Genomic DNA, 72,089 nt, shown 5'->3' with positions numbered 1-72,089 from the left:
ACACTAATACCATAATAGCAGGGGACCTGAACACTCCACTGTCAATATTAGACAGATCATCTAGACAAAGAATCAGTAGAGAAACACAAGATCTAAACAAGACTCTAGACCAATTGGAATTGGCAGATATCTACAGAACATTCCAACCAACAACCTCAGAATATTCATTCTTCTCAGCAGCACATGGATCATTCTCCAGGATAGATCACATATTAGGTCACAAATCAAGTCTCAATAAATTCAAAAAAATTGGAATTATCCCATGTATCTTCTCAGACCACAATGGATTAAAACTAGAAATTAATAACAAACGAAACTCTGGAAACTATACAAACACATGGAAATTAAACAGCATTCTACTTAATGACATATGGGTCCAAGAAGAAATCAAGCAGGAAATCAAAAAATTTCTTGAAACTAATGAAAACAATGATACATCATACCAAAACCTGTGGGACACTGCAAAAGCAGTATTGAGGGGAAAATTTATTGCATTAAACGCTCACTTCAGAAGAATAGAAAGATGGCAAGTGAACAACCTAACACTTCGCCTTAAAGAACTAGAAAAACAGGAACAATCCAAACCTAAAGTTAGCAGACGGAAAGAAATCATTAAGATCAGAGCAGAACTGAATGAAATTGAAAACCAAAAAACAATTCAAAAGATCAACGAATCAAAAAGTTGGTTTTTTGAAAAGATAAATAAAATTGACAAACCATTAGCATGGCTAACAAAAAAAAGAAGAGAGAAGACTCAAATAACAAAAATTAGAAATGAAAAAGGCGATATTACAACTGATTCATCTGAAATACAAGGAATCATTCGAGACTACTATAAACAACTATACGCCAACAAATTTGAAAATCTGGAGGAAATGGATAAATTTCTGGACACACACAAGCTCCCAAAACTGAACCGTGAAGACGTAGAAAATTTGAACAGACCAATAACAATAAAGGAGATTGAAGCTGTTATCAGAAGGCTCCCAACAAAGAAAAGCCCAGGACCAGATGGATTCACAGCAGAATTTTACCAAACATTCAAACAGGAATTGACACCGATTCTTTACAAACTATTCCAAAAGATTGAAACGGAGGCAAATCTCCCAAACTCATTCTATGAAGCAAACATCATCCTGATACCAAAACCAGGTAAAGATATAACCAAAAAAGAAAACTACAGGCCGATATCCTTGATGAATATAGATGCAAAAATCCTCACTAAATTACTAGCAAACAGAATACAGCAACACATACGTAAAATTATTCATCACGATCAAGTGGGATTCATCCCAGGGATGCAAGGTTGGTTCAACATACGCAAATCAATAAATGTGATACACCATATTAATAAACTCAAACACAAGGACCATATGATCATCTCTATAGATGCTGAAAAAGCATTTGATAAAGTTCAGCACTCATTCATGACAAAGACCCTCTATAAGTTAGGTATAGAGGGAAAGTATCTCAACATAATTAAAGCCATATATGCCAAACCCACAGCCAATATAATCCTGAATGGGGAAAAGCTGAAAGCTTTTCCTTTAAGAACAGGAACTAGACAAGGATGCCCACTCTCACCACTCCTATTCAACATAGTGTTGGAAGTACTAGCCAGAGCAATCAGAGAAGAGAAGGAAATAAAGGGCATTCAGATTGGAAAAGATGAAGTCAAACTGTCCCTGTTTGCAGATGACATGATCCTATATATCGAACAGCCTAAAACCTCTACAAAAAAACTGCTGGAATTGATAAATGATTTCAGCACAGTAGCAGGATACAAAATCAACACACAAAAATCAGTAGCATTTCTTTTCTCCAATAGTGAACATGCAGAAAGAGAAGTCAAGAAAGCCTGCCCATTTACAATAGCCACCAAAAAAATAAAATACTTAGGAATTGAGTTAACCAAGGAGGTGAAAAATCTCTATCATGAGAACTACAAACCACTGCTGAGAGAAATTAGAGAGGATACAAGAAGATGGAAAGATATCCCATGCTCTTGGATTGGAAGAATCAACATAGTCAAAATGTCCATACTACCCAAAGTGATATACAAATTCAATGCAATCCCCATCAAAATTCCAAAGACATTTTTCTCAGAAATGGAAAAAACTATCCAGACATTTATATGGAACAATAAAAGACCACGCATAGCCAAAGCAATGCTGAGCAAAAAAAATAAAGCTGGAGGCATAACACTACCTGACTTTAAGCTATACTACAAAGCTATAATAACCAAAACAGTATGGTACTGGCATAAAAACAGACACACTGACCAATGGAATAGAATAGAGAATCCAGAAATCAACCCACACACTTACTGTCAGCTGATCTTTGACAAAGGCACCAAGCCTATTCAGTGGCGAAGGGACTGCCTCTTCAGCAAATGGTGCTGGGATAACTGGATATCCATATGCAGGAGAATGAAACTAGATGTATACCTCTCACCGTATACTAAAATCAACTCAAAATGGATTAAGGATTTAAATATACACCCTGCGACAATAAAACTTCTTAAAGAAAACATAGGAGAAACACTTCAGGAAATAGGACTGGGCACAGACTTCATGAATACGACCCCAAAAGCACGGGCAACCAAAGGAAAAATAAACAAATGGGATTATATCAAACTAAAAAGCTTCTTCACAGCAAAAGAAACAATTAAAAGAGTTAAAAGACAACCAACAGAGTGGGAGAAAATATTTGCAAAATATACATCTGACAAAGGATTAATATCCAGAATATATAAGGAACTCAAACAACTTTACAAGAAGAAAACAAGCAACCCAATTAAAAAATGGGCAAAAGAGCTAAGTAGGCATTTCTCTAAGGAAGATATACAAATGGCTAACAGACATATGAAAAAATGCTCAACATCACTCAGCATCCAGGAAATGCAAATCAAAACCACATTGAGATACCATCTAACCCCAGTTAGGATGGCTAAAATCCAAAAGACTATGAACGATAAATGCTGGCGAGGCTGCGGAGAAAAAGGAACTCTCATACATTGTTGGTGGGACTGCAAAATGGTGCAGCCTCTATGGAAAATGGTATGGAGGTTCCTCAAACAATTGCAGATAGATCTACCATACGACCCAGCTATCCCACTGTTGGGAATATACCCAGAGGAATGGAAATCATCAAGTCGAAGGTATACCTGTTTTCCAATGTTTATCGCAGCACTCTTTACAATAGCCAAGAGTTGGAACCAGCCCAAATGCCCATCATCAGATGAGTGGATACGGAAAATGTGGTACATCTACACAATGGAATACTACTCAGCTATAAAAACGAATGAAATACTGCCATTTGCAACAACATGGATGGACCTTGAGAGAATTATATTAAGTGAAACAAGTCAGGCACAGAAAGAGAAATACCACATGTTCTCACTTATTGGTGGGAGCTAAAAATTAATATATAAATTCACACACACACACACACACACACACACACACACACACAAACGGGGGGGGGGGGAAGAAGATATAACAACTACAATTATTTGAAGTTGATACGACAAGCAAACAGAAAGGACATTGTTGGGGGGGAGGGGGGGAGGGCGAAGGGAGGGAGGTTTTGGTGATGGGGAGCAATAATCAGCCACAATGTATATCGACAAAATAAAATATAAAAAAAATAAAAATAAAAAATAAAAAATAAAAAGACCCTGGCACCTTCTCTTTCTCTCTCTTGTTTCCTCTCACCATGTGATCAATCTGTACCTGCCAGCTTCCTGCCACTTTCCATCATGAGTAGAAGCAGCCTGAGGACCATGCCAGATGCAGTGTCCCAGAATCGTAAGTCAAATAAAACTCTTTTCCTTACAAATTACCCAGTCTCAGGTATTTCTATTATAGCAATACAAAACAGACTAATGCAGGCCACAAAATATGTTTACATTGCATAATGATAAAATAAAATAAAAAATTTTTAAAAGATCTTTATAAGACAATGTAGGAGAAAACCTTTATTAACTCAGCATAAGGAATTATTTCTTAAATATAATGTACAACAAAGTTTCAGTTAGAGGGAATAAGCTTTAGTAATCTGTTGCACTGAATGGTGACTATAATAAATAATAATGCACTGTATATTTCAAAATTGCTAAAAGAGTAGATTTTAAATGTTTTCATCATAAAAAAGTAAGTGAGGCAAAATATTTGTTAATTAGTCTGACTTAATCATTCCACATTATGAACATAACAAAGCATCACATTGTAGCCCATAAATATATACAATTACTATTTGGCAGTTAAAAATAAAATTTAAAAAACATGATGAACAAAGTACAAACCATAAAGGAAAAGAATGATAAAAACAATATATTTAAATTAACAATATTTGTTCTTTAAAAGACACTATAAAGACAATGAAAAGACAAACCACAAATTGTGACATTTCCAAAAATTAAAACCACTAAAGACTTAGAATACATATCTCTTAGGTAACGTTTTTTATTTTATCATGACACAATGTATCACAATATATTTAGAATATATACAAAATTTCTACAAATTAATAATAAGAAGATTGTCAATTCAATAGAATAATGAGAAAAAATCATGAAGAATTTCACAAAAAAGGAAATATAAAGGCTGATGAACAATGGGAAAATTCTCAAACTTTTCTGTAATCAGGGACATTAAAATTAAAACTACAATGAGATACCAGTTCACAACTTCAATTGGGTAAAAATTTTAAAACCAGAGAATGTTAAATGTTATTGTTGTGCAAAAAGAACTCTCGTACTATTAGTGGGAATGGGAGTTGTCACCACTTTGGAAAACAAGTAGCATTACCTTACAGAGTTGAACATGTGCATACTCTATGATTTAGCAATTTCTCTAGATACCATATCTCTTAGATAACATATTTTGGATAAATCTCAAAACAATGACTTTGAATGAAGAAAGCCAGATAGAAAAGAGTATGTATTATAATTCCAATTATATAAAATTCTACAAAATTCAAACTAATGTATAAAAATCTTTGAAGGTATACTCACATACATGTACAAATATACACAGTTCAACTGTCCATCAACAGTAGAACAGGTACATAAGGTTTGGTTTATTTGTACAATGCAATACTCTATAGCTGTTAAATACAATGGGCACCATCTGCTCACATTCACATGGCTGTATCTCAAAAATATAATACTGAAAGAAGGAAGCAAGTCATGCGGATTACAATTTAATTTCAATAAAGCAAAAACCAGAAAAAATCCAATAATTTAATGTTTAAAGAATATATAAAATAGATAATAAAATAATAGAGAAAAACAAAGGAATGATTAACACAAAATTCAAGACACTGTTTACCTCTGTTGGGAAGAGAGGGCTGCAAAAGGGAGGGGGAGACAAGGAGCCTCCAAGTTCCTGGTAATGTTCTCTTTCCTACATGTGAGTGGTGGGAATACCCCACTTTAATTATTTTTTATTAAACTGTACATACTTATTTTATTCTTTTAATGTGGGGGAACTGGACCTTTTATACACTGTTGGTGGGAATATAAGGTCTTATGTCCACTGGGGAAAAATTTTTGGCAGCTTCTTAAAATGTTAAACATAGTTTTAAAACTATCATATGACCCAGACATTCTACTCTTAGGTATATACCCAAGAGAAATGAAAGCATGTATTCATGCAAATATATAAACAAATGTTCAAAGCAGCCAACTCAAATGTCCCCTAACAGGTGAATGTATAAACAAATTGTGGCGCATCCATACACTGGAATACTACTCAGCAATAAATGCAACGAACTATTGATTTAGATAACGTATTTTGGATAAAACTCAAAACCATGATGCTGAGTGAAGAAAGCCAGATAAAAAAGAGTTCCTATTGTATAATTCCATCTATATAAAATTCTAGAAAATGCAAACTAATCTGTAGGGATCAAGAGGCATGAAGGAAATTTTGTTTTGTTTTGTTTTTAAATTAATTTACTATTATAATAAATAATAATAATAATATAAAACAGATAATAAATATAATATAAATAATAAGAATAATATAAATAATAATTTATTATTATTATTTTACATTCTCAGATGTTGTGGAGCAGTTTGGGGGATGAGGAAGAGGGGAAAGGTAAGTGGGATAGGGTGGGAGGAGGAGGAAGGGGGGCATGGTCGAGGCCCATGGCACCCCCCTCATTCTGGCAGGGGAGCCCAGGGAGCTTCCAGCAGTGGCTCGGTCATGGCTGGGCTGGAGGTAGACTTTGGCAGGGACATGGCTGAGGCCCTCGGTCCCCCACGCCCCTGCTTGGGAGCCTGGGGAGCTTTCAACAGCAGCTCAGTGGTCATTGCTGGGCTGGATGCAGATGTCAGGGGGACAGTGGCTGAGGCCATTGATCCTCCCCCCACCCTGGCTTGGGAACCTGGTGGGCTTCCAGCTCTTCTAAGTTTTATAGGTGTTTTGGTGGTTTTAGACCTTTATTGGTTAATATCAGAACTTTGTCTCTGATATGTGGGTTTTTTGTTTTTTCTTTCACTTCTGTGTTGGATTATTCACTGTTCCCACCACTTAAATTCTGCACTGGAACTAATCTGTCGTCATTTGCTTACTTCTAAAATGGGGGAACTTCCTGTGGGAACCAGCACTTGAACCCAGTGGTTGAGCTAAATTGCTGCTTTGCTGCTGATTCCCTGGAGAAGGCTTTTCGTGCAGCTCAGGTTTTAATTGTTGACCTTGTAAGACTTCTGTGTCTTGTGAGATCCACCACACCTGTGTTGTGTGGAAACTCTGTTCTGGGCCTGAGTCTTTTCAGCAAACTGCACCCCCTGCAGATCTGTATTCTTAACCGGTCTTCACTGAGTGGTCCTTTGCTGATTGAAGGGCAGAAGAGCTGTCCCCAGTGTTCCCCCTGTGGGCATGTCACCCTCACCCCCACACTCCAAACACTTCCCACTGGGCAGGCCATGCACCAGTCCCTTGTGGTGACTCATCAGCCTCTGAGTGGCTCCTTTTTTCAGTTGTCTGTGGCTCCTCTCTCCTATGTGGGTCCATGGAACCCTGTTAATGGTCTTCCTGGCCTGGGGCCACCAGGCCCTCTTCTCCCCTGTAGTCTCCAGGAAACTTCATACAAAGGACACAGCTGTGGGTTTTGCCAGCTCTTGCTCTGTGTGCTCACCAGGGCCAGCCTTGAAGTGGCAGGGGCTCAAAACAGTCAGAGTGGTCCTGCTTTCTTTCACTGTGGCTTCTCCTGCCTTCATGAACTCCATAGGTCTCTCCTCCCCTTCCCCTGAGCTCTAGCCTCCCCAGCTTGGCTGTTGTTGCTTTTTAATAGTTGTAAATTGGTTGATTGTGGGAAAGGGTGATGCTGGGGACCATCTATTCTGTCACCTTGATTGGAAGTCCCACAAAGGAACTTTTGAGGGTAAAGGACTTGTTTATTATCTGGATTGTGGTGATGGTTTTATCATTGTATGCATACATTCAATTGTACACTTCAAATACGTGCACATTATTGTGTGATAATTATATCAATAAAGTGGTATTTCTAATATATGACATATATGTGTAATTTAAGATAATGGGAAATGCTACAAAGAAAACAGAGTTGAATCCAAAGTAGAGATTCAGTGTGGGGGGAAGGGGAGAGAGAGAGGGGGGAAGAGGAAAGGGTAAAACATCATGAAAATCATCTACAATGTATATTGAGAAGTTAAAATTTAAAAAAAAATAAATATTTTTTAAAAAGAGATTCAGGATGTCTATCTGAGGTAGGATGGCCAGGGAAAGCCTCTCTGAGCAGGTGTCTTTTTCAATTTAATAGCTGTGGCCAGATTGCCTTCCAAAATAGCTGTAACAATTCACATGTCCACCAATTATGAATGAAGGTACCCTTTACTTCCATCTCTCTGCTAGCAGCAATTATATCTCTCTCCTGTGTTGCTGGCCTGGCGAGAGATGTCCTTTTTCAACACATTCTTTTAACTTGTCCTTTACATCTGTCCAAGGTGGGAAGCTCTTTGTGATTGACCCAGAGAGGCACACTTCCAAATCTAGATGCTCACATTTTCTCGGGGGCTGCCTGGCCAAGCTGTGGCATGAACACCCTGCTGTGTTCAGATGGTGCCCATTTCTCCACAGACCTCTCAGTGCCAGCCCATCAGTGCTCTAGGTGTCTTCTTGTGGGAACCAACATCGCCTGCCTCTTTCCATTCAGCAGACCTTTGAGCAAGGCAGTCAGAGCTTGGAGGAAGTTCTGATCAGGTGAGAGAAAGATGGCTGATTCCTTCTCTGCAGTGCTGTGCAGGAGATTCACTCCATCTTCCCACAGAAAGAACAAGTTCAAGAGGCTGAGAAATGCATTGGTTTAATTTAGAAAGCACCTTCATAGAGACAAGTAATTAAGCTTTCAAATGCTGCTTCCATGGTGTAATACCTTCCAGTCGAGCAGCACATTTTCTGTGCTTCCAAACTAATGAAAATCAACAACAATGTGTTTGGGAGAAGGGCGGATGATGATGAGTGATGAGGGAAGAGGGGACGTGAACTGCGCAGGAGAGAAGGATGCCAATCGTTTTAGCCTACAAAAGGGATGCATAGTGAGTGAACAAATTGCCAGGGTGGAAAAAGGAGATGTGTGTGTCATTGTGCACAATGCTGATGCTAGGAGACAATTGAGGACGTCCTCTAGCCAGCGGCGGGGAGGATTTGACTGTCTTGGCTCACATGGGCCAGTCCCAGAGGAGGGCTCTGGTTACGCATCCTTCCTGCTTCCTTGTGCTGAGGAAAGCAGGATTGTTGTGGCAATGGAACCAACATGTTAGAAGGAAGAAGGGATCGGCTCTGAAAAATAGAACAACTGGTTATTCTACTGCTGCCTTCTACCAAACCACTGTTTCCCCTGAGGGTCCAGAATAACAAAATAAATCTTCGTGTTGCTCAGACACTTCCAAACTCCTTTGGATCATTGAGATCAAACCCTCTCGGTAAACTTAAACATTGCATCTGTTGTCTGGTAGACATTCAGAACCAGTGTTAAGTGCTGTGGCCATTTTACAGTGCTATCAAAAATTTGCCATCTGTTCTCATTTTATAGACAAGCACATTTTTACCATGGCTCCATCTCATCATAATGAAATCTTTAGAAGATTAGCAAAGCATTTCAGGCATTTAAACTTGCATGAGCATGGTGAGGCAAGGTGTGGGACAATGACTCCAGCTGCTGAAGGGAATGTGTGATGATTATACTCACTCCATAGACTTTATTTTTCACACTGTCTAAGCTGCCCCTGGTGATAAGCTAGCTACTTAAGAAGGCACTCTGCTATTCCCACTGTTTCCTAGGCCTTTGTGCCTTTGTCTATACTATGTCCTGATCGTAAATGTGCTTCTCTCTGTCTGCTCAAGCAGTCATCCATTAGCTGACTATATATTTTTCAGCTGACATTTATAGAATCCCCTCCACTTGTCAGGCACTTTAAGCATTTAGGTTACAAGATATAATACAAATAGTCTTTGCCACAGATAAACTGAGAGTTTAGTGGAGAAGCATGAAAGACACCAAGAGACACACATTGGGGATTTGGCATCAGATGACTTGGGTTCAAATCCCATCTCTGGTACTTCCTACTGTGCGCCCTTGAATAAGTCATTTAATATTTCTAAGCTTCAAATTCTCATCTATAAAATGGAAAATAATTTCTGTAACAAATACTTATTGAGGGCCCACTTTATGCCCAGCACAGACTAGGTGATAGGGATCTAGGTGTTCTGGATTGGACAGATGAAATACATCTCAAGTGCAGCATTCAGATATTAACAGAGACTAAAAATTTAACATCAGATACATAATATGTCAGGTAGTGATAAATGCTATAAAGAAAAACTGAGCAGGGTGAGAGGATAGTGAATAGAGGAAGATGCTATTTTTGATAGGTCCAGGAATACCTCTCCAGAGGCAGCACTGGGCAGAGAACTGAGCAAGATGAGAGAGGGTTTATGTGACAATGTGGGAGAGAAGCATTCTAGGCAGAGAGAAGAGTCAGGCCCTGGGGTGAAAGCAAGCCTGGCATGGTTAACCAGTAGCAGGGAGCCCAGGGTGACTGGACAGCTATGAGCAAGGGGGATGGGGGAGAGGTAGGAGCTGAGGCTAGGATCAGACCACGTGGAGCCATGTAGACCCTGGGAAGGACAATGTTAAATGGAACCAATATTAGCAGTTCCTGTTTAGGGTCATTTGGGTAAAATGAGGTCATGCATGCGTAGGATGTGGCACTCAGTAAGCACTCACTATTCATCAGCCACTGCACCCATGGGATAAGGACGAAAGTAGAGCTACGAGCCAAGCATTAGGGAAGCACAGAAAAGAGCTCTGGGGAAAGGCCCCCAGATGGAACAATGAATGCCTTCAGGAAGTTTACAATCTAGTAGTGGAAATAAGATGAGAATGCAAATACACACCTATGATAGAAAAACTACAGCATGGGCCACTGGGAAGCTCAGTCTTCTGCATTCCTGAAAAAAGTACCATGATTTTTTTTGCCTTGAAGATCGTTATAAGATCCAGGAGAGCAGGTGTGGACCCTTGATCCTCACTGTAATGTCCCTGAGGCCTAGTACAGTGTCTGCACATAGTAGGTACTCAGTCAATATTTGTTGAATGGTTTAACAAACTGATTAGATGAAAGTAACCACGCCTATTAAATGTGGAAATGTTTCCAGCTTCTTCATACTGATATTATCGGTTTCTTAAACTTTCAGACATTAAAAAAAAAAAGATTTTTTACATATTCATGGGACCAATTCATTAAATATTTCACTTAGCCACTGGGATTCTTGGAAGCTGATGACAAGGAATGAATTTAATGCAAAAGAGTAGTTATGAGAAAATCTCGGTGATCTCTGAAAAAAAGCATGTGGAATACACCCCCAATTATACCCCCATGTTCCCTAAGATTGATGTCCCCATCTAGTTTGCTTTGTTTCAGGCCAAGATTCATAGAAGAAAAGGAGAGCAGAGGCCGTCAGAGTTCATTCTGGCCGACTGTCACAGCAATATGCTTGTACTGTGAGAGTAATCAATGTGAAGATTTTTTAAAAGAAAAACAAAAACCTTGTCCTATGCAATTTCCCAGCCCCATCCTGGCTAAAGACCATTATTCTCAGTCCGGATGCAGAGTGGGGGATTAGTCTACATTCTGCCTCAGGGCACATGATGTCACCAAATTATCCAAGAGAGATACTGTTCAATTCATCTTTCTATTGGTCAGGAACAGCCACTGGGAGCTTCTGTGTATCCAGCAATGAGGGTCAGAGTACAGAGAGGTTGTGGAACTGAGGGTGAAGCTTTTCACATAGCAGGTAGAAGAATTCCCCCCAAGCTGGGGGAGAAATTCAGAAGGTAGTGAAGGAGGAGGAGACTAACCCAGAAACATTAGCATCAAACCAAGTTGCTAGGAAACAAGGAAATCTTGATACAGTGAGATCCTGAGAATCAAGTCTAGCTGAAATAAGAGAAAGGCAGGAGAGGAAACAAAACAAAAATGATTTTAGGGAAATGTAAATCTTAGGGGAAGTGCTTAAATTGCCAAGGTTCTAAGATCATTTTTAAAAGTAATACCAAAAATTTTAAATGAAGTGGGGCATTTGGAAAGGGATGAGAAACTTGAGCAACAGAAATGGATAAAAAGTCAAGTTAACCAGGAAGAAGAGCCTGCCATTGTGCAAACATGCCTTTGATTGCCCTCACTCACCCCTGAGAACCCTGGTCTCTCTCTCACCCCCACAACTAGAGGTCCTAACAGTGCTGCCATGGGAACTTTTGTGATAAACATTTGAGCCTTACAAATCTCTTAGATCGGTGTTCAGAAGGAAAAAAGATGCTATAATGAAGAGAAGCAGAACTCCAGAGCAAAAGACTAGGCTGAACCTGAAATCTTTTCCACAATAATCTCCGAACTTTTCTACTCTGTGAAATAGCTGCTTACACTTGCTTAAATTCTACTAGTTAAAGATGCATATGTATCACTATATGTCTTCTTTTAAAAAGAAAAGAACTCTCAGAATGATACTAGAAGTGCTAGCTAGTCATTCACACATTAGTATAAATTAGCACATTCACATTTCTTTTTAACATCTAGCTGAGATCATTTGCTCTAAGGGAGAGTTTCAATTAAGGATAAAAGTGAGTAATTGACTCTTTATATTTCTTCATGTATTTTGTTCTACTTTATATTCCTGCTACTTCTGAAAAAGAATTGAGGCAACATATATTTTTGAATTTTGAGCATTTTGTGGAATAAGATAGACTTATCCTGCTCTCCCCTTTCCCTCTCACACACACACATAAAATAGTGATGCTATGTATAGTTGAAGTTATAGCTGGAACATGGTTGGGGAGAGTTGAAAACATTGAATTGAAGTGATCCTGAGAACATAGAAATTTATTTCCTGCTAAACTACAAAATCTACACATGTTGGATTAGAACAGAGTACTACTAAATCAACTTTAAAAAACCAAGATGACTCCCAGGCCCACCAATTTTCCTCTGATCAGACTAAAGATATCACAACTGTTAGAGCAAGAATATGTCTGGCAAAAGACCAGAAAGTGTAGGAAAGGGAGAGTAAACAAAGCAGGTCCTGAGCCTCGATTATGCACAGTGTGGCTAGAGAATGGAATAGTGGGGGTCTAAAGTTGTCCTGTCCAGCCCTGGTCTAAGTGATCTAAGTGAGGCTCACCACATAGCTTTCTAATTGCTCTCCAGCATCTTCTACAAATTCGCTTCCAGGAGGAAATGCTCTGGTAGCAACATGCTTATCTAGGGGGGCGTGATAGCCAGCAATGTTGATGAGTAACTGCCATTTTGGTTGGAACATCAAGCTGGTGTGAATTTGGGTTAAAATGGGTCATACCCTGAACTCCATTTCAGGCTCTAAGGCCACAAAAGGCTGCATGCACAAGACTTAATTACTATGAACTTTGGTCCAGGACTAGAACTGCGTTAATAAAGAGAGCGGAAAAAATCCCCCTCCTCCTGCTCTCATTTCTCTTCCTGTCCCCCTTCCTTCAAACTATCACAATCCCCTCTCCGGCACCCACATATACTCTGTTTCTAGATCCCTCGTTTGAACAATAATTCAGCTTCATTATGGATAAAATGGCTTCTGGGGGATACCCCAAGACTATTTCCCCCACCACTGTTTCTACGAGAAAAAAAACATTGTTAGTTCTAGTGGCTGATTATCAAATGAATTTTGGACCATGACCCAGCTGCATCTTGGGGCCATTTTGTTCCTGTAAATTGGTTTTTCTAGCCAGCGTCTGGGAGCTGGCTGGGAAATGCACTTAGTAAATCACTCCCAGTGGTTTGGGGAAGGACAGAGAAGGTTCTAGAAGAGATGAGTCAGGATAGGGGTGGGCAGCATGAGGGGAAAGGAACAAAGAGCCAAGCAATATTCTGAAATTTGTACCCAGCCAGGATTTGTACCCAGCCAGAAACAACTGTCTGATCAGGGCTAGCTAAAGACTTTCTGAAATGATGAAGCAAATATTAACAGAGAAATCTTTAAAAGCCTCTCTCAGTGAAGATAACATTCTTCTTGGTAATAAGCTGTGGGTTTATAAATAACACGTTCCACCAGGCAATCTTGATAAGGCCTTATTCTCCCCTCTGGAGTTGGACAGTCGGAAATGGAAGCTTTATATCTCAACAAGAATATAGCACCTGACGCAGGGACCCACGTACCTGTACTTGCCAAACAGCTTGAGAGGAACATGATGACTGAAATGCTGACTCTAAAAATCCCAAAGGACATTCTTGTAAAAAACAAAAAAAAACAAAAGAACAATGATCAGCTTATTTCCAAGCCCTCAAGTGGAAATGGTGGGCTGGGGTAGGAACAGCTCTACATCAGCCGGCCACCTCCCACCTAGCTGGTGTGTGAATGTAACTGTGTGGGCTTCTGTTTGGCAGGTGCAGGAGGGGTCTGGGATGAACCAGAAATTATCAAGAGACAAAGTCAGCACAGTGTTGCTGCCACAATCCTTCTATCCTGATTAAGTATGTAGCTCCTTTCCTAGGGGAGCATAACAGCAGTTCTGTCAGAGTGTCATGACTGTACACACTGAAAGCTGCAATCATTCATTCACTCATTCATTCAACAAACATGTATTGGCTGTTTACTACGTTCCAGGCTACAACAGAAGACTGCAACTGCCAGTCTAAAGGAGACAACAGAAGGCATACAGTTGCTTTGGACATACAGAGGACAGTCATAGAATTCGGGGGAGTGGAAACAGCCACATCAGCCCCAAATGGCCAGTCATTTACAGAGTAGAAAAGAGCAGTGACTCCAAAAACAAACGTGGCAGGAAGGCTGCATCTGATTCTGTCTGGGAAAAAAAAAAGAAGACACTCAAAACTGAACCCAAATAAGCCACACCAAATAAATAGACACACAGAATGACCGTCTTGCAACACACACGTTGTGGGAGAAGAGGAGAATAATGTTAAGGGCTGACACAAAGGCAGGCCAGACGATGGCCCAGAGTGACAGTGGCCAGAGCTTTCACATGGAGAACAAAGGTTAGCCTGACGGGGACAGAACGCACTGCTATTCTGACAGAGCCTGTCAATGCTGATTTACTTGAAGTGTTCCCACTACTAGAGAGAGTTGATGTGGCTTCCCAAATACTCTGACGACTCAGAAGAAGCTGGCAGGGTAGTCTCTGAACAGGAGGGACTGCTTTCGCTTGGGGCTAGGGAAATCGCTCCAGCTCCGGGGTAAGAGTTGAATTTCTAGCAGAGTTCTGCCCCTCCCTAGGCCTCAGTGTCGTCATCTGTAAAATGGGGAGGATAATAGGACCCACCTCAGAGAATTGCTTCAGAGCAGGGATTAAAGAAAATATTCTCTGCACCAAGTTTAGCACATCTGAGTAGTTGGCACATGTTGGGTGTTATTGTTGCCAACAGTAAAGGAGAGCTATTCTATTTGGTGTCTTGGGAGACAGCACTGCCCTAGGTGTCAATAGGATGCAGAGCCACAGTTTTTAGACAAGATAGACACAAGCCAGGGAAGGGGACTCTGCGTCTCTTCCTCTATGGCTCCTCATCTGCCCAAGCCCCTTCCCCTGGGGCCACACTAATTAAACAAGGAATGGTGATTGTTTAGCCCAGGGTCCTGCCTGCCCATTCTCCAGACCCACCCGTACACTTGCAGACCAGCTTCAAGGCTCCTGTGGATAGGAGTTAAGGTAAGGAAGGAAGGATCAGAAAGCAGCCAGGAGGCCTCCTTCTGAAGAAAAAAGGATTCTTCTCGTATGAGGAAAAGGGACAAGTCTGGATTTGGCAAGAAACGCCTCTACAGAAAGACTTTCTGAGGTCTCTGAGGGGAGGGAAACTGAGGCTTAAGAATACATAGGCCTTCAGCTTGCTGGCTGGCAGGAGCTGAGGACCTTCATCCTGGCAAGGCCTCATCCAGAGTTCCCGCAAAGAGCAACAGCAGCAGGAATTTTCCAGAATGTAGAATTAGGAATGGTCAGAGATTTTGTGAAAAGAAATGCAGAGGATCTGGAAAGTGTTCTGGGGATGCAAGCCAAAAACAAAGAGAGGACACAGAGAATGGGGTGGCAAATGGCAGGGCTCAATTATCTCCCCGCAGGGGACAAGGGTAGGAGGGGACAAACGTAGAGAGAGAGCCACCTACGCTGATACAGAGGAACAGTAAAAACAATCCACAGTAATTTGGGGATGCTTTTCTGAATTAACTCACTTGAATAAGGATTTCCCTGAGCGTCAGGAAATTAATGTTTAGAAATTAAAGTTCTAAGATCTGAATGTTTGTGTCCCCCCCACCCCCAAATTTATGTGTTGAACTCTTAACGCCCAAGGTGATGATATTAGGAGATGGGTCCTTTGGGAGATGGTTAGGTCAAGTGCCCTGCCCTTTCCACCCCGTGAGGACACAGCAAGAAGGCATTATCTCTGAAGCAGAAAGTGGGCCTTCACCAGACACTGACTCTTGGATTTCTCAGCCTCCAGAACAGTGAGGAATACATTTCTGTTGTTTATAAGCTAACCAGTTTATGGTATTTTGTTACAGCAGCTCAAATAAACTAAGACACAAGTATTGGAGTCAAGATATAAAAACTAACTCAGACAGAGCATCTCAATCCACTGTCACATCTAACAGCATCTAGTCCCCACCCCATTCCAGGGAATAGATGGCATCGCCTCCAGACCAATGCCAAGACCTGCTCAAGCACAGTCACTCTCAGGTACGCCTGGCTGGTTCAAACCTCCTGAAGAGAAGGAAGATGGTATTTGGATTCATAAAGACTTATCAGGCATACCCGAGTGTTAGGAACAAGAACGTTTGCCACTCCTCCCGTATCTTCTAATTATCTGAAGACCCCATTAGAACCAAGGGGGGCCGAGCCCATGGCGCACTTGGTAGAACCAAGGTGGGCAGCCAAAACATCAGGAAGAAGTTAGATGCCCATAGATGATGGTAGGATTACAAAAAGAGAATAAATAAATACTACGGATGATTCCTGATTTAAGTGGTTTTTTTAAAAATTTATTTTATTTATTGAATCAAAATTGATTATACATATTTTGGAGGTTGAACATTGAGATATGTTGATCAAATCAATATTACTAGCATATATATAGTTACAAATTGTAATTGTTCTTTATGCCCCTTGTCCAATGTCGCCCCTTCTCCCACTCCCTCCTCCTCCCCCCTCTAATTACCCTAGATTTCTTCTCTCCTTCTGAAAGAATAATGGATACTCTGTTAATTTGTTACCTAGATGATCTGCCCAATGCTGAGAGATGTGGTGGGGTCCCCCAATGTTATCATAGAGCAGATGCTTCTTCTGTCACTCTGAAATGGGTTTTGTGGAAAGAGACATCCTCTTCTTTTCTTTGTCTCTGCTGGTGACTCTCCTTGTATGAATGCACTCCGGTGGTTGGCAGACCATCTGCGTGGTGGTTGTGGTGTCTAGTCGCTTTCATGGCAGCCACGGTTATTGTGGTGGCTGTGGTGGGCCACCCACATGGAGGTGCTGTTTTTGGTGTGCTCCTTGGTGCTGGCAGTATGCCTGGTTGCAGGGTGTGTCTGGTCCCCTTCTCCATGCCTCTGGTCCCTGGGCAGGCCCCAAGGCGCTGGTGCCATGTGCCTGGTTGTGGGAGGTGTGTCTGGTCCCCTTCTCCATGTCTCGGGTCACCGGGTGAGACTCGAGGAGCTGGCTCGGTGTGTCTGGTTGGGAGGGGGTCCAGTCCCCTTCTCCATGCTCCAGGTCCCTGGGCGGGCCCTGAGGTGCTGGCGTGGCATGCCTGGTTGTGGGAGAGATGTCTGGTCCCCTTCTCCATGCCCTGGGTCCCTGGGTGGGCTCCAAGATGCTGACATGGTGTGCGTGGTTGGAGGAGGGTGGTCCAGTCCCCTTCTCCATGCCCTGGGTCCCTGGGCGGGCCCCGAGGCACTGGCGTGGTGTGCCTGGTTGTGGGAGAGAAGTCTGTTCCCCTTCTCCAAGCCTCGGTCCCCGTGCTGGCCCCGAGGTGCTGTTACAGTTTGCCTGGAAGTGGGAGTGGAGTCCAGTCCCCGGATGCAAGCCTCCAGTTCCCAGGCAGGCCCCAAGGTACTGGTGGTGTGCCTGGGCCGGAACTAATTTTTTGTCCTTTGCTTCTAACACAGGGGAACTTCTTGTGGGAACCAGAACTTGAGCTGTGTGGTTGTTTAAATTGCTATTTTGCTGCTGTTTCCCTAGGGAAAGCTTTTTGTGCAGCTCAGAGTGTAATAGTTGACCTTATAGGTACTTCCGGCTCTCCAGAGACCCGGTGTATCTGTGTTCTGTAGAATCTCTGATCTGGGCCTGAGTTTTTTTATCAAGCTGCACCCCATGCAATTCTGCATTCCTGACCATTCTCCTCTGAGTGGTCCTGTGTTGACTGGGGGGCAGATCAGCTGTCCTTGCTGTGTCCCAGTGTTCTCCTGGTGGACCCATCTCAACCCCCTCCGCCCATGCTCCAAATACTTCCCATGGAATGGGCCCTGTGCCGGTCCCTTGCAATGACTCCCTAGCCTCTGAATGACTCCCTTTTTTCAGTTGTTCTGGCTCCTCGCTCCTGCGTAGGTCCATGGGAAACCTATTAGTGGTCTTGCTGTCCTGGGGGCCACTAAAGCCCTCTTCTCTCCTGCTGCCTCCAAGCAACTCCATCTAAAGGGCACAGCTGCGGCTTCTGCCAGCTCCCGCTCCATGCACTCATCAGCTCGAACCTTAAAGCAGCCGTGGCCCGAAACGCTCAGAGCAGCTTTTTCTTTCTCTCATCGTAGTTTCTCCCGCCTTCATGAATTCCATAGGTCTCTCCTCCTCATTCCCTGAGCTCCAGCGGCCCCAGCTTGGCTGATGTTACATTACTATAGTTGTAAATTGGTTGGTTTGTGGGAGAGAGTGACGCTGGGAACCGTCTATTCTGCCATCTTGACCGGAACTCCTGATTTAAGTTTTTAATCATGTCCCTCAACTTCCTAGTTTCTTCCTTTACACACACAAAAATATCAAACAAGTTAAGCATCTTGACAGAGGTTTTAAAAATAGAAGCCTCTTTATCAGTTTACAGTGGTTAAAGAGAAACCACTTCTCCCCACCTCCCTACATTTATCCCAAATCCTAGCTTTAGTCTTCGTTCGTTCCTTCGTTCCTTCATTCGTTCCTTCCTTCCTTCCTTTCTTTCTTTCTTTCTTTTTTGGTGGCTGGTCAGTAAGGGGATCTGAACCCTTGACCTTGGTGTTCCCAGCACCATGCTCTAACCAACTGAGCTAACTGGTCAGCCCTAGGCTATTTCTTAAAGCCAGGCTCTGCAGACTTGGAAACATTTTGAAATGCAAAATAGTGGATTGCTGATTCTTCTAGAACCTATGCTAGGCACCTGGCCTTTGCTGGGACCTCATCGTCATTCATCCTGAGGAGGCATGGCAGAGACAGGATAAGTCTCCAACAGTGAATCTGGAATGCTCAAAAGACCCCCACTAACTGATTTGGCACAGGACTTTTCTTCCTCTGATTCTCTGCTTCAAGGTAAAGATGAGAAAGAGTCCCAGGTTAGTCAGTGAGCCCTCAGCTCTTATGAAAATTACCTTCATGGTCGTTTACAAACACTCTCCCCCTTCTCATATTTTGCAGCTTGGTACCATGGGAATATCTCAGTCCCCTTTTCCTTCACATGCATCTGGCCCAGGAGAAGTGTAGGTATGATATAGTGGTCGCTTATCTTAATGAATACAGTCTAGAACGTCAGCGTATTTGGACCCTTTGGAACTCCAAGGCACCAGTAGATAACAACGTAGAGGAAGCAGTAAGGTGTGCCTGGAAGGTAAGACCTTCTTAATATTGCTCTTACCATTTACATCAAGCTTTACAGAAATGGTAGAGTTGATTGTACATTCAGGACTAGGAGGTTCCTTGGAAACACTGTAACCTAGGATCCAGGGTCTCCTAAATGTCCAGGTGCTCGCCCCAGCTAAAAATTTCAAAGCAGGAAGTGAACTGGTCACAACCCTTTGTTCTGAGTTTCCGTTGTTGCAGGAGGTGGCAGGAAGTCATGAACCATGAAATACTACACTTCCCTCAAAATATATCATCTAGAACTGAAATAAGGGCCCCAGAGATGAACTTTGGTGAATCTCTGCCAATGGAGGAGCCAGGATTTCCACACCTACCAGTCCCTGTTTTATGGCAGGGGTTAACCAGGACAGTAAGTCTCAATTTGCTACCTATGGACTGTAACCTGTACAAGCCCAGGGCTCAAGGTTTAGCCCGTGTGACGACTTCCTGAGGTCCACTTTTTGCCCAAAAGCCACTTTCCTTCCCGAATCCAAATGCAAATTTGCCTTTAGGACTGACCAGTGAACTTAGTCCCATAGTCAACCACTCCAAATTGAACAAGCTTGTATCTTTCATTTACATGAAAGGACCTCAATGAGAACTTGGGTAGGAAGTTAGGTAGGAACCTTGGCTATATACGATGTCCCCTTTCCCTTGTTCGGGGAGACCCTGCTTTGGGAGCTATGCCCAGTGTTCTACTTACTTGCAAGTAATATAGTCTTCCTCCTACCCAGGTCTTGGTTGCGCCCCCTCCCCCACCCTTGTCTGGTAACAACATCTCTTCCCTCTCACACATCCTAAAGTAGAAGCTACATTCTGCAACCTGAAAGAAGATATTTCTAAAAGCAGAATCCTTGTGATAGGGAATTCAAGAAATTCTGATTATTTTTAATGAGTAAGATGTTTCAAGATCATCTTAGAGAGAGATGCATTATTAGAAAATAATCTGGGCCAAGAACACTGCAGAATTCCCAAATAGAAGATGAGACATGTCAGATGCTCACAGAGAAATAACGTGTAAATAATTTAGACCTCCTTGATATTATCCTGCCGACTCATAATGTACATCTTTAATAAATAATTCAGCTTAATCTTAAAAAAAAATTCTCCCCACATAACTTAAATCATTCTCTCTGTTTTGCCTGTTAACAATAGAAGATCATTTCCCATTTGGGACTTGTCCTTCCCGAGTGAGGTGCATTTATTTGCAGACAAGACATTTTCTAGCTGCTGCTGGTTTTCATAGATGTATTCTAAACATGCTCAGTGAACACGATGGTTCTGACCAGAACTGTCCTACAGGTACTCACCATTGTCCGGAACTGTTTTAGTATTTTATATCTACTGACATAATTCCAACTTACATAACCCTATTACTTCTCTATTTTATAGATAAAGGAAATGTTTAACGACTTGAATACAATACTCCCATCACACCTGTCTAACCCTAACACTGACAGATCATTGCCTGGCATATCCATCATGGGAAAAAGGCTGTATATAATTCAAATCATGGTGTTAAAGGGGGTCATTTTGTTTAGAAAGTGTGTCCTGTTTTAAAAGGAGCAGGTCCCTTTAAATATCTGATTCCTGAGTCCTACTAAATCATTCACATACAGACAGCCTTGGTGGATGGGAAAGGGAAGTGACAGGGTAGTGAAAATACCTAAGGAATAGTGACATTAAATGTTTCCCATATAAAAGGCAGAGAGACACCAGCTGCCAGAGAAGATTTAGAGGTGGAGGAAAGAGAACTAGACCATGTTTATGTTTTGTAAAATGCAGTTTCCTCCAGATATGGAGATTATTCCAGAAAGGGCAGCAAGAAGAAGCTGCTGTAGATGGAAAGAACAGAGTTGAGCAGAAATCCCCGACTCAAAAAAGAATCAGACCAGGTAAATTCACGACTCCAGGTAATTTATCAATAGCAAAGTGCTATCTGCATAGTATTTACACCCTGAGGCTTTGCCTCTTAAAAATGGCTGAGAAGGTCAAAGGAGAGGTATCACAAATTAAGGAACTACATAGGATGCCTTTTATATTGTATACTTTTATTTTCTGTTTTCGTTGCTGATGCTATTTGTTTTTTAAAATTGAGGTATAAAATACAAAAGAAGTAAAATGTGTAAAGTACACGAATCTTATATGTATAGCTTGATGAATTTTTACATATATATTTTTATATGTATATATGTATATCTCAATGTAAACAACATTCAGATCAAGATACAGAACATTTCCACCTTCCCAGAAAGCTCCCAGGCAATACCCACCAACTTCCACCAGAAGTAAAGACTATTTTTACTTCTGATACCATCAGTCGGTTTTGCCTGTCCTCGATAAACGATGTAAATGAAATGAGACAGTATGTACTCTTTTGGTTTGGGCTTTTTTCACTCAACATAATGTCTGTAAGATTTATCCACATTACAGTGCATAGCAGTAGTTTTCTCTTTTATATTATGATTTCATATTCCATTCCACACTCCTAATTTATTTATCTGTTCTGTTGTTGGGCATTTGCGGTTTCTGGCTCGGGGCTATCATGAATAAAGCTGCTGTGAAAAGTATTACGTAGGTTTTTTGTGTGTGGAGAAATGCATTTATTTCTTTTCCATACAAACCTAAGAGTGGAGTGTCTGTGTCATAGGGTAGGTATATGTTTAGCTTTAGTTGATACTTTTGGTGACACTGTAATAAGTTCCTCAGTTTCTCCTGTAGGACAGTCTCCCCAGCTATGGGCCTGGTGCCAGCTGTCAGCCCTCTTTGGGAATTGCTTCAGCTGGAAAAATATCTTCTCCTTCAGTTCACATCTATGGTCACATGAGGGATCCTTTAGGACCAGATGACGAAGGAGGAAAAAGCCTAAGTTCAGTTCATAGATGGGTTGGTTTGGGTTTGAGTATGAGAAAAAAAACGGATGATGGTTCAGACTCACAGATGTGAAGACAGTGGTAAGGGGAAATCTTCTCAATGAGCAGCTTTAGGGCAGTGACTCAGGTCATCTACTTTGTGTGACAAGAGAAATGGCTACAGATTAGAATACACATAAACCCATGGGAAATGCCAAATGGCTTCGTCAGCTGGTCAAAGATTTAGAAGGAGAAAGATAGGAACATCAGAAACAGAGAAGTCTTAGGTAGAGGGATGGACATGTGAGAGAGAGCATGAAGTGTGAAGAACTCAGCACTGCATGTTAACACCTACCAGAAAGTACCCACCATGGAAGAACCGTTAAAGATCCAGAGAGACAAAAATGACTCAACCAGTTGACATCAACCAGGCCCCATCATTGTCCATGCCAGTGCCAGCACAATAGGCACGTGGTAGTGGGGATGGAGACTATGTATGGTACAACACCATGCCTCCCACTTACAAAGGATGATCTTGCTAACACTGCTGTCAAATGTCCAACCTGACAGCAAGAGAGACCAATGATAAGTCCCTAATATGGCACCATCCTTCAAGTAGGTCACCAGTCCCTTGAGGGCAAGTTGATTGCATTGAACTCTTGCCTTCTAATGAATGAAATGAAGGGCAGTGTTTGATTTTGACATTGGTAGTAGATACATATTTGGATATGGGCTTGTCTTTCCTGCCTGTAGAGTCTAAACTAACTCCATTATCCAAAGATTTACAGAGTGAGCCACCACTTTAAAACAAGGATCTTTGTGAGTGGGCACATGACTATGGGATCCACTAGTCATGTCAAATACCACATAGCCCAGAAGCAGTCAGCCTGATGGAGAAGGAATGATCTATTGAAGGCACAGCTGAAGTGCCAGTTTGGAGGTGGTAACTTGCAAGGATGGGGTATATACTCTAAATTGGTGACCTTTATATGGTGCTGCATTCTCAATAGACTGAACATGTTGATCCAGGAGCCAAGGGATGGAAGGAGGGAAGGCCTCACCTAACATGACTCCCAATGACATATTGAGTGATTTTTTGCTTCCTCTGGCTCTGTGGCTAACTCTGGGCTCTGTGGGTTTAGAAGTCTAGTCCCAGAAGGGGAACCTTTCCACTAGAGGTCACAGCAAGAGTACCATTGAACTATGGCTGCTGCCTGGACATCTTGGGCTTCTTTTGCCAAGAGACCAGCTGGCAAGAAAAGGAACCACTATTGTCAAGAATAAGTGACCCAGATCATCAGGAAGAGGGCAGAAAAAAATATAATTGACATCCAGGTGATCCATTTGGTGATCTATGATAACCCTGTTCCCAATTTTGGTGGCCAAAGTATGAGTACAGCAACCCTGGCCCGAGAAGGACATGGCAGCCAGGGACTCCACTCTCTTGAGAATGAGAGTCCAAGTCATACCATCAGATAAGCCACTGAAACTCCATAAGAGCTAGTTGAGAGTGAAGGAAATCTAGATTGGGCAGTAGAGGTTGGGGAAGGTGAGTGTCAGTCCCACCTGAAATACTAGAGACCACAGTTTGTCCAAGAAGGGATCCATCAGGATCTCGGAGGAGCCATTGTCCAAACTTTTATGAAGAAGTGAATCCAAGTAGTACAAGGGGTGGACTGTGGTGGAGATGTGAGGTGTCACTCAGAACTCCTTTCAGGACTGAAGACACCTGTATTTCTCCAGCTGTCAAGAGTGCTGCTGGAAAACAGTGCTCCACCATCAGTCCTCTTCAGGAATCACATGGGCTGAGGACAGGTGCCTCACCCAAGGTCATACCTCCTTCCCAGACCAGCCCACATCCAATGACTGATCAGTACTGAGGTATAAAACTGAGGTCCCTTTCCCCAACTCAGAACAACCCTGAATGGCCATCCTGGCTTTAGAGCTCCTTGTGAAGTCAGCTGAGGTCTTTCTGGAGACTGCCTTGTAGACCAACTTTTCTTTCTGCCCAAACCTCCTTCTTTCTCTTCTGTCACCTTCCCTTTCTCAAGTGTTGGTACTCCCTAATAAGCTTCCTAAATTCTAATCTTCATCACAGACCTTGCTTCCTGGGGAATTCACCCTCCAGAGTTTGATTGGCTGATCCAATTTACACTCCTATCTGCAACAGATGAAAATTCTTTATCCTCTTCAAACCTGATATTGTCAGTCTTTTAAATTTTAGCCATTCTGATGATTATGCAGTGATATCTCATTGTGGTTTTAATTTGCATTTTCCTGATGACTAATGATATTAAGCACTTTTTAAAATAAGCATTGGACAATTGGTTCTCCTCTTTTGCCCATTTTTATTGATTTGTTTGTCCTTTTTTCTTATCGATTTGTAGAAATTATTTACATATTTGGATACAAGTCCTTTGTCAGATAAATGCATTGCAAAAATTTTTCCTGGCCTGTGGCTTGCCTTTTCACTCTCTTAGTCACAGTATTCTGGATTTTTAAAAACTTTTTATTTTTAAATAATTATAGACTCACGGGATATTGCAAGGATAGTACAGAGAGGTCACCCAGTTTCTGCCAATGATTACACCTTATGTAACTATGCTACAATATCAGATCCAGGAAATTGACATTGGTACAATGCGTGTATGGTTCTATGCTGTTTTATCATGAGTGTATCACTGCAATCAAAATACAGAACTACTCCATTACTACAAGGATCTCCTTCGTGCTATCCCTTTATAGTAACACTCATCCCCTTCCCCAAACTCCCACCATCTGTAATCCCTGGCAATCACTAATCTTTTCTCCATCTCTATAATTTAGTTATTTTGAGAATGTTACGTAAATGCTATCTTACCATATATGATCTTTTGAGACTGGCTTTTTTTCACTCAGCATAATGCCCTTGAGGTCCATCCAAGCCTTCTTCTACATGTAGAAAATTATATTAATTATGCTACTTTGCATTATTTGATTATTTATGTTTGATAATGGAATTAACCAGTTTGTTTTGTTACTCTATAGATTCTTGTCTTTCATATAAACACACAGGAGTGATAATTCCCTGGGTTTCAAACGTCCAGGCCTAGGTGCCAGACACTGTCCATGGAGGAGGCCTGCACCCCACTCACATCGAATGGGCCAGGGAAAAGTATCCCATGTACTTATGATCCACAAGTCATGATTATGGCCTCCATTATTGTCTGTGGTCAACAGGACTGCCTGACTTCAGGTTACGTGTGAGGAATAAGGATGTATGACAGAACCAAAACTTCTCTTTTAATTGTTCAAGGATGGTGAGAAAAATGAATGACTCGTGTTGCTTTTAAGAATGATAAAACACAGGTTTCAAAACAAGGTATATTGAGAACCTCATTTGTTCTTATCACTTTCAGAAGAAATTAGAATGTCCTCTGAATGCAAAAGTATTGGTGGTACTCACTTTACTGCAGGAGACAGTATTTCTCCAAAGCCTGGTGTTCCTTTCTGCCCTCCACAGCTATGCAGCTTCCTCTTCTCGGGCACCATGTCCTCACACCTTCCCTACAGTGTCTGCCATGAGCACTTAATCTCGAGCTTGCTTCTGTGGCTGTGCATGCTAATCAACAGCCTGCAAAACTTCTCTGCCTTTCCCTTTGAAAGGGACACACTTGGTTTTGTTTTATCTCTATCGATTCTCTTCATATTCAACTGTGTATTACAATATCACAGAAGATCATCAAAACAATGCAAGAAGGGGCTGCTGCCTTCTTCTCTCAGTCACAGCAATGAAGGTGAGGGGGAGGAAGTAAAGAGAGATTTTCTAAGGTGCATGCAAGCTGCAGAATATTTCTAGATTTCTTGGGTATGTGTGGGGCTTGACTGGGAGATCACACTTTGAGCAATAATGGACAGAGCACCTCAGGACCTTCTCAGAAAAGCAAGTGCCTTGGGGCCAGACTTCGTGGACAATGGGGCTGGAAGGCAATTCTGGATCCAGGGCAGCGCTGGGACCCCTACAGGAAGTGTTTGTGGATCTGCACTCTACAGCTGTCTGATCGTGCCTTTAGCAGACTGTGCCTCTTCTCTGTCTCTGTTTTTCTCTGTATTTCTACTTATAGAACCCTGTAAGTTTCTGTCCTTCCTAGTTCAGATTTTGAAGGGATTTGACTGGCTAGCCTAATTTGCATTTTCTTGATAATTAATGATGTTTTTCAGGCCAGCCTGTGGATCAGTTGTTCTCAGATCAGGTGTCTGTCTCTGGCAATCAGATATAGCTGAGAGAGGCTGGGTTATATGAATGTGACTGCCTAATCTGCCCTTTCACCAGCAGTGGTGTTGTACTTTCTCCTAGATGGGGCTATAGATGTGGCAGTCATCATGGGTGACCTATCTAATATATACATATTTTTTAAACAGGAGATGGAGAAGCATTTGGTTTTCTCTTTTTAAAAAACATTAGTTTCAAAGTATGGCTCCCAGGGAAAAAAGACAGTGGCTATTAACTGGGTCTGCAGTGAATTGATCTACAAAGGTACTTCAAAAAGTTCGTGGAAAAATAGAATTAAAAGATAATATGAATCTTTCCATGACCTTTTTTGAAGTACCCTTGTATTTCTAACTCACAGATTGATATTGCCTATAAGCTTATTAGTGTAATATGCTAACTAAATTTTCAAACCAAATTTGTGAATTTTCAATCTATATTTCCCATGTGGATTAATCAGCTATTTCTGCAATGAAGCTGTATAACAAACAACTCCAAAAACTTCAGTGGTTTAAACAGCAACAAATATTTGCTTCTCATTCATAAGTATGAGATGTGGGTCCATTGGGCTCAACTGAACTCAACTGGAGTCAGCGAGGTGTGCCTCTAGGCTGCAGATCCGAGTCAGGTTTGCTCCCTGGAGCCCAGGCTGAAGGAGCAATGGCTAGTGGGATGGGCTCTTCTCATGATGGATGGAAGAACTGCAAGAGACAAAGCCGAACTACACATGCACAGTTAAAGCCTCCTCTCATATTCTACCTGTCAGTATTTTAATGGCCAAGCCCAACATGGGCAGGGAAGTTCACTCGTTCCATGGGTCCGGGGAAGGTGTAGGGAAGAGTGAATACTTGCTGAAAAATAATACTCAGACAATCTGCTAGACCATGTATTTCCCCCACTGCCTTTAATCACAGTAGAATTGCCATACAAGACAATTGATGGCACGTTGGCTGACACTGTAAGCTCCTCAAATGAAGAAACCACATCTTCATTTCTTTTGTGCCTAACTTCAAAGTATCTCACACTATGAATCACTCTCAGAAGATGCTTAATCAATTTCCCTTTAATCGACTAAAATTATCAGAGTTCTGGACTAGGATCAGCTCCAGTCAACCTGTGATTCATGGTTAAGTCAATTAATATTTTTTCTGCTTAAGTTGCTGTGCATGTAGAAGATTTTGAAATGGCAAAATGTAGTAAAGAGCATAGGTTCTAAAGTCAAATGCTTGGGTTCTAATCCTAATTCCATCACTTCCTTCTTGTGTGACTGGGCAAGTTGCTTAGCCTCTTGCGTCAGTTTCCTCATCATAGAGTGAGGTTAATAATAGTAGTGGCCTGATAGTGTTGCTCTAAGGATTACATGGTATATTCATGGAAAGTCCTTCAAGCAGGGCCTGGTCCAAATAAGTAAGTACTCAATTGTCGTAAACATCCTTAAATAAACAAAAAAGCAATGTCTGTCTTTTAAGAGAGACAGGATGGAAAGTGGAAAGAGCTGTAATTTGAAGTCAAAACAGCTTGTGTGGAGTTGCAGCTCCTGAATTTCACAAGACTATGACCTTGACCGAGAACTAGTGTCCTCACCTATGAAATAATGACACCCCCACCCCCACCACCTCCGCCAGTGTGAGGATCAGGTGAGACGTGTGGAGACACTTGTGCAAGGTGAAAACCACCGGAAACACATGAGCTGCTTTTATCAAATTATTCTGTTTTCTGCCTTGCTTCTCTGATGACAATCAATGAGTGGCAGAAGAGTTCTCTGCTGGACATTCCTAATTCTATGTTTAGAGATGTGTCAGTGGCACATGCCATTTCTTTGAAGCTCTGGGTTGGATAAATCATCACCCTTCCTAATCTAGTAGAAACCCAGCAGGCTGGTCCTCACAGATGCTCATAGATAGAAAATGTTCCTCTTCCCTGAGTGAATAGTCGGGCTTTTCATAGTTCCACAACACTGACAATGAATAGATTGAGATCTTGCCAAATATTTACTTGGTGCTACTGTTTTGCCTATTTTGGTTGTCTCTGGTTTCTCTCCTTCCTTCTCCTGGTGAGTGCATGGCACTTCCAATATTCCACCACAGCTGCCCTAGGTAAGGCCACCGTTGACTTCAACATCACCTCATCCAATGGTCATCTCTCAGCAAACCTTACTCAACCTGTCAGCAGTTTTGATTTGATAATTGATTACTTTCTCCCTCTTAAAAAGCTTTCTTCAGCTGACTCAGGGGACACCAGCCTCTCTCAGTTCACCTCCGGCTCTGGCTGCTCCTTCTTGAGCTCCTTTGCTATCTCCTTTGCTATCTCCAGCCTCCACATATCCGTCTCTTCTCTACCCCTGGGTGATCTCATGCAGACTAGTGGCCTTAAATACCATCTCTGTGCTGACACCTCCAAAATTTAATTCTTTAGCCCAGACATCACTGCCCCCTCGACACCTCCACTTGGATGTCTAAGTGATGTCTCAAACTGAGCTCCTGCTGTCCTGACTTGAATCTGCTCTCCCCTCATCTCCCACTTCTCAGTAAATGGCAACTCCATTCTTCTTGTTGCTCAGGACAAAAACACAGGAATCATCCTCACGTCTCTCTCATACTCCACTTGATTATCAGTAATCCTTTAGGTGCTGGCTTCAAATTCCATCCAGAATGTAATCCTTTTTCGTGTTACTACCTCTACCACTTCCATCCCCATTCAAGCCATTGTCATTTCTCACCTGGATTACTGAAACAGTTTCCTGTTTCTGCCCTTGTGCTGCCTTCCTTCCCTCTCCCAAGGAGATAGATCCTTTTAGAAAATTGTCATCCCTTTCATGAATCTCCTTTGATGGTTTCCTATCTCACTCAGAATAAAACCCCAAATCCTTATTCTGCCTGCAAGAAACTTTGTATCTCTCTGCCCTCCTCTCCTAACATTCTGCCTCTTGCTTCAGACACACTAGTCTCCTTGCTCTTCCTGGTACACAGCAAGATGCTCCCACCCCAGGGCCTTTGCATTTCCCATCAAGCATTATCCCTCTTTCAAAATGTTACAGGTGTAAACTCATCAGGCAAAGGGAGGTGTTAACAGTGTGTGTCTCCAGAGGTAGGATTTTGAAAGTTACTATTTATTCCTTTGTGCTTTTTAAAATGTATCTACTTATTTGCAGTGAATACCATGTGTGTATTTTGTAATCAGAAAATTAATAGGATTTAAATTAAAAATCAAGATCATAAAGGGACAGGGCTGCACGTTTAAATGCTGTCACTTACACACATGGTGGAAAGGCTGCCTTGTCTCCAGTGCTGTCTCCTTGTGCAGCCCAGACTGTGAATCCACAGATGAGGCCCACACAAGGCCCACGGGTCTCCTCTGGGTCACCTCCTCCCCATCCTCTTTGCTGCTTCCGGTTTCCCCCAGTTAACGAACATCACACCAGGATGGCAATAACTGATCTCTGGATAAAGATTCTGATTCACCAAATTAAATTGCAATGAAATGCTTTTTAATATGTAATCTAGGATAATAAGTAAATAGTTATTTTCCCCTTGTGAGTGGCATTACCTGTCATTCTAAAACTTAATCTTATTTAAGAGATGTTTAAAATATAGAGCAATAGCACAGTGCTTCAGACCAAGCAGTTAATGAGTAATTTAATCTGTGTGAATTATGAATCGTGATTCTTTCAATGCTATTTCCTTTTAGAGCTATTAGTTACCCTCTTCTCTTCTCATGTTGCTACAGAGATTTACATTCTGGCTTTACAGAGGTCTTCCTGTAAAATGGGGAAAATACTATTGGCCTACTTGAACTTAATATATACAACCAAAAAAGTTCTTTACGTGTAATAGATATAAAGCTCAGGTTGAGGAGTCTCTATAAGGTTCAGAGGGTGGGTGTGAATAGCATGCAAAAAAGATGATTCCTACTTTTTTGGAAGAAGAATGACTTGGTGGGCCATGAACCTTAGCATTGCTAATAGCACAAGTTCCCACTTCATTTTTAAACTTCACATGTTCCCTGGAAGACAATTGGACAAAGAATCGTGGCATGAGGTGAAAGATGAAGTGAAGAGATCCATTTATCATGGATTTTATTATATTTTAAACCTTTTGTGTATGTCTCTGAGGCTCTTCAGAAATATTAAATCGAAATTTCCTTTTAAATACCAATGTCTTCATACTACCCTGCAGTTTGCTCTGTTCCTTGGAGAGATCTGGAGAGTGGAACAGACTCTGCAGCCTTTGCTCAGCCGCAGACCCCATCCCATGCTTGCACCTGTGCCTGCCCCGTCATTGCCTTGCCCACACCCCAGGAGCCTGTGACACAAAGAAGGCAAAGCTTTCACTGTGGTCAGCGTCATTCAGCTGGCCTCTGCTTAGAAATGGGTAAATGCATTTCATAGACTAGCCCTGTGGTTTAAAGAACTCCATCAGACCTCCGCAAAATTTATTGATTCTGCTTAAGAAAAATCCCAAATTTGCATGGTTTGTTTCCATTTCTGCAGAGTTTGACTTTTCAGCCACCTTAGGTAGTTCAAAACCTCTACCTTCTCTCTTCAGAAATGGTCTGTGCTCCCACCTGCCCTACCATAGCACCTACCAACTGTCCCACAGTGGCCTGTCAACAGCCCAAGGGCCATGTCTGTCTTGCTCCTTGTAACCCAGCACCTGGTACAGAGTTTGCACATAAAAACACTCCATAAATATTAATTGAATGAACGGATGGGTGAATGAACAGATGAATGATGTCACATCTCCTGTGCAAGTCTCAACAAATGCTCTCTCTCCAACTCTCCCTCCAGGTTGCCAGCAGCTCTATACTGTGTTCACAAACAATCCATTTGGAAGAGGAGGCTGGAGCCTGCAGACTGCCCACAACAACTCCTTATCCCCCAGGTTTGGTCTCTACATTTGCAAAATTTGATATTATTATGCTGTAGTTTTTTACATAACTAGTGAAAGTGTTTCTTAGTGTTAAATAAAAACCATTACTGGTTATTAGTTATAAACACAAAGTATCCAACCCAGAAGTGTTTTGCTGAGTTAGATACCTTAGAACCTTTGCATCGTAATTCCTGATGAAATGAAAATAAAAGGTCTTGGTAATGTGTAAGCAAGGTGCTAACTGACTAATGAGTCGACATTCACTAGACATGTTCCCCGGGTACCCCAGAACTGCCATCTAAGCTCTCTTGGTTGTTCCTGTTCATTACTACTGGTGGCTTCTTGAGGACGGTGCTATCCCTTGGCTGGAGTGAAGAAGAGCCTATTCTACCTTTTGTGGTTTGGCCCTAGTTACTGCTGGGCTCTGCTACTACCATGTGTTCCTGAGTTTTTATTGCATCCTAGACATTGATGGATCCTCTGGTGTCCATTTTGCAGTCACTGTTTCACTGTGCACATGATTTAAATGTGGTGGCTCCCTCAGTTGTCACCATGGTAGCACAGTGGAATACATGAGCTGTTCATTTCAACAATGTCCTTTGGTCCTGTGAGTGCCGCTCAGGCACTTAGTCCTGCCTCGTGGTGACTCAAGATTATTTTGTCAGCCAAACACTTCTGGGTTGGATACTTTGTGTTTATAATTAATAACCAGTAATGGTTTTTATTTAATACTAAGAAATACTTTCCCTAGTTATGTACAATACAACATAATAATATCAATGATAATAGCCACTGCTATAGAGCACTTACTATCTGCCAGAGACAATTCCAAATGTCTTACATATCAATTTGTTTCCTTCTCATAACAGTCCTAAGTGGTAGATATTACTATAATCATCCCCATTTACAAATGAGCAAACTGAGGCACAAAGAGGCAAATAACTTGCCAAACACATCTAGTAAGAGGCAGTCATGAGAGAAACCCAGGCAATCTTAGTCTGAGTCCAAGCTGTAAAACCCTACACTTCCACACCTACCTAAGACAATAAGCATTGTTATAGCACCCCACTCATTTTTTTGTACCTCACATTTAAACCTTGATGTCAATAGTCTGCCTATTCTCTCATTATCCATCTGTGACCCACACCTTCTCAAACTCATCCATTAACATTAATAATAACTCATATTTATGGAGCACACACTGTGTGTCAGGCAATGTAGCAAATATTTTACATCCAATATCTCATTTAATTCTCATGATTACCTCATTTTGCAGAAAAGGAAACTGAGGCCTGGTGAGGTGAAGCTGCTTCCCCAAAGTCTCGCAGCTGGTGAAGTGGCTGAGCCGGGATTCCAGCCCAGGTCTGTGCAGCCCAAACCCTCACCCTGCACCGCCAGCCCTCCCTGTGGACAGCATTCATAGTCACACGCCCACCCTGACTGCTGACCCTGCAGCACCACAACAACCCACCCTTGATCCGCTCTTTACCATTTATCTATTTCTTTGAAGGCTGTGGAGGTCTTTTTCCACTTGGATCTCCTGTCCCCATCCCCATTTACCACACCCACCTGTGAGCTACTGAAAGGCGGGTCCCGTTTTATTTTTATTTCTTTTGTCGTCCCTCCCTGCACTGTGTAGACCCACCACATGTTGCTGACTGACTCAATCATTTGGCCTGGTCACTTGTCCAGCTCTTCAGGGATATGTTACCAAACACAGGTCTGGCTGCCCACCCGCTTAAGAAGGAAAGAAAACAACTCAGAAGTCAAATGGTTGGCGTTAGAAAAGCAGATGTATTCAGCTAAAGGAGGTGGTAGGCTACCCCATCTCAAAGGCTTAGATTTACTGAGGGGTTTTTAAAGGAGGGGTTGAGGGAATGGAATGTGGGAGGTGAAAAGCAGGAGAGCAGGAGACATGAACTGTGAGGGGTCCGTTTCTAAGGGTCAGATACAAGGCCTTGTCTCTATTCTCTTTGCTGTTATCTCAGGACCCTGCAAGATTCTGATTTGCGCTGGTGTACTTGGCTGGTGCCCAGGGTCAGCTTCCGTCATTTGGCCTTGATCATTTCTCAAAACTCTACAAGTCTCCAAGAAAGAACTGTTAGCTTTGCAAAGTACTAATTAGCTTCTCAGCCTTGTTTTCCTACTTAGTGAGCGAGATGACAAAGTCAGGGAAGAAAGAATGGAAAGAAAAAAACTGTTCTTTTAAAAATCGTCCCCACCCCCCACCCCCCCTAGCAATCCAGGCAGTTTTAGGTCCCAACATGGCTTCAGTCCTGCTCACTCCAACAGATGCACCCTCACTAGAGCACAGTGGTCCTTTCCTTTTCTTTATTAACTTTTCCTTTTTGGCTCCAGGTCTGGCTTCACTGCCTGTCTGGGTAAATATTCCCTTTCCTCTGCTGCCTGCACAACTCCACCCAGTGAGGCCAGTGGGCTCTAGTCAAGGGCACTGGCCATCACCTCAGACCCAAGGCTTTACTGAAAGCACCTATTGTTCTTCTCTCCAAACTTCTGTTAAGCACAGCAGTCAGAGCTGGTATTCTCCAAGGAGGGAAGTCATGGAGGAAATCGGCTTTAGGCTCCAGGTCTGCAGAACAGAATAAAGTAAGTTCCACCACTGGTCCCTGCCAGTGACTGCAGAGCCAACCAGTACACTCCCCAGCCAAATGCTAACAGTGGAACATTCAAACAGGACTCCTCTGGCAGCAGCAGGATTTCCAGACAATCTTAAACCAACCCCTTTAGGAAACTTCATATTGCAGATGCCCCAGGCCAGACACATGGCTGAGTTTCACATACTTCCATGCAAATGAGGTTGATTTTCTTCCACTGATGCTGCTGTTACTAAGCACTATCTATGAGTGCAGATAGATATATAGATAGATAGATAAAAACAAACTTTTTACACTAAATTTTTATTTTCAGTAGTTCATTTAGTCAAATTGATGAGCTTGCCAGGTGTCATAGCCTTGTGCTTTCATTCTGAGGCACATCCCATCATCTGCCTGTAGATCAGCCTTTCAATTGATCAATGGTTTATATTCTCCTATATTGCTTGTTTAGGGATGTGCTTCTGCTATATTTATAAAATACTCTCAGTCATCCTGGGCTATTCTTACTGACAAACCATAGAAATAAAGTCACACTTCACATCCTCATGACATCCATCTGATAAAGATTTTGCTGCTGCAGACTGAGCAAGGCACATTGGCTGATACTCAGGTGCCTTGTGTATGTCATCAGACTAAGGACTGGATCTGTATGGAGAGTTTAGAAGAGGAATCATTACTCCAGTGCTGCCTACTCATCTCAGCTTATAAAAATAAATATTTTCCTAATAATATGGCAGGTTTATGAGCTGCATTTAATACTGCCATGAAAAAGTCTGTCACAGTATATGTGTATGGGTGTGTGTGTGTTTGAGTGTGTGTGTGTGTGTGATAGAAAGAGAGAGAGAGAAAGGAAGAGTTAAGGTTGCCATGGGAGCCCTTGGTGCTTCTGAATCTTTATGATTATGAGCAATAATTAGATGTAATGCTTTATGGTGGTGAAGCACCTCATGGGCTCCTGATAATTGTAAAGTGTTTGCCAATTAACTCACACTCCCTGAGATTCAGGTTGATATAATTAACCGCAGGGGAGAAGCAGCCCCAGAGAAGGGGAGTCACATTGGGTGGGGGGTTCCTGCTTTGTGGTAGCACAGACAAAGGGAGGCCCTCACCACTTCTTACCCTGTTCCACCTCCTCCACACATCTTTGCCACAGACCCCCTCTCTGGCCCAAGGCACTTTGCTCAGGTGGCTGGATTGGGTCAGTGAAAGGGCTTGTCTGCACTGTAGAGACAAGAGCAGATCCCAAATCCAGGCATTAGACCCTCCGTGCTTCATTTTATTGGGTGTAGACACCCAATGTGTCTGTGACGATGCAGTTGTTTACAGGGAGAGGAATTCAGAAGGCCACGTGGGGAGAGGGAAGTTATCAATATGCTGCTTAGCTGTGATCAGCTAAACCTTCATGGAATCGACACTTCTGTCCTCTCTCCCCAAAGCGGCTGCATTATGGGGTTGGTCCTTAGTCTGCCAGCTTTTCTAATCATTATCCCGTGACATGACCAATGAGCACGCCCTTAGGCACCAACAGAAAGTTGGGAGGAGAGTGGATATCCTTATTGCAGAATGCTACTGAAATTATGTGTATCTATAGATACTGATGTCTATGTTATTGTATTATAATATCATGTTATTTTATACCTACTTTTATATATTTATATAATATTATACGAGTGAGTCGTATGCTTTGGTTCTGTCATGTCAATCAAAAGCTAAATCTCCATTTTCTTCAAAGGAAAACAAAGTAAAACTGTTGAAGACAATTTCAGCCAACATCTCCTTTTGTTTCAACTTAAATTCTCATGAACTCATTCAACATTTCATGTTCTTGGTTAAAAGCTATTGAGGTCTGTATGTTGATGTATTCAATAAGTGCACATGTGGGATTATTATCACGGCCAAACCTGACTCCATTTCTCATATCACTGCCCAAACTACTCACACAGCTCTGAGAGGGCCTGGTAAGAAATCGCAACATTGTCTCAAAACCTGAGGGTGACGGCTATGTGGACTTGGCTCCAGGGACCGTCTACAAGTGTCCCCATGATGCAGCATCTCCTTACTACCTTCCCCTGCAGAATTAATACCAGGGGTGGAGGAACAGCACACATGAGCCATATCTTTCACTTTACTCCAAGGAAGAACCCTGCAGCCCAAGGCCTCTAGCATCTTTTGAAACACTGTTTTGTACCAGAAAAGCTAATTTGCTATGGTAAGTTCCATTCCATTTGTGAGTTTGCCACTTTATGTTTATTTGGAAGACCGGTTAGAGTCCCTTTTGGTGGTTTTTCTCTATGTGCCAAAGACACAGTCCAAAATTTCAATTAAAATGCAAATGCAACTAGGAATTAAACCTCTTGGGTCCTGGGAAATAGAAATGCTCATGTGCCATGAGAAGAAGAAAGTCTCTGTGCCATTTGCAAGTAGCCCTGACAGGAAGTCAGAGGGCGGAGGAGGAAAACCAGGTACAGAACCAAGGCCAGGGAGAGGCAGCTGGGCTCTCTCACGTCCAACTTCACACATTTCTCTACTGTTTGGTACTCTCACAAATTTCATCTTGTTGGTGACAGGAACAGATACTGGTTATTTATGATCCCCACTGTGTTTGAGCAGCTCAGGGGGTACATTGTCTGCTGAGCTAATGTGAGAAAGGAGGTACAAGCTGTAGGAAAACTAGCCACCTACATCCTCTTTTGATTCCTACAGTCATAAAAGATGGTTGGAGTAATTGCTGCAGGTGGGGAAAGGAGATGGAAGTTTGGAACCATGACCCCACTTTTTTTCCACCTGCTTAGCAGCCCCAACCTCTGTCCTTCACATTCTGCAGTGCCCGACCCACTCCCCACCTCCCCATCCCAAGGGAAGCCAACCCAGGTGGTCATTGTCAGGGGCAGCTGCCAGAACTAGGGGAAACCCCAGATTCACCATGTAAGCCGAGGCTGCCACAGACCCAGGTGAGGCCAGTGTCACCTGCTGCTGCTTATCAGCATGACCTCCCATGCTTGAGAGAGAGCCATCTCAGCCTGTCCTCTCCAATTCTGCACAGACTGGTTAGGTCTGGGCTCAGGTGTGTGTGAAAGTAGGAGAGCTGTTTCTAGTGCAAGCAACAGTCGTCCAGGCCATCTGGGTGCCAGGAACAGAGGACAACATGCTCTGAAACTCCATCTCAGGGTGTGCAGAGGCAGTTGTCAAAGGAGACGGCACCTCCTTCATATGCTTAACACATCTTTTTGCAAGACTCGAGACCTTGCACATTTACTCGTGGTGCTGATCAAAAGGGCTTTTTTTTTTTTTGAGAGTGAGAGATTTACAAAGAAAAGCCAAGTGTTCATGCATGCAGTCTTCCTAATTAACACGGCAGGCCCCAAGTGAGAGAGAAAACGCATCCGAGTTTTTTTGGAAGCAGCTGTTTTCCCAGCAGTCATCTCTTCTCAGGGGTGCTGCAGGATGATGCTTTCAGATTCTGTGAATTCAGACACCTCTGACCACTTCACATGAGGGACAGGCTGAGGTCTAGGGCAAAGTAACCATCCCCAAAGCCAACCAAATAGGCAGCTGGAATGGCAGAAGCTGGAACTCACAAGAGTCCAGTGTGACGCAAAGCCTGCGATGATTGAGGGCTTCCTGTGTGCCGGGCCCTATGGTTAATTCATGACTGCATTTCTCATTTCATCCTCCCAGCAACTCTCTGCGGCACTAACCCCATGTTACCGATGAGGAAATGTCACTTCCTCTGGTCGCACAGTGAGGAAGCAGTGCAGAGAAGGGTACAGGGCAGGCATGTATGAATGAAAGCCCATGCTCCCCAGAATGTGCCAGACTGCCTCCTCCTATCTCGCCCTCCTTTTGTTGGGCGATTTCCAGTGCCTGGCGTAGTTGGGATTGAATTAAAGCTTAATAATCATGAAAATGATTTTTTTGTGTGTGTGTTTTATTGGTCTTTCTTCATGGAGCCGTCCCTACCCCACCTCCCTCTTTGGTGCTCACAGCACACCTATGACTGACCATCGCATGCTTCTCATGTTTGATTCACATTCACCTTTCTGCAACACTGTGAGCTCCTGGGGGGAAAGCGGGTGACTTTGTATTTATTCCCAGCACCTAGCACAATGTCTGATGTATAATAGACATTTATTGAGTCAATGACTGATCTGAAACATTTCCTAAATAAAGCATACAATGAAATAATAGTGGAGTCACTCCAGGCAACAGTGAGAGCACCAGATGTGGAATCAGAAATCCTGCCTTCAAGTACAGCTTCCTCAGTTAGAGGCTGTGTAGTCGGGACGAATCAGTCAGCCTCTCTGGGCTTCCATTACCTTGTCCACAAATGCAGGCAGTTGGACTTAAGTTCCTCAAGGTCATACCCAACACTGACATTCCGTGAGTCCAGGCTGAGCCAGTCTATGCAACTCCTTCATGGAGTGACCTGCCCAGGTAAGATGCTCCATGCTCAGCAGGGATGCCCTTCCTCAGACCCAGAGGTCAAGGACTCATTTCCCAGGCTGACCAGCCCCACAGCTCTGCCCCTATTCCCTTGGCCCCTTGGCTACCTCTTTTCCCTTGTACCAACACACCTGCCCCTTCCCTTCTCTCCAGGCTCTTTCTAATTCAACTTCCCCCCTAATGACTCACTCCTCTATTCCTATGGACCTGGTCCTCGAGGTGATGTCCCATTGTCCCACCCTTGTGGGCAGGACCCATAAGGAGCTGAGACACCTCTAATTAGAATGTCCATCTCCATCTTAAATGATTTCCTAGACTTGTAGCATCTCAGGAGATATTCATGGAGGGTTAATTTATAATTTGCCATTGGGAGGCGTTACTAATGCACATGAATGGCCAGCTTGGAGGACGTGCCGCAATACAGGCATCACTAATTAATGGCTCTCCAGCATGCACACTATTAATTGGGCGCAGCCTCTTCTCCTTGAATCCACTCCCTCCATCGAGTGGCCTTAACAAGAGAGGTTGAGTACATTATGTGAATTAGATTGCAGGGCCCCCTGTCACTGCCCAAGGCATGTAGGTTGACAGCAGGAAGGACAGATATGGAAAATGCCCTGACTGCTTCACAAAGTGTGGAAATCTCTCTAGGCCAGAGGGTTTTGCAGTGAGGTGATAGCATACATATGGCAATTGAATTGGCAATAATTCTAGAATCCTGGTTTCTAAACCTGGCGTACTTGAGAAGAAATGATTTAAATTTGTCTTTAATATGGAAAAAAAAAAAAAAGCCACTCTGAAACTTCTTTGCAAAAGGCTTTGTATCATAATAGTAAGAGGAAACTGTAGGAACTGAGAAAACATAACCTGGAGAAGACTAGGCCTCGGCAGGCGATACCAGGCGCTTGCGTATGTGAGGGGTGACATGAGGAGGGGTCTGTCTGTGCCCCTCCAGGGGGCAGAGCAGAATGGGGCTCAGTGCGAGAGTCGTTCCTCATGATTGGCGCTTGGGGGTAGTAAGCTTCCTGTTCCTGTAAGCATTTGAGACTGGACAGCTACGTGGCAGGGTTGTTCCAAATGGGTTTCAATTATAAGGATGGGCCCTGACCAGGCGAACATTAAGGTCCCCTATGGCCTTGACGTCTGACCAGAGCTCTCAGCCCCATCATCGTGAAAGGTCAGTGCTGTGCTGGCAAGAAGGTGGGGGTGGGGGTGCCTGTCTTGGGCCTGGAAGTCTTTTTCATTGTTTAATTCTTTCCACATCTTCGCTGTTGGTGGCAGATATTTTGGTTGGCTGATTCAACAGTAATTTCCAATCTCTTTCTCCCTCATTGTCTTTCTTTATAGAGGTTGGGTGAGATGAATTCTCATTTTTCCAGCCTCCTTTGCAACTAGAAGTGACTATGTGACCAGAGGTGGTCCAAGAACATAAATGGAAGTCTCCAGAAGAAGGAGGAAGCTTGTGAGGTCTATAGCACTCAGCTCCCTTGGGAAACAGAGGGCACACTCAAATTAGGCTAACTCAAGGAGGGTTTAGTAAAGGAACTATTTACAAATGTGTGGGCAGGGATGTGGAGGCCACAAGAGCAGCGCAGTGCCCAAGGCTAGTAACAGCAGAGTTGATCCCACCCCTAGAACCAGAGGGCTCAGGGGAAGACCCAAGAGAGAGATGTGTGGGGAGCGGAGTTGTGGCCTCTGCTTGAGAAGTATAGCCAGCCCCGGGCAACTCCAGAGGGAGGGATCAAGCTAATACATACCCTCGCCTCTCTCTCCTCCCTCCCTGTCTCCTGCTGAGGCTTCCCACTGGCCTATCCAGCCAAAACCTGGAGACGAGCTGCATATATGTCAGCCTGCTGGGAAAGGATAGGGTAAAGAATAGTGGAGAGAATTCCTAGAGGGCAAAGGAAAGCTACCCTGGATATGATGCCTGGAACTTCAGCAGCCATCTGGTGACCATGAGGTGACACTCCTGAAGGGCCCACCAAGAGAAGGGTTCATCTGGGAATCTGACTGTGAGAACTGACTTCCCTCCACCCTGTCTTGCTGTAGTGTTAAGGTGCTGATGTTGTTACCAGTTACTCGCCCTGGTGGGCAGGCAAACATGGAGCCAGGTATTGTGAACCTTGAAACTTCATATTTCCCTGCTGCCCCACATCCCCACAAACAGACTGTGAGCACCCCACCCAGGAAAATAGGTCCCCCGGTGTGACAAAGGTGGCCCCGCCACAAGTCTCCCTTCCTACCCTCCCCTGACTGTGACCCAGTAACACTTAAACACACCAGTAAAACCCCCTCATGCCTTTCCTGTGGACTCCACCTGATCCTCAATAAAGGCGCTTGCTGGGTCTTTGCTTGCTCTTTGCTCCCCACTACTCCGTTCATGTGACTCCTCTCCAGGACCTGGGAGTATTATCAAATTGTTTTTTCCTATGTCTCTCCTGTGTTCCTCTCCTTGTGGCCACACCTGACTGGCCATCACTTAAAGAAACCCAAAAGAAGCCAGAATCTCCAGACAGTGTGGAGAATCAGGAGGACACGACCATTCTCACAGGCAGGGCCTCCTCCTGGATGCCTGTTCTCACTAACGCATGTCTATGCTCTATGGCTGCTCAAGAGGTTTTATATGGCCCTGCTGGTAAGGAAGTCTCAGAAGACCTGACAGGATCCTCTTCCTGGCTGGGTGGAATCACTGAGCATGGGATAGTTCTGTGGGGACCGCAAGGCCTTCCAATGGGAGAATCCTGCCTGGTCTCTAGCTACGTACAGTCACCTGCCTAAAGTTAATTGTGTCCTTGGCTCATAGGAATGCGCTTGTGTCCTTGATACCTTTCCACCAGTCACTGTGCAACTACACAATGGGTAAGAAACAGTCCTGCCCTGAAGTGGCTTAAAATCTGGAGAGATAAACAAGCATAAATGCAGAGCAAAATTAGAGGACATTCACTAATTAAGCTTCATGGAAATAGCCACAAGTGTTACAGAAATTAAAAGTAAGTATTGGCCAGCAGGGCAAGAAGACCAGAGTTAAAAGTCCAATCCTACTGCATATTAGTGGTGTGACCCTGGACAGTTCATCTCCCTGAGCCTCACTTTCCTTATCTGTAAAATGGGAATAAGAATACTCACCTTTCCAGGCTGTTTTAAAGATTACAGATAATGTGCATAAATTATTATAAAATGATGTAACATTCCTGTAGTGTTTATCAGATGCCTACTACTGTTTCATAGATTAATTCTATGAGGTAGCTACTCTCATCCTCCCCAATATATAAAGCAGGAAACTGAGGCATGGAGATGTTAAGCAGCTTGCCCAAGGTCAGCAACTAGTAAGTGACAGGAATTTGAACCCAGGTGACTAGCTAGAAGCAGTTGTCTTGACCACTACACCACACTGGCTGACACGGAAGTGCTTAATAATCTGCCAGTGTTCCTACCCCGACAGTCATCATCACCATGGCCACTGTTACTCCAACACTGGTGTGAGCTAGACCATCTGGTGAAGTTTCCATCAATAGAAGCATCCGATCCTAAAGGTTGGAGTAAGTTTTGCTAGTTATGTGGGAAGAGGAGAGGGCCTCCTGGGTGAAGGCACAGCAGGAGCTGAGTGGGAGCAGCCCTGCGCCCTGTGAGGGACGGAGCAGACCTGCCTGGCTGAAGCGCAGAAAAGGCTCGGGAGCAATAAAATCATGACGCGGATGGGGGTAGGGAGGGGCTGGAGCCAACCTTGGAAGCTCCTGAAAGCCAGACTCTGAAGAGTCTGGACTCAGTGACTACCATGGGACACCAGGCTGGTGGCTGGGTGGGCACTGGGACCCACTGGAATAGAAGCAGTGCTTGAGACAATGAGCCCAGCAGTGGGGAGACTGGCCCTGGCAGGGAGGCCCACAAGGGCACTGCTGGTAAAAATGAGGTCTCAAGTGATGAGACCCTGAAATTGGAGAAGAAAGACAAATGTGAGTGGCATTGTGAGGCTCCTGCCTTGGCGACAGAGACAAGGAGTGAGGGAAAGGGGATGAAGAAGGAAACCTCAAAAGATGACCCCCAGGTCTACCAGGTATAAGCCTTCAAAGGAGCAATCACATCATTCCACAACTTTCCCTTGTCCCGTGGTCCCACTTTGGCTTGACTCAGGGCAGTGAACATTTATAGAGCACCTGAGACACACCAGCCTGGCACAGGATGGGCAGCTCGGGAACCTGCACTCTGTAGGCCTGAGGCCATGGACGCCACAGTAGGGGGGTTTCCTTCTCTTGAAAAGCAGATCGGAAAAACACACTAACACTACTAGTCTCTGAAATCCTTCCAAGTGATGAGTGGTGGATCTGCAGCAACAGAAGAAAAAAGTCTGGAAAGCTTTTGTCACCGATTTTTTGTTTAGAAGTCACGATAGCTTGCTCTTTTGATACGAAGCACATGCCAACCATTTTTTAAAGGGAAGATGAGGGGAAAGCTTGTCTATCCATATCCAAATTAGGTAAGAGATGGTTGAGAGTACCCATCACCATAGCTCTTAATTTCTGCCATTGGGAAAATGAGAAATGGGTCAGAACATTCCCTACCCTTAGGAATGGATTGCAGGGTCGATTGTTGCAAACGTGGAGCTCCTTTGCAGACCAATCGTTGAAAACTTCTCTGTGGTCTATCCCTATCACCAAGTGAGAAACCAGCTTTGACGTTTTGAGACTACTGGGAGGGGTGAATAATCCTACGTTTGGGCAGAGGCAGAAGCAATGTAGTAAATAGTAAATAAAAGGGAAGAGAGAGCACGTGAAACTCTGCTGGGCTCAGCCTCTTGGCATCTTCTAACTTGTATCTCCCTGGGCCATCTCCCCAAGGGTGGTACTTCCCCTCTTGGGGGTGGGAGAAGCTAGGGAAGCTCCCTACAATCTGGCAGCAGGCTTCAGAGACACCTGGGCCAGAGACAACCCGGGAATCTCCCGCAAGAGAGGCCCTGCCCAGGCCAGCAGAAAGCCCCGCCGAGCAGCCTGTTTCCCTCTCCAGCCAAACCCAGCTCCCAGGCAAGCAGCAATTAGATTAGTCTGACAAGATTTGTTCCGTCAGGAAGTAAGTTTTATTTTTACCCTTGAGCCTGTGATTTTCTAAGTGTCTGCAAATTGGGGAATTATTTTTACCCAGATGTAGAAATAAAATTATTCCACTTTGGCTTCCTGCCTGCACTTTCCACGTAGTGTTGGCTCTGGTGGTCGGAGAGGGCTGACCTTGGCAGAGAGTGAACTGAGCTGGAATCTGGCCCATGCCACTTCCAAGCTATGTTAATTTGCGCAAGCTTTTTTTTTTTTTTTTTTTTTTTAACCCTCTCTGTATCTCAATCTCCTTATCAGTAAAATGCATGGTATTGGACTAAATGGTCTCTATGGTGTGAACAAACAAAAGGACAAAGGTTTTCAAAAATACATCTATTTTATAAAAATAAATTTTCTGTGTATTTTTAAGATATACAACATGATGTTATGGAATACATATGGATAATAAAAAGGTTGCTATAGTGAAGTAAATTAACACATCCACCACGAAAATGCATTTATTTTAATATAATCTGTTTTGTCTTTTCTTCTCCTGTTTATTAAAATGGGTACCATCTTATTCCCATAAATCCAAGAATATTTATCACATTTTGTTATTTTATCATCTTCACCAAATGGAGGGAAAAAATAATGGAGGAAAAAAATGAATAAATAGAATACAAGAAACAAAACTGTTCAGTTTGCAGAAACTGAAATATTTAGCTGTTAGCTTCAGAGGCTCAGCTTTGCAGACACCCTGGCTCACTTCTCTCCCTCACACCTGACTGGTGCACCTCTTAGCCCCTTTAGCCTCTGCTGGAAGCACCACCAGAAGCCCTATCTCTCAGGATCCGGTCCCTGATGACTTGACACTTTCAGGGTTAAGAGCAAATGAGTCAAGACCCAGAGGACAGGAGATCACTTGCTGGGACTTCTGAAGGATGCAAGGGGTTGCAGGACAAGATTTCTGCCCTCCCAACCAGCACGCATGGAACAATAGCATGATAAAGGGACTTGTGGTAAGTCCTTTGCTGCCTTTGTGGAACAATCACCAGCCCTCCAGGAGTTCAGAAGAGGGTGCTCAGGAGGACTGGTATAGGCCTGGCACAGGGAACAGTAATGCAGCAACACTAACCACCCCTGATGTCCCAAGAGCCAAGAAAGAAAGAGCACATTACCTCTGAGTAACCAACTAGTTGTCCTGTAATTCATTCATGCCTCTCTCTCATTAAGATTCATTTAGGAGAGAAGAGAACTGAGGTTACCAGAGATGGGAAAGGGGGAGGGGGAAGGGGGGAAGGGACGAATTGGTAAAGGACTGCAAAAAATGATTACACTGTGTAATGTTGAATATACTAATTATCCTGATTTGAGCATCACATATTGCACACAGGTACTGATATTCAACTCTGTACCCCACAGATATGTACAAGCAACTATGTTTCAATAAAAAAAAAATTTTAATAAAAAATAAAACAAAACAAACAAACAAAAAAGATTCATTTAGACCTACAATGCCCCAGAAAAGAAGATAAGGAGATGAATCACATAAGACTGTCCTTTTCCAGACACTCCTTGTGGTAGAAAAGCTTACAACTTCATATATGATTCAAGTTCAAGCACTTTACTTAAGGAAGAGTACCCAAGACTCTCACTTAGCACCTAATTACTCTTCTTAAAAATTAACTTTATTGAGATATATTTTACATATCATAAAATTCACCCATTTTAAGTTACAATTCAGTGATTTTTAGTAAGTTTATTGAGATGTGTAGCCATCATCATAATCCAGTTTTAGAACATTTTCATCATCCCAATGAAATCCCTCAGGCCCATTTACAATTAATCCCTCTTTCCACTCCCAGCCCCAGCTAACCACTTATCTACTTTCTATCTCCATATTGGGCTTTTCTGAACATTTTGTATGAATGCAATCATAGAATATGCTGGCTTCTTTCATTTAGCGTAACGATTGTGAGGGTCATCTGTGTTGTAGTTATATCTGTACTGGACTTCGTTTCTTTTTATGGATGAATAAGAGTTCACTGTGTGGATATATCACATTTTATTTTCCATTCATCAGTTGGTGAACATTTGGGTTGTTTCCACTTTTTATCTATTGTAAAGAATGTTGCCATGAACACGTGTTCATATCTTTGTGTGGACATATGTTTTCATTTTTCTTGGGTAAATACCTAGCAGAACTACTGGGCTGTGTGGTAAACTTATATTTAACTTTTTAAGAAACTGTCAAGCTGCTTTCTAAAGTGGCTATATCATTTTATGTGCTCATACGATGTTGGAGAGTTCCTGTCTCTACACATCTTCACCAGCATTTGTTTTCATCTGTCTTTTTGATGATAGCCATTCTAGGGGCTATGAAATGGTATTTCATTGTGGTTTGAAATTGCATTCCCCTAATAACTAAAGATGTTGAGCATCTTTTCATGTCCTTAGTATTCATTCATATATTTTCTCTGGTGAAATGTCTATTTAAGTCTTTGGCCCATTTTTTAATTGGGTTGTTTGTCTTATTATTGAGTTGTAAGAATTCTTTGTATATTCTCAATACAAGTCCTTTACCAGATGCAATTTGCAAATAGTTCTCCAGTTTGTGGCTTGTCTCTTCATGTTTTTTAATGGGAGTCTTTTGAAGCACAAACGTTTTTAATTTTTACGACGTCCCATTTATCAATTTTTCCTTTTATAGATCATGCTTTCCGTGTCATAGCCAAGAAATCCATGCCTAACTGAAGGTCTCAAAGATTTTCTCCTGTAGTTTCTTCTAAAACTTTTATAGTTTTAGCACCTACATTTAGGTCTACAATCCATTTTGAGTTAATTTTTGTATATTGTGTGAGGTAAGCATCTAAGTTCATCTTTTTTGCATGTTGATAATCAGTTGCCCCAGAACTGTTGACTGAAAAGACTGTCCTTTCTTCATTCAATTGCCTTGGCACCTTTCTTGAAATCAATTGTCTGTAAATATAAGGATTTATTTCTGGACTCTCAATTCTGTTCCGTTGATCTATTTGCCTATCCTTGTGCCAGTACCACACTGTCTTGATCACTGCAGCATTATAGTAAGTTTTGAAATTAAGAAGTAAGTAAAAGTCCTTCAGTTCTGTTATTCTTTTTTCAAAATTGTTTTAGCTATTCTGGGTCTTCTGATTTTCCATATAAATTTTAGGATCAGCCTGTCACTTTTGGTAAGAAAAAAAAGGAGGCTGGAATTTTTACAGGAATTATAGATCAATTTTGGAAGAATTGTCACCTCAACAATATTGAATCTCTTAATCCATGAGCACAGATGTCTCTCTGCTTATTTAGATCTTCTCAACTTCACTTAGCAAAGTCTTATAATTTTCAGGGCACACGTCTTACACTTTTGTTAAGTTTATTCCTAATCACTTTATTCCTTTTAATGCTATTGTGAATGGAATGGAATTGTTTTCTTAACTTTACATTTGTATTATTCATGGCTCATATATAGAAATACAATTGAATATATGTAGAGAGAAATATATATACTTATATATTATATATATTACATGTATATGAATATATAGTATATATAAGTATTGTATATAAGTAGATATAGTAGATATAAGTATTATATATTTCTCTATATAAAGAGACAAATACAATTGCATCCTATGACATTGCTGAACTTGTTTATTAATTCTAATAGTTGTGTGTGTCTTTGTGTGTATTCCTTAGGATAATTATAAGAAATTTTTATTTAATCATTCTTAATCATACAAGTCTATAAATCCAGTTTGCTAGCTCACAACAGACTAGAAGCTACAAATTAAGGAAATGAGCAGCCCAAGAAACAGGTACAATGTTACCCATAAGAGTTGACATACAGTCTAACAGTAAAGAAAATAGAAAGAAAAAGTAAACAACAACAACAACAACAACTGCAGAGGCCCAATAGTCTGGAACCATTCAGGGCAGGGTGAGTGGCACCATACATCTCAAAAGCCACTGAGGATACCATGGCATTAGCAGCCTGTGATAATTTGCCTCCCCAAAAAGAAAAAAAACTAAGTTAGATTCAATGGCCTCTAGTCAAGAAAAATAAAAGTGTTTCTCTGTCCACTTGAAATAGTAATATTTTTTAAGTTTTGACATTTGATAGAATACATTTTTCTCTTCTAGAAGGTTCGCTTGGATGCTCTTCAGATATTGCTATCTTCCCTTTTCCCTGAATCCAGGGTCATCCTGGCTACCACCATCAGGCATCTTCCCAGTAGTTCCTGGGACACCCTGTATCTTGGAACTTTCTCAAGTTAATTTGCCTTAAAATTTTCTCCTGCCAGCACTGAAGAGTTTGCAAAGTCTGAGTGGAGTGAAGTCTGGGTGGAGGTCTGACACTGCCTGTATGTATTCTCAGCATAATAGCCTGACAGCCAGGCCCAGGGAGAACATTATGCAAAGGAAATTAATACTGTGGAATGGCCTCTTCGGTCAGGGGAGAGGAAGCCCAGGCTGGAGCCATTTAAAGTGAGTTAAGTGCTCAAACACTTAACAGTGCTTCTGCTTCTAGAGCAACACAGTCTGTCCCAGAGGCTCTCTGCCTGCTAGCCTCCTGTCACTCAGGTGGACAGATGGGCAGGGCCTGAGGGACAGGGAGGCTAGGGTATGTAGGAAGCAGGTGCAGTCCAGTCCTTCGCAGAGCTCCTAACAGATCGCCTGGGAAACAAGCCCTGGGGTGGGGTGGCAGGGAGGGCCGGCTGGCCCACAAGCTCAGCTGTGTGCCTGAGAGGGGCAGGTGGTACTGGAAGCAATCCTTCCTGTTTCTATTGGTAACATTCAGGGTATGAATAGGCTGCTGCTCTCTGTCACTCAGCATTGCACTCCTTTGAATGGGAGGGAATGAGCAGGAGAGAGAGTGGGGACATGAGTGATAAGATGCCTTGTCACAGTTGATCCTCTCTCCAGGCATGACTCTCAGCCCCTGCTGAGCCAAAGGTCCTGGGAAGATGCTCAGGCCTCCTCCCACCTCCTAGTCGAGTCTGACTCCTACCTCCCCAGGCCCATTCTTATTCTGAATTCCCTCTCTGCCTCCCCGGGAAATTCCCTCTCTCCCCATCATATTCCACCCCTGAGATCTTTGTTGTTCATGTGGGTGCAGAGGGGAAAGACGCTTTGGCTTCTCGCAGACGTTCCTATAGCAAACAGCCATAGCAAATACCAGATCGTCACAGCAACCCATGTGATCCTGTGATACCCGCGAGGAGCCACTCTGCCTGCCTGGCCCCCTGCCAGCTGCTGAGCCAGGTTCCAGCATATCAAACAGCAGCTGACTCCAGACCTGCAGGCTCTGGCACCCAACCCAGGGGCTTGGGAACCGCATGCTGCTTTGACCCTTAGCAGGCAGGAAGAAGTCCAGGAGGGTAAAACCAGGGTCTTGCTGGGGCACCCCCCTCAAGCTGTCAGCCTGGGCCCTGGCAGCCCCACCACACCCTTCCCCAGCAAGCCACAGCCACACACCTGTTCATCCTGGTCTGGGCTGAGCAGCTGCTGATTGACCACCTGCCTCCTAACATCAAACCAGGGTCAGGAGAGTGCCAGTAGGGTGCTGGGGCCAGGAGAGGAAGCAGGGACACCACAACCAGAAGCAGAGACAGTCTGGATTGCCACCTGGAAGTCCCTAGAGAAAACCAAGAGCTGAAAACAGTTAGGCCTGCAAGTTAGAAACTAAGCAGACAGACAGGCTTCCTGTTGTGAAATTATGACCTCAGTCCTCAGGTTCGAGGAGCATAGAGCCAGTAACATGGTGAAAGCACCAAATATTTGCTCCATATATTTGAGAGTGGCTGAGTAATCAGGGACCTGAGGCAGCGGGACCAGGCCTGCTGGCGGCAGGGCAGATGAAGCACTAGCCTTGGGCACCAGCAGGAGAGCTAAATATGGGAACCTCAAACAGAAGCACAGCTTGTCCCCTGCAAGGCAGCCAAGCAGAATTCTCCAAACAGCAGCTGTTTCAATAACTATGTAGGAACCCTCCATGCTTCCAGTACCGTAAAGGACCAAGTTGTTCTACATGAGTGGGATTGCCCTTCAAATGGTAGAACTTTTTCATTTTGAAAACCTTAAATATTCTCTCAACATCTGTGGCTCTTACCATAAGAAAAAAGGAAAGGAAAAGAGGGATGGAGGGAGGGAGGGTGGGAGGGAGGGAGGGAGGAAGGAAAGATGGAAGGAAGGAAGGAAGGAAGGAAGGAAGGAAGGAAGGAAGGAAGGAAGGAAGGAAGGAAGGAAGGAAGGAAGGAAGGAAAGGTCAGGTCTTGAGGCCTGTGATTCCCAAAACTCATTTATGCAACCAGGAACATTCACTGAGTTCCTATTATGTGATAGGCACCAGAGTGGATATAAAAATTCCTCAGGCAAGAAGTCTGCTTTCGAAGAGCTTATGGGGCAATAGAGAGTATAAACTGTGTATGCAAATGACCACAAAACAAGGTAGATGGTGGCACCTTGCAAATCTCTTACACAGGTTAGTATATATACATATATTTCCTAGCTCTCTCCACTGAGAGAGCCTAGAAACAGTGACATCCTCGTAGCCACAAACATGCCCAATGACCAGATTTGGGTTTCAAAATATCTTTCTCCAATAAAAGGACCCAAGGCTGGCTGTTTGGAGAATGGCTGATTACTATGGTGGTTAAAAAAAAAAGAATGGGAATGCATCAAAAGGATATAGGAGCCAATATGAAAAAGCTCTAACAGCCTAAACTAGAACAATTTGAGCAACAAAGTAGGATTATAATCTAAAGAATATCCATGAATCTATTCTGATATGATTGAACAAATAAATAAATGGGAGAGAAGGGGTAAATCTTCCTTACAGAAGAATTTCAATGAATAAACATAGAAGGAATGAGCAAAATAGAAAATCACCATTAAAATTGCTGTAATAATTGCTGCAGGCAGGATTCATTGATAAATGATCAAACTAATGGGTGAAATTTTAAGTGGGAAACATGGCTTTAAAGTATTTCTTCCAAAATTTACTAATTAACACGGTGGTTTTAACATATGATCACAAATTCTTTGATACTTTACTCTCCAGGAAGTGATGCTTAACTCCCCTCCCTTTGGGTGTGGGCTGTATTAGAGAGTCACTTCTAGCAAGTTATTTGTGAAAGGAGAAAAATAGCAACTTTACAGAGGAGAAACCTGGCACATATTACCTTAACAAAGTGATCAAGGTTAACGTCACCAGTAATAAGTCATGTGTATATCACATGCCCACTGAAATGACGGGATAAGAAGGGCACTTCCTGCTTTAGGATTCTTCCTCCAAATCCATAACCTTGGTCTATAAATGAGAACACATCAGATTAACACAAACTGAGAGACTATCTATAAAATATCTGACTCCTACTCTTCAAAAGTTTCAAGATCATAAAAGTCAAAGAAAGACTGAGGAACTGTCATAGTTTGGGGGAGATTAAGAAGACACGATGACTATAATGAGGTACCCTAACCTGGATACTGGAACAGAAAAAGGTCATCAATGGAAAAACTGGGGAAATCCAAATAAAGTCTGTAGTTAGTCAATAGTACTATATCAACATTATTTTCTTAGATTTGATTAATGTACCATGGTTATGTAAGATGTTAACATAAATGGAAGATAGGTAAGGGTACACAAGAACTCTCTGTCTTATCTTTGCAGCACTTTTGTAAATCTAAAATTATTTTTAAACATTTTTAAAAATTTTATTGACTAGAGAGGCTTCTAGTTCTAGGCAAGATGGAATAAGCTTCCTGCAGTTTTTCTCTCCTACTGATTACAACTAAAAACTCTGAACAAAATACAAAATGAAACTACCTGAGGACTCCAAAAAATAAAAGTAAATTGTAGTAGGTTTCCCATTAGTAGGATTAGGAAGGGAAGTCAAATCTTGAAGAACAGCCAATATAGCTGTGGTGAGTTTCCTGCTTTCTGTTTCCTTCATTTACCCACTGGGTTTGACCTAGAACAAGTCAAATCAAATCAAGGAAATGTGCATTGTGGGTGAAGAGCAAAGCTCTGAGAAAAGCCTATCTTTCTAGCTATAGTACTGGGAAAGGGGGTGCCTGTGAGCTGGCGAATATAGGGAGAATCTGTTTGCTTGGGGTTCTTTCCTTTTCTCTCTTTTCTCTCATGCCCTGTCTGGAGGCCAGTCCCTGCCTCATAGCAGCACTATTGCCAAATGTGGTGTTGGTGCAGTCATGTAAAATGCTGAAAGAAGATCCATCCTTCTAGATACAGGAACTGTGGAAAGATGCCCCAGTTGTGCAAAGTATGGGGGGATTCCCTATTATTCCTCTCTCACTTATTTCCTGCTTCAATGGGTACAACTCAGAGAGAAATCCCATCTTTTTAGCCAAAGGACCCCAAAAAGGAGAAATAAAAACGAACACTCAAAATGAATGAGAAGTTCTCAGAAGAGAAACAGAAACCATCAGAAGAGAATCAAATGAAATTTTAGGAGAAATAAAATATCTGAAATAAGAAATTCACCAGATAGACTCAAACAACTGGAGTCCATCTTCAAAAAAAGTAGAGATTGTGGAATATACTATAACGCATATGTACTTCACAAGGCCTGATTTTCCAAAGCCTTGCCATTTCAAATATTGACCTTGCGGAGGACTGGAAATTTTCCTCAGGCTAAAAATCTCTGGTGTAAGATAAAGATTTGTGGCACAGCAAGGTTGCTGGTTCAAGGACAGACTAGTTACTGATTGTTATGTGTAGATACTGGAAAATTGCTGAAGGGAGAAGGAATGTTTGCTAAGATCAAGCTTTTGTTGATAGGACCACTTAATTGCCTTACTGGAATGTCATCTGGCTTGTTTCACTGAAAGTTACCAGCCTATATTGTTAAACTATAACCCCACCTATGTTCTCTCCCTGTAACTTCCTGGTCTGGATAATAAATGTGGGAAGAGAACCCCAATTTGGGGTTAATTTCCCAAGGAAGAGATGCCTCTCGCTTGAGGGTTCTGGTGGGAGATTAACCACTTCGGGGCCTCTCACTGCTCAGAAAAGATCGGCTTTGAGTAATTCTTTGCATCTCTGTCACCCAGGGGAAGTGGGGTGACAAATCTGTGGAGGGCAAATCAATAAGAGATGACAGAAAAAAAGAGTCCAATAATTTGGATTAACTAAAAATTATGCAATCTGAAGAACAGAGAGAAAGTAGGTTGAAAAACAAACAGAGCCTCAGGGACTGTGTGTGGCACAATATGAAAAATCTAACACACACAAAAATGGAGTCCCTAAAGGAGAGGAAAAAGAAATTGCAATAGAAAAAAATATTTAAAGAAATAACTACAGAACATTTCCAAAATTCAATGAAAGACAAATTTTTACAGGTTCAAGAAGCTCAGAGAACCTCAAACAGGATAAATCCAAATAAAGCCATCAGAAGCAAACTGTGAAAACCAAAGGCAATGAAGAAATATCAAAAGCAGCCAGAGAAAATGACTCATTACATGTAGCTTAACAATCTGATTTACTGTGGATTTCTCATCAGCAGCCAGGGATGCCAGAAAAAAAATAGCTATCAGGGGAAAAAAAAGAAGAAGATATCAACCTAGAATTCTATATCTCATGAAAATATCCTTCAGGAATGAAGGTGAAATAAAGACATTCTCAGAGGAAAGAAAACTAAGAGGTTTCATTGCCAATAGACTTGCTCTAAAAGAAATGTTAGAGGAGGTTCTTCATATTGAAAGGAAATGATCCCAAAGGGAAAATTAGAACTTCAGAAATGAAGGAAGAGCAACAGAAATGGTGAACATCTGCAGAAATATAATTAACTATTTTTTTCCTTTTAAGTTTTAAAAATATGTATGAATATTGAAAGCCATAATTATAACATTGTTGGAAGGGGGGGCTTTCAGTGTATGTAGATGTAATAGATATGGAAATTATACCATGAAGAGGCAAGGGTAAAGAAACATATATGGTTGTAAGGTTTCTATAGTCTACTTGAGGTGATAAAATATTAAATTTAAATAGAATATGGGAAGTTAAGTATGTATTTATAATCTCAAGAGCAACTCCAAAAATAAAATAAATGCAAGGAGATACAGAGAGGAGCAGGGCTCCCAGATCTGAATTAGACACTCCTGCACGGGAGACTATGCACCCATGGCTCACCCAAACCTTCCCTCTGGGGCTCAACTGGAGACCCCATCCACTGCCACATTTTCTAATCCCCCCTACAGCTGTGGAGACAGAGGTGGCTCAGTCACATCCAGGATGCCATAAGGCAAGGAAGAGTGTAAGGAAACACAGGCCTTTCCAGTCCCATCCTCTGATCTTGAAGATGATGAGTTACACTACTTGCTCAAGACCCCATAGCAAGAGAGCCTGGAAAGAGATCTCCCAACATCACACACCGTCATGAAACTGGAGATCTGGGGCTTCTTTCCCAGCTCTTCCACCCTACCTGGGAGCAAGCGTTTGTGCCCAGCTATCCTCCAGAACTATTAATAACTGAAACACACACAGACTTTCTATGTGCCAGGCATTATTCTAAGGGATTCTATCTTTCTGCCTATCCATCTGTCTATCTATCCATCCTTCTATCCACACTAGATCCTCAGATTGCCCCAACTGAGGTAGGTACTATTATTCTCTGTTCTGCAGATGGAGAAAATAAAGTATTGAGAGGTTAAGCAACTTGCCCAGGATTGCACATCTAGTAAGTGCTGGCCCTGGAATTGGACCCAGGTCTAGCTCTGGAGTCTGAGTTCCTAATCATCGCTGTCTTCCTCTCAGGAAGAGCAGTCCAGAGCTCTCTAAGACATTCCATGGTCCAGAGGAAAATGTGTCCTGGGCTTGCACTGACTCATATCCCATACCCCCAGGAGCATTTCTAATCAGGTGGAATTTGCTGAGAAGACATATGGAGGGCAGTTTTGAAGGAAGAAACTAGATAGTAGGAGCTAACAATAAGCCCCAAGCAGTCTGAATGGCATGTGAAGAGAGGCACTGTTGCTAGGCAACCTACCTCGGGCCTCCAGGCCTCTTGGGACTGGAGAGTTTCCTCCCAAGCTCCTCTGTTTTTTCTTAACAACTGCTGTCATCACCAGCTCCTTCTTCCCTTCTCAGCTCTCACCCCCCTGAGTCACTGCCATTCCCAGTCATGTGCTGCAAGCAGCTTGGCTTTGCTCCAAGACCCCTGGTGCGGGCCAGATAAGGAGCCTGGAATCCAACCTCACCCCTTCTGGGGAAAGTCCAGCCTCCTGCAGCAGCCAGGGAGGTGGGCCCTGGCCAGGAAGGGGGTTCACCAAGCATCAGCAAACCATTTCACAGCTCCAGCTCAGCTCGACCTGGATGCAGAGATCAGCAGGTTGCTGGTGAGGAAAGAGGGTTCTCCTTGTCTTGCTTCCCTTTCACTTTCCTTGAAGGTATCTGCTTTGCCACCAGTTCTGCCCAAAGATCAGCAAGCAAAATGTTGCTGCTGGTGAAACATCACAAATCTGTCCCTTGGACTTACCGGGAAGTAATCACATTACTCTCTATACTCCTTGTCTGGCTAACTGTGATTCACTGGAGATGAAAGGCTATTTTCACAGCCAACTATAGAAAGCCAAAAAAATGAGATCATTGTGACCCAGCAAAGACTGTCAGACACTACCCGCTCCTCCAGGAAAGCTACCAAACACTCAGATCTCTGCCCTCTCTGACAAGCCCACTTGTGCTGGCATGAGTCATGGTCCAGTCTTCCCCACAGTGGTTTCCCTTGGCACCATCCTCCTCCCCCAGTGACATATTAGAGGCCACTCCTTCCCACCACACTGCCCCCTTCAGCTCACAGACCCCTTAGCCAAGTTTTAAAACATTGAGTTGTACCACTTTCAGTAAACAGATTCGTTGGATGCCTTTTATGGGCCAGTTTCTTGGCTTTTACAACTTATGTATGTGATATCCGGCATCATGCTAGAAATCTTTCCCTAATAACTAAATATCATTAGGAAAATGCCAATTTTTTTTTCACAAGAAGAACTAAGAAAGGGGGGTGGAGGCAGCAAAAAACAGCTCCTATCTTAAATGCATCCGGAGGACAAATTGCTCAAATACCATTTTGCAGAGGTAAAGGCGTCAGGCTGAGTCTTCACGGAGAACCCCATAGCTGCTTTCTGTTAAAAATTAAAGGGCCGAGCCCGTGGCGCACTCGGGTGAGTGCGGTGCTGGGAGTGCGGCGACGCTCCCGCCGCGGGTTCGGATCCTATATAGGAATGGCCGTGCCGGTCACGAAAAAGACAAAAAAAAAAAAAAAAAAAAATTAAAAACATCCTTCAGCTACTCACCAATATTTTGTCCCAGGCATTTCCAAAAGTGGGGCTCCAATGCCAAGGTCACTGGAAAATACCAAAGGGGAATCAAGTTCACTTCCTACTCTTTTCTCTTACGCACACCCTGAAGTAGAACCCAGAGCTCTCCTTTAGGTCTTTCAGTTGAGGAGGCAGAGGACAAGGCACATGAGGCTTTCAGAAGCGTAAGTTTCCTACCGGATTCAGGCAAAAGTTGCACTTCTAACATATTGTCTCCTTTCCAGAAACCAGCAAGTAACTGTCTGCCCTTCCATCAGCCTGGGATCCCAGGTTTGGACACCTGCTCCAAGGGGATGGGGTCATTTTCACCAGTCCATCAAATGGAGTTTCCAGGGAGAGGGAGCAGTTAGCTCATTGTTATTTCACCTTTCTGGTAAAATACAAGGTGGGCTGGTTTGTCTTGTGAATAAAGCGTAGAGTTCTCACTTGGTCCCCACTTCTACTAACCCATCCTTCAAGAAGTGATCTTGTGAGGGCTAGTAGTCCTAAGGCTCTGAGTGATCATACTGGGTAACTTTCCACTGGGGCTAAATAAAGGGGATTCTGAACAATGACTATGCTCAGGAAGAAGGGCAATCAACTTTTAATTCACTTCCCCCAAACACACACACGCTTCATCATGCTATAGAATCGGATTCGGCAAGGAAGCGGCAGACCCTAGGGGGCTGGAGAGTCAGAAGTTTGTTATGCTAGTGGGTCCAGATGAGCTAACCATTCTAAAGTTCTGGACTCTGAACAAAGGTTTTGTGGGGCCTTTTATAGCCGGGTTAGGCGGGCTTTTTAAGTTTCAGTTTCTAAGCATATATCGTAAGCAGGCAGTTGCAGGTTTTGGCTTCTCCGAATTCATGTGACCTGAGCAGGCATACAAGTGAGATTACAGAGAAGAGGAATGCAGGCAGGCAGTTGATTATTATCTAAGCTGAGTTCTGGGGGCCTTGGTAAATAAGCACATTTAGCTACAGGGGCACTGCACAAGCACATAACAAATTTTAATTTTGAGTTTTTCCAACAATCACATACACAGACACACATACAGAAACACAAGTATGGATGATTATTGGTATAATAAATTGGTTTGATTTCCTAAGAAAGGCAAAAATCTCCTTCAATTTATCATCAGACCCTGTCCTTTATTCTCACCTCACATCCTTTGAAACCATAAATGAGGCACGAAGGATTGAATAAACTCAAGTGGAAAAAATGAGTCATTTATGTGACGAGGTTCAGGACATGCCACCCCAAAATATGCCTCTTTGGCATAAGGATTGTTTTGAGCTGTTATTTTAAGAAACTGAAGACACAACAGTAGCTCTGAAAAGTTGTCCTTTTGTAAAAGAAATTTACATCTATAAAGGAAATCTCCATTTGTAATCATGTCTCCTTCTGTGCACCAGGAAGAGAAGGCTGACTAAATCACTAAAGACTCTTAATCAATGGAGAAGGCATCCACTTCAGTCTGCACAACAAACCTTACACTTGTTTTATGGTGCATTTTCTGTCCATCTCGGCTTAACTGGTTCTCTCCCCAACCCTTCTTGGTGAAACAAAGTGTTTAAGCCTGAAGTCTAAGACAACTCTTTTAGATCTACTCTAGAGATTTACTCATTTTTCTGGGTAATTTCCCATGTATATGAGTACAGGAGGTATACACGTTATTAAAGTTCTATTTGCTTTTCTCTTGTAAATCTGTCTTTTGCTACAGGGAGTCCCAGCTAAGAATTCATGGGGGATGGAGAAGAAAATTATTTTTTCTCCCCTGCACATGTCCCTAACACCCATGGCATAAACCAAGGAAGAAGAAAAGGGAAAGAATAACCCTTGAGTATGTGCTCTTGGGGAACCTTGTTCACAAGTTTCAAGAAGCCTATCAGGCACTGGAACTAATATGTTCCTGAGAGAGACTGGCTGAATTGTGTGCCCAGGTAAGCCCTCCGATTCCTGAATCTCCATATATCACATCCTTACCTGGTGGTGGAATTTGATCATCTTCTCCAGATACCCAGAAGAATCACAGGAGATTTGGCAAGAAGCAGCATCATTTTCTACTATATCTGGTTTTCTTCTTGGTGTTGATGATGAGGCTTAGGAGGTGATATAGGCAGAAGAAAAATTCCTTTTTTGGAGATTAATTTTAAAAATATTGTCCCCATTACCATTGCTCCATAATAAGGCATCCCAAAACTTAGTGATTTAAAATGACAATAATCATTTATTTTGCTCATGAATCTACAATTTGGATAGGGTTCAGTGTGACCAGCTCATTGCTGTCCACTCAGTATTAGCTGAGAAGCTTGGCTGGAATTGGCAGTTCTGCTTCTATGATGGCTCATTCATATGGCTGGCAAGTTATTGCTGCCTATCACTCCCTCTTCAAGTTGGCCTCTCCATGGAGTGGCTTGGGCTTCCTCACAGCATGGATGCTCAAAAGTGAACATCTCAAGAGAAGCAAGCAGAAGCTGTATCATTTTTTATGACCTAACCCCAGAAGTCACAAAGTATCACTTCCCCTATAGCCATATTGGGTCCTCCCCATCCAAAGAAAGAGAACACAGACCCACCTCTTAATGGGAAGAGAGTTACAGTCATATCGTAAGAAGAGCATATTGCATGGGAGACATTGTGGCAACCACTCAACCTACCACAAAAATTAGCTATAACTAATACATATTCTAGGTCCTAGGATGAAGTGTATAATATGGGTTCTCATTTCAAATCTCACCACAAGCCTATAAAGTAGATATTAGCATTACCCATTTGACAGATAAGAAACCCGAAGCCTAGAGGGAGATTAAGTAATTTATCAGCTTGAAAATGTCCGAGCAGACTTTAAATCCAGATCCACCTGGGCCAAGTTCCAGAGCTCACAACCACTACACTGCATGCCTCTCAGAACTGGTGGATAGTCCTGATTTGAGACTTATCAAAGTGATACGATGGAAAGAGAATGGGACTGGAAATAGGAGCCAGAATTTTAGCCCCAGCTCTACTACTCATAATAAGAGGTGCCGTTTATTACATGCCATGCACTGTGTAAAGCACTGAACATGCCTTACCTCAGGTATTCCTTAAAGTTATGCTGTGAGGGAGTTATTATATGATGCCCATTTAACAGGTGAGAGAATTGAGGGTCTAAGAGGTGAAGTAACTTGCCCAAGTCACACGGATGTTAAGTAACCGAACTAGGATTTATAACGAGGTCAGTCTTACTCCAAGACTTTTAATTACCTAAATCACATCCTGAGTCCCTGGGCAAGCCCCCGTACTCTCTGAGCCTCAAATGCCTCACCTGTAAGAGGGGAAGAGCTATGATTTCTAAGGTCCTTTTTTCTCCAATGATCCCACTGGGGTCCCCTGCACACTGGGCACTGAGGCCTCTGGTGTTAAACCCACTTAAAGCATGGCTTCTCAACCTCGGCACTATTGACATTTTGGGCTGGATAAGTCTATGTTGTGGGGGCTGTCTTGTGTACTGAATTTTAGCAGCATCCTTGGTCTCTACCCACGAGTTGCCAGTAGCCTCCCCTCAGCTGTGACAACCAAAAGTGTCTCCAGACATTGCCCAGTGTCCCTTGCCAGGAAATCTCACTCTGCCCCTTCGCTTCTCCCTCCCCACCATTGAGAACCTCCACCTTAAGGTAACATTACAGTGGCCCAATTATAAGTCCTTACAGAGGTCCTGGTGGTCAGGTCTCCTTCCTCAGAAGTCCCTGTCCTCTTACTGGTAGCATCACCAGCGGGGAGGATTTTGGAGTGATTTGGAGGGTTGAGATATGCCTTTGCTTTGGACTCTCATCAACAACTCAAAAATTGGTGGCGCTCAGATGCCAGCAAAGAGCCAAGTGCCAGACCAAAGCATGGGGAGATAGGCCCCTTTCCCCTCCCTTTCTCTCTTCCTCTCTGCCTCCCTCCTCCCACCCTGACTCTGTTCTCTCTCTCTCCACCTCCCTCTCGCACCAGACATTGGCAGAGCAAAGGAGACGCCATTGCCAGGAAATTGTTTGTATTCTTGGGCACACTGCTGCCCAGCAGGCCCCTCCTCTGTGTGGAGCCTGAGGTAAGTCAGTCACCAGTCCTCCAGCCCAGGCAGCCTGGCAACAAGGGTCCAAAGCTAAAAACGAATCATTCTAAGCATTGCCACCAGTAGGTACCTGAGTCTGTAGAGGGACCGACTCCTTCACAGACACTCCTTTCCTCACCCCCTCAGGCTCTGGTCACACAAGCTCTCCTGCTGTCAACACCAAGGACTTCAGAGGACATACTTGGAGCAATTCATAGCACAACAAGTCCACCCCCACCCGTGTGTTGTCTTCAGGACCTCTTCCCTCCAAAGCACAGAGCACTAGGGTGGGAGCAAAATACAGGACAGGACCCCCCTCAGCAGCAGCCCAGGTCTCTACCCTCTGCTCCTGGAGCCATGCCAAGCACTCACTTCCTCACAAGGCATCTGAACATGACCATAGGACAGAGGTGTCTGTGTGGGGAGGCCAAATCTGTGGCAGCTTCTGCCCTTGGGACCACATCTACCTTTGTGAGAATAAACAATTCTCCTTCTGCATAAAAGCCCATCAAAACATATGATGCGTTATTATGACTCTCAAAATCCTTCTCTCCCACAGGTTAATATCCTCCTTCACTGGAATATACATCCTGAGATATGATTTGTAGAAACAATACTAGCCTGGTCATCCCTCTCTGGATGTGTTTCCTTCTGCCAGTATCCCTCTCTAAAGACATATACATTCAGAATTAAATCCACATGCTTTTCATTTTTACCACTCTCCGATTGCAATTGATACCAGCAGCCTGTATAATAAATACCCTAGACATAGCACACTTTTGCAGGCTTCAGCTCATTCTGTGATGTGACTGTCCTTACACAATTACTTCAGGTTTGTGTCATCATTTGGGAGTTCTCCCCATGCCCTTAACCAGCAAGACCATTACTTCTCTTGATCGTGATTCTATTTTTATTAGCACAGCTGATTACAACATTAGCCATGTCACGTTCAGGACCCACATGAGCTTATAGTCAGCACAAGCTATAAGGTCATTTTCACATTAACTACTGTTAATGTCATCAGTGGTCACCAGTGCTATGTATGCAAGGCTGATTTTTTTAACCTAAGTAGGGGCTGAACTTTACATTTGTCTCTATTCGGTGTTACCTTCTGCCGTGGTTTGAATGTCCCCCAAGCTCATGTTGTAACTAAATTTCCAATATGACATTTGAAGGGGGGGTGCTTTAAGAGGTGATTGGATCATGAGAACTATGGATTAATGGATAGATGATTATCACAGGAGTAGCACTAGGGGCTTTACAAAGAGAGCAGTTCTTGCCTAGCCCTTGTTATGTGATGCCCTGCATCACCACAGGACTGTGTAAGGTGTCCACATACAGAAGAAGACTCTCACCAGATGTGTTCTCTGGACCTTGGACTTCCCAGCCTCCAAAACTGTAAGAAATAAATTTTATTTCTTTATAAACTACCCAGTTTCAGCTATTCTGTTATTAGCAACATAAAATGGAAAATGGACTAATACACCTTCTTAGCTATCTATAATTTTTAATTCCAGTTTTGCCTCCCAACATGTTCATTCTCATCCAAATTCTACATGGTCAGCCTTCTTCATCCGAGTTGTTAATAAAAATATTGACTAGGATGGCAGTGGTTCTTGAATTGTCTTCTGGAGAGGTCTGTCCATAAAACAGTAGCCTTGGGTATGGTGGTATAAGCAGCTATGCATTCATCCAGGCACAGTACTAGTGACCATATTTTAAATCTAAAATCGTGGATACTGGATAACCTGTGGAATGTTGCTGAGAGCAACGCTTATTGGAGCATAGAGAGAGAATCAGGATAGTTACTATGGTGAGAACTGAGCTGAAAAAGGTGGCTGAGACATCAGAGTGCAAACTGGATGGATAGCCAGTGGCAGTGCTGTTTGAGAAGATGGAGTCAGAACAGAGAACAGAAGATAGAGGGACAGGGAGCTGAAGGCCCTGTGCAAATCAAGGAGATGGACAAAAGCCTCAGGTATTTTGGAATACACAAAAAAATGATGTGAGTCTGAGTGGGTATAAAAGAGGGCTGAGAAGCAAGAAAAGCCTCTAGATTGAGTCCAGAGGCTAATCTAAATGGTTGGGTTCCTGGACAACCTTCTTTCAAAGAGCGGGCTCTTTTTTCTTAAAATAGCTTACTGGGCAGATGCTAGGATTCAGGATCTGGCATTGCTGAATGCCATGTTTACAATTTTTTCCAGTATTTCTACAGGGCAACATTATAAAAAAATAAAAATAAATTTTTAATAAAAAATAAAAATTATTTAACATAATGTGTTTCCACAGAGCCTATGCTGGTTCCTGGCAATCACCACTCTCTTTTCTAAGTTGTGCCAAATTATCTGATTTCTCATCTCTTCAGAGATTTTCAGGGATTAACATCAATGGTTTCTAGAAGCAAACTTTAGGAAAAGCCAGGAGATTTGCTTGCCTCCAATCATTTGGTACCTCTTTCTCCATAGGCTTGAAAGGTAACCAGTAACAGGTTTGTAACTCCAATGCCAATTACTGGTGCTTTGTGATGTAATTCATCTGGTCTTAAGAGCTGCACCACTTTGTGAAGTCAGATCTTCTTTCTCACCCCCTCTCCCATCTTTGAATGATATTTTCTCTAAGCCGTGTTTATTCTGCACATTTTCAGCTTGGAGATCCTTGTCCTTGATGGAGTAGGGAAGAAAAACAGGAAATGAGCAGTGCAGCTCGCCCTGCCGTCTGTCAACATTACATCATCTGCTCCTGGCCTTTATTTCTTCATTGTTTTTGATCTTGGTGCAGTGTCTTAAAAGCCCTTGTTTTTGCCCTTAGCATTTTCCATGAGCCCCAGCTTGTTCTGGGATTTCACCCTTCTGGCATGATTACTTCAGGTTTATGTCATTCTTCTGTGTTTGTCTTTGACTATATGCCCATATTTTTTCCAACAGAATAATATGATACTATAAAGTAATCCTGCCGATGATGCCAATTGCAAAGTAAGGCAAATCATAACTAAAGCCAAAATGTTTCATTATTTTAGTTATTATTTTAGTTATACTAAGTTTCCATTTATATTATCAGACCTAGGGCTCAGACCCTCCAAACCCATTGTACAGACTGGGTCACCAGACCCCTCACATGCTAGGCTGGGTCCCCAGACCCCTCACACGCAAGTCCATGCTAGGTAATTGGGAAAGATTCCAGGAGCTGTTGGCAGATAACATGAGCTCAGTCCTCAGCATCCTCAGCGGCAGCAGCTTACAGGTCCGGTAGCTTACAGGTCCAGCAGTGGCAGTGACCTTGCAGAGGGTCCTAGGGGTACTAGCAGCAGCAGCAGCAGCAGCAGTAGTGGCCTCCCCATGCCCCCCCTCCATGGGGGGGCATCCCAGGGATGGGGAACACCGTGGATCAGAGCCACTCATCCTTATACTTAAGTCCATAACCCAGGACACCTGGGTGCACATGCGCAATTACACTAGAGGATAACCAAGGAACACCTAAGCGCATATGCCTATTTACATCAAATGCTCAGCCAGATTCTGAACATCTGAAGGGCCCTGACCATTTTTCCTATATTTTCCCAACAGATACCATTAATATTTTATTTAGCAGCCTTTTCTATCCCTCCTAGTTGAGGAGTCTTCCCTCTTTGAGCCTCCGACTATGAGATCTTACGTCTGTTTTCTAGCTTTTGTCCTGGGCCTTCACAAGTCCAGACCATATACTGGCAGTGTATTTCTAGAGGCACAGAGAACCAAAGAGCATGGCTTATAAAAGAATTCCCAACCCCAAGAGGGTGTGAAATTAAAACGAAAACAGAAAAGAAAAATAAGAGTAATAAGGAAATTTAAGGCACTTACAAACTCAATTTCCCTGCTTACCTGGGATGTATGTGGAAAATATAGATTCTTGGCCTCGCCCAGGACCTCCTGAATCTCTCAGAAGCCGAAGCGTTCATTTTTAAACAATCTCACCAGCTGTTTCTTATGAATCCCAAAGCTTGACAACCACTTCAATAGAGGCCAGAGAAAGAAGAGCAGTGTGAGCTTTAACGGCTGAGATGGACTGGAAAATCAAAGCCTACACATTTCTCTGTACTACCACATCGCTGTGGATTGAAACCATACTAATTTCAAAGGAATCTTTCAGCTTGGGTCAGAAGGGAGTTGAAGATTGGAAGAAATAAGACCCCAACTGAAGTATTTAGGGAGAGAGTTTTAGGACTTAGTCGTAAAACTAGAATTTCTTGTTGACATTAGAATAGTCATCCTTGCATTATTTAGCTTCTTAAATCATCCCCATTTAGTAGGAAGAGAATTCAGCACACGCACACTCTCTGTATAGATAACAGGGCATTTGACAGTGGAAACACGAGTTTTGGAGCCCAGCGGACATGCATTGGAGTACTGTGTCTTCCACCTAACAGCTGAGTCACTTTACTCAACTTGCTTAACTGTACAGTATATGCTAAATGGGGATAATAATATTAAAATTGATATTTGGAAAAATCATATGAATAAATAATATGTTTGTAAAGCTGTATATTAGTTGTACGGTATATTAGCTGTTCAACCTACATTCCTTTCTCTCCTTGATACTAACCACTTTTCCCATTCCACGGGGGTTCTTAAGGAAAAGTTCACATCCAAGTTAGTGCAATGCCAAATGACTGAAAACAGCCTAAAGCTCCAGAACAAGAAGGACTGATTCTGTTTTAAGTGGAGTTTTAATTTAAGACTTGACTTCAATTATTATTCATTACCTGTTCAAATTGATTGTTGCTTTATCATAATTTCAAAAGAAGTTTTCCTAATAAGGATCAAAAAGTTAGAAACTTCTCTGTCTTGCAATGTTTTTGCTATATAAAAGCTATGGGATTTTGGAATTTTCCTTCATATAAATTCCTTTCTTTTGAATAATATTTTAATCTTTGTAACTACAGTGTGGATTATAGTGGGGTATCCCAGGAGATGGTATCTGTGTTTTATCTAACAATGTTAACCTATTGACAGTCAAGGACTCTAACTGTCCACCTACCCATCTACCTATGAGCTTCGTAGCGTCTAGTTTGAATTGATGGGTCACTGCTCCCAAGCTCCAGCAATCTCTTACTACCTCCTTTAACACTTGTTTTCAGATTGCCAGAAATATTAATAGATCCCCATGGGGAGTTCTTACAGGACTCACGATGAGGTTTGGTTTGTGGTTAGGTCTTATATTTAAGTAATATGTTTACCAGCTTGGTCAGGTAGGGCTGCTATAATAGAATCTGGAGTCTGAAAATGTTGCATGCTGCCAAGCCCTCCTGTGTGATAAACAAGACCCAGAGTGTAAAATTTTGGCCTCTGTTGTGGGAGGGACAGTTCATGGTGTGACTCACACAGGTGCTGTCCGAGGGTATAACTTCTTTTCAGACTCCAAGCAAGAAGTAACATTCTCTCCCAAAGTGGAAGTTTAAAACTTCCTTCTTATCACTATTGCAGAGAGGGCAGTCAGAGGGCTCCGTCTGGCAAACAAGGCTTTTTCATTAACAGGTAAAGGATGTAGCCAACATTTTTGACAGGCACACTGGAGAAAAGCAGAGCTGTCTGGAGACAATAATCAGTAAGATTCAGTACATAAAGAAAGTACATTAAGAAAGAAAGATTTTGGCACAATGACCTGGGGACAATAGCAACAGGGACCCACAGCAGAGGAAACAGACCATCTTGGAGCGGAGACTCTTTCTTGAACCTCATTTGTTAAGGGTGACTAACTATTCTGTAGTGAGCTGCAACTAAAGACTGATATCAAAACTCACTGTGTATTCTTTACAGTTCTTGCAATTAACTGTGTGTTAAATTGTATCTAAGTTCCATTAATGATTTTAGTCATTCTCAGCTAAGCCTTTCTTTATTTTCATGAACCCTTTTAACTATGCTCAAATGGAGATTCACGGCTAGGCAAACCCTACTTGATACAGTTAAGGCTCTGATGTCAAGAACAGTAAAATCCAGGTAATCTGAGCCTTTCCATATTCACCCTCAGAATTCTGTCTTAGTAAGGTTTAATTCCCAAGATTCTGGGGTCTTAGAAAATAAAAAGCAGAAGTGCTCCATAAAATCCACAGGAGGTCCCAGATGTTGATTTTGGTTAATTGGTGCTCAGAAAACTTAAGGCAGGAATTTTAAGTAGGAAATAGGAAGCAAGAAAGGAGTATTAGTTAAGAAAGAAGGTGATCAAGAAAGTAGCAGGCATTTGGAACTAGTTGCTGTAACAAATAACAAAATACAGTCATGTGCCATATAACAATAGATCTCATATACAATGGTGGTCCCATAAGATTAAAACGGAGCTGTAAAATTTCTATCGTCTAATGATGTCGTAGTTGTCTTACCATCATAGGGCAACACATTACTCATGTAGGAGCAGTAGGCGATACCATATAGCCTAGGTGTGTCATACGCTACCCCATCTAGGTCTGTGTAAGTACACTCTATGATGTTCTCACAATCACCCAAAGAAGCATTTCTCAGAGCATGTCCCCATCGTTAAGCAACACATGACTGTATTAGGATTCAAACACAATATAAGTTTATTTATCTCAGTCCAAGATGAATATTCCTTTTCAGTGGATGTTGGCTTGCCCTCATCTCTAAATTGTTGTTCAAGGACTCAAGGCTGACAGGGCCAACTTCATCATATGGTTTCTAAGGTCACCGTAATCATCACCATCCCAAGGAAAGATCATCGAAGAGGGTTTACAGGAGATATCTATGTCTCAGGCCTAGAAATGGCACATATCACTTCCGTTCCCGTTCCATTGGCTAGAACTTAGTCTCATGGCATCACCTAATAACAAGAGAGGCTGGGAATGTGGCCTCAGTTATTGGCCAAGAATATGAGGAAATAAGATTTTAGACAATAGTTAGCAGACTCTGACACAGAAGGTACATAAATTTGTTGACTACCCCCACCCACCCCACACACACATACACAATCTAGAATACTAACGCTTCATTTCCAGGACCATTACAGAAAATCAGGAGACGACTGTCTTTAGAATAATAAGAGTAAGGTAAGAGCTACCATTAATGACTACTTACTGTGTGCTAGTACCTGTGTTAAGCACACAGTTGTCTTATCTAATCCTCATATCAACCCTGATTTTTCAGACAAAGAAACTGAGGCTGACAGAGGTTAAGGCCTCATAGACAGTAACAGAGCTGAGATTTGAATCCAGGCTATTTAACTCCGATGTCCATGCCCTTAACCACCTCATTACACAATCATCACTGCATCATAGAAGGACCAAAATATAAATTGCAATCTGCTCCAAAGTCAGGATTCTTCTATTTTCAACACCAGGAAAAAGGAAGGCATGATCTTCAGATTTTGAAAATTCTCAAGTGAGTGAACTTGAAATAGAAAAGCAGGAAAGCCTTTGGCCACGTTTAGAAATCCTTCGAACTCCTTGAATTCTGCTGCTGAAACCCAGCCTGAGACTTTCTGGTTTATTTTTAGTTCCATTTCCCGGATCAGTGAAGCAGGTTTAAACATCCGTATGAGGTTTTTGGACCTAAGTCAGAATTTTTTAACTGAGTAAGAAAGAAATGCAGCTAAACCATGAGGCAAGAATATCTAAAATAAGAGCCCAACATTTGAGCAGTAAGAGGACATACCTACCAAAGCTAGTTGGGCTTTGCTGTGGCTGGCCCTCCTGCAAGCTTGAAATCCCCTCAGAAACCTCACTTGTTCCTGGAGTCTGTCATCCCTAACCTGAGCCTGGGACTGAAGGCCCTGTGATTTACTTAGCACCCTTTCCCAACACCATATGAAACCTTAACAGGGACAATGCAGATCTTGAAACTCTGCAAACACTCCTACTCTTTGTGGTTTGACCTTGATTAACCACCCATATGGAATTCAACATCGTAATTGGTCACTCAGGCTAAAATCAGGAGATGGAAGCGGAGATATGCACCAGATATCCCAAGTGAGTTGGGTTAGTAAATTCTGCTCACCACTATCTGCAGTCAGCAGCTTTTGGTACCTGTGAGCCCTGGGGCCAGTTCTACCCTTGGGTTTACATTCACTGTGTCATCATGGACAGAGGTCCTAATGCAAGGCCGCTTACCTTCCTGGTAAAGGACCTGGCTCACCTTGGGAGGCTGTCTGGGGAGAACCATCACCTGTCTCCTCTCCTCTGAATCTTCCAGGCACTGCCTCTCCAGCCACATGTGTTAACATGCATCATGCTATGTCTGGAGCTATAAGTGGATCTTTGTCTCCTGTCATAACCATGGAAATAAAAGAGTAAGGACAACAAACTTACCCTGTCACCTACCATGACAAAATTATCCTTGTCTCTCACGCAACTGTTTCTTCATGAAGAGAAATCGAGTGATGTGAAAACATTACTAGAACAGGGCAAAGCTGGGTGGTGGGTACAAGGGTGATCATTATATTATTCTGTATAATCATTTTGTGATATTTTTAATATTTCATGATAAATCTAATAAATCATATAACTCAAAGGGAAATAAGGTAGACTGAGTACCTTGTTTTTATTTCCAACTCTACTACTCACCAGCAGGTCCTTGACTGTGTAGCCATCCAGATGGAAAGTGAGATTAGAGTTCACTGTTGGGTACAAAGAGCTGACTGCCCCAGCTACCGGATACTTACTATATTAGTCTGTTTTGTGTTTCTATAACAGAATACCTGAGACTGGGTAATTTATAAAGAACAGAGGTTTATTTGGCTTATGATTCTGGGACAGCTGCATCTGGCATGGGCCTCAGGCTGCTTCTACTCACAGCAGAAAGTGGCAGGCAGCCGGCGGGTACAAGCAGATCACATGGTGAGAGGAAGCGAGAGAGAGAGAGAGAGAGAGAGCGCAGGTGCCAGGGTCCTATAAACAACCAGCTCTCGGAGGAACTAATAGAGCGAGAACTCACTCATTAATTCCCCTTCCCCCAGGGAGAGCATTAATCCATTCATGAGGGATCCGCCCCCATGACTCAATCACTTTCCAACACTGCCACATTGGAGATCAAATTTCTACATGAGTTTTGGAGGGGACAACACATCCAAACTCCATCGCTTACCCAAGGTTATTTCCCTTTACGCTGCTTTATACATTCCTCATATTGTCCTAGGTGAGCCATGTGCCTCAACTCAACCTCTCAATCTGTCCCAAAGTAGTTCTAGCCATGGGTATAATCATTCTCTTAATAATCTTACAGATAGTCTAACAGGGCAATACCTTGGATACTGAGCCGGGCAGACATTTCTCTTTCCCTGTATTAAATTTTCTTTATGAAGATTGTTCACATATTTCATTATAATTATTCATAGAAAATCTTTTTGGTGTCATTATAAATAATATCTTTGTAAAAGTGAAAATTCTGGTAAATAGAAATGGAATTGACCTTTGTATATAGATTTTAATTGGTGAACTTGCTAAACTCTCTTATTAATTATAATAATTTTTTATCATTTTTGGTTTATTTTCTATGTGGAAAATTATACTATCTGCCAATAATGACAGTCTTGAAGCATTTTATTTCTTCTTTCTGTCTTGTCTCATACTGATCAGAACCTCCAGTACAATCCTGACTAGAAGTAATGATACCACAACTGAGTTTCCATGTCTTCTTCATGAGTCTTCAAAAGTTAGGTGTATTGAGGTGTAATTTACACCCAGTAAAATTCATCCTTTGTAGATGTACATCTACAATCACAATCAAGACATAGAATAATAGTTCCATCAGCCCCAAAAGATCCTTCCTGTCCCTTTGTAGTCAATCCACTTCCCTCGCTACCCCCAGCTCCTAGAGATCACTGATCTACCTTTTCTCCCTGTAGTTTTGCCTAAATCGATATTTCATTGCTTTTTATAACTGAGTGGTATTGCATGAGGATGCAGCACAATTTTTGTTTATCCATTCACCACTTTACAGACATTTGGGATGTTTCTTGTTTGTGGCAATTATAGATAAAGCTGCTATAAGTATTTATGTATACGATTTTTGTGGGCATATGTCTAAATTTATTTGGGGCAAATACCTAGGAGTAGGATTGCTGAGTTGCAAAACTTTATAAGATACTGCCAAACTGTTTTCCAAAGTTGCTGTACCAGAAAAATGTCATTTCCACAAGCAATTTACGAGCATTCCAATTGTTCCACATACTTGCCAACACTTTTGGTAATTTCAGATTTTTAGAAGTGTCATCCATTCTTATAGGTATACAGAAGTATTTTCTTCTGATTTTAATTTTCATTTTCCTAGTGACAAATAGTGATAAACGTCCCTTCATGTACTTAGTTGCCATCTGTATCCTCTTCTTTGGTAAAGAATCTATTCAAATCTTTGGCCTATTTTTTAAAATTGTGCTTTTGTTTTGTATTATTAAGTTTTTAGAGTTCCTTATATATTCTGGATACCAGTCCTTCTCAGATTTCTGTTTTTCAAATACTTTCTTCCCAATCTCTGGCTTGTCTTTTCATTTTCTGAATAGTGTCTTTCATAGAACAGAAGGTTCCATTGTAATGGAGGTCATTTTATTAACTTCGTTTATGGTTTGTGCTTTTTGTCTCCACTAAGAAATCTTTTTGTGTGTCTGTATGTGTATTCTAAATTTATGTATTTATTTTTATTGAAACATAGTGGATTGTACATATCTGTGTGGTACGGGTTTGAATATCAATACCTGTGTGCAATATGTGATGATCAAATCAGGATAGTTAGTATGTAGTATGTTCAACATCATATAACGTAATTGTTTTTTGTGGCCCTTTACCAATTCCTCCCTTACCCCCCTCCCATCCCCCCTTTCCTACCTCTGGTGTCCTCAGTACCATTCTCTCCTTTTGAAAGTTCAATGTATTATTGTGATCGTTCTTTCTTTCTTTCTTTTTAAATTTATTTGTTTATATTTTTAGCTCCCACTTACAAGTGAGGACGTGGTATTTCTCTTTCTGTGCCTGGCTTATTTCACTTAACATAATTTTCTCTAAATTCATCCACTTTGCTGCAAACGGCAGTATTTAATTCTTTCTTATGGCAGAGTAGTATTCCATTGTGTAAATATAACACATTTTCCTTATCCAGTCATCTAATGATGGACATTTAGGTTGATTCCAACTCTTGGCTATTATAAATATAACTGTGATAAACATGGGAGTGCAGATATCCCTTCAGCATCATGATTTCCATTTCTTTGGGTATATACCCAGCAATGGAATTGCTGGGTCACGTGGCAGTTCTATCTGTAGTTGTCTGAGGAACCTCCGTACTGTTTTCCATAATGGCTGCACCAATTTACGGTCCCACCAATGGTGTAGGAGGGTCCCCCTTTCTCTGCATCCTCTCCAGCATTTGTTAATCTGTTTTTGATAATAGCCAGTCTAACTGGGGTGAGAAGATATTTCAATGTGGTTTTGATTTGCATTTCCCAGATGCTGAGTGATGTTGAGCATTTTTTCATGTGTCTTTTGGATATTTGTTCATTTTCCTTTCAGAAATGCCTATTCAGTCCTATGCCCATTTTTTAATCAGGTTTTATTTTTTACTGTTAAGTTGTTTGAATTCCTTGTATATTCTGGATATTAATCCTTTGTCAGATGTATAGTTTGCAAATATTTTTTCTCATTCTGTAGGTTGCCTTTTTACTCTATTAACTGTTTCTTTCGCTATGCAGAAACTTTTTAGTTTGATATAATCCCATTTGTTTATTTTTCCTTTTGTTGCCTGTGCTTTGGAGGTCATATTCATGAAGTCTTTGCCCAGTCCTACTTCCTGAAATGTTTTCCCTATGTTTTCTTTTAGTTTTACAGTTTCAGGTCTTATATTTGTCTTTAGTCCATTTTGAGTTGATTTTGATATATGGCAAGAGGTACCAGTCTAGTTTCATTCTTCCACATATATTTGTCCAGTTTTCCCAGCATCATATATTGAAAAGGCAGTCGTTTCCCCATTGTATGTTCTTGTTGCCTTTGTTGAAGATGTGTTGACTGTAAGTATGTGGACTGATTTATGGTTTCTTGATTCTGTTCCACTGGTCAGAGTGTTTGTTTTTATGCCAGTACTATGCTGTCTTGGTTACTATAGCTTTGTAGTATAATCTGAAGTCAGGTAGTGTTACAACTCTGGCTTTATTTATTTATTTATTTATTTATTGCTCAGGATTGCTTTGGCTATTTGAGGTCTTGTGTTGTTCCATATGAATGTTAGGATTGCTTTCTCTATTTCTGTGAAGAATGTCATTGGTATTTGGATGGGGATTACATTGAATCTGTAGATCGCTT

At 42.4% G+C, this 72,089-nt stretch overlaps 1 non-coding gene across 1 annotated transcript; it reads right to left on the bottom strand.

The window, feature by feature from the left end:
* Positions 1-18,729: 18,729 nt before the first annotated feature.
* Positions 18,730-18,804, bottom strand: TRNAP-GGG (transfer RNA proline (anticodon GGG)). Its single transcript has one exon. It is a non-coding gene; the product is annotated as a tRNA-Pro (tRNA).
* Between the last annotated feature and the right edge of the window lie 53,285 nt (positions 18,805-72,089).

The sequence above is a fragment of the Cynocephalus volans genome, chromosome 2 (genome assembly GCF_027409185.1).
Source record: "Cynocephalus volans isolate mCynVol1 chromosome 2, mCynVol1.pri, whole genome shotgun sequence".
Taxonomy (NCBI): domain Eukaryota; kingdom Metazoa; phylum Chordata; class Mammalia; order Dermoptera; family Cynocephalidae; genus Cynocephalus; species Cynocephalus volans.
This window is presented reverse-complemented; position numbering and strand designations above follow the sequence as displayed.